Source organism: Hippocampus comes, unplaced genomic scaffold, assembly GCF_001891065.2.
Source record: "Hippocampus comes isolate QL1 unplaced genomic scaffold, H_comes_QL1_v1.1 scaffold80, whole genome shotgun sequence".
In the NCBI taxonomy this organism is placed as follows: Eukaryota; Metazoa; Chordata; class Actinopteri; order Syngnathiformes; family Syngnathidae; genus Hippocampus; species Hippocampus comes.
In genome coordinates this window covers 1,879,918-1,949,865 of record NW_017806164.1, presented here as the reverse complement: position 1 = coordinate 1,949,865, position 69,948 = coordinate 1,879,918, and the positions used below count along the sequence as shown (strand labels likewise).

Here is a 69,948-nt window from a genome sequence, read left to right as displayed (position 1 = left end):
TAGGCCCAAAGTTAATCCTTAGTCTGCTAGTGAAGAGCCAGTCATCAGTCAGTCTGTCAGGCCGGCGGGCTGCTAGCGTGCTTTGAAAATAATGTATTCCTTGTGCAGAGGCATGCTTGAGGATTACCTCCCAGGAAAGGATATCTGGAGTAATCCAGCTGTGAATGAAACAATGGGCAAGAGTCTTACTCTGTCCAATCATTCTTCAGGGACTTCAGCCTTGGTTGTGTTGATGTTGGTTTTAAGAGACGGACATCCCACTCTGATTTTATGTGTCACTACATTCCCCTCAAACTGATGGGCATCAATCTTCTCACCATCGTCATTCACAGCAAAGCTATAGTATTTTATTGCGTTGTTGTGTCATGTTTAGTTTCTTTGTTGTTGTTTTTTTTGCTGTGATAGACAGTAATTGCACCAGAACTGCTATGGGTCCCACTGCTCCTGGGGGGCAAAAAAATAAAAATAAAGCAGTGTTGTGAGGAGCGATGAGTTGAGAGAATAACTTGATGGTATATTTGCATCATGTCTGCGTACTGATCACAGTGCTTGGCAAAGAACGGACTTACCGAATGAGACTTTATTCCTTTCTTTTTCGCCCATCCTTTAAGAACGATGTTGTCTCTGTGACACGTCTCATTTGTCCTTTTCCTACATCCTATTCGGTTCACTTTCCCTGCTTCTGATAAAATATTTATCTGGTATATGGCCAACAAAGCAGCGCTTGTGTCGTGCTGCCAAGTTGCTCTGTTCAAAAAGTCAGCGGGTGTCTCAATTGTTGCTTGATTCAATTTGCCGAGTTTGTTCTCAGTTGTTCCCATTAGGACAATATTCGCATGGCGGGCGACTTCATCAAAACAACTGCTGCGATTGAATTTGGCTGGTCTCTTATGTTGTCTCAACCAAACTAGAGTTGACTCTGTATATTTCATTTTCTCTGTCCATCGAATTCTGCTTTTTCTCCCGGCACAAACTGTTACTGCCAGGTCTTGATAAGCGTGTTTTTTTTTTTTTTTTTTTTTGTATTTCTCCTGACCAACACCAGTTATGACCAAGTGAAGAAGTTGTCAGTCTGCAAAGATTTCTCAGTTTTTTGTGTCATTCAGGATACCTTAGTACAAAAACCTTCCTCCGTGTTTAATAAACTGTTAACTTCCCCTAAAGTGTCTCTGGTATATACATCTACAAACTGACTCAACACTGAACAAGGAAGTGATTCACTGCTGCCCATTCACGGTAGCGCCTCCACAAACCTGTTAGCTTGCGAGTTAGCTTGTGGCTAGCGCCTCGTTTTGCACCATGGATAGCCCTTCAAACGACCTGGTAGGATTTATTTCAGTGACCGGAGACTTGAAGCAGATATATACTTGCGGTTTAAACATGTTGGTATTTGTAGGCATATAAAAGATTATCGGCAAAGTAGCATTTACAGCATTTGGGAAAGGAGAAAATTGATTTATTTTTCTGGATTTTTAAGACTTGTTTTATGTACTTTTTTTGAACAATTCAAATTTGGCAGGTTTGTTTACAACCCTCTGTGGTCTGTCAAATTTACAAGGTATGTTTAGTTTCAATCTTTAAATATCTGCTGCTTGCTGCAGTTGAGTTGATCAAAAACCTCTGGGTGTCACTGTATTTGAGGAAATTATTTGGGTAGCACTGTGTAGTAGGTTCAGCTTTTCTTTTATTTTTATTATGAGTTTGATTGTATATCCAGTCATTTACTAACTTGCAAAAAACATAACTTGCAATAAATGTAGTATAACACCATTAGGTGATTTATTTATTTATTTTTTTTAAATCCGCGTGTCTGTTCTCAACAGGAAATGTTCTGATTGATGTTGTCCTGTTGATTTCGACTTCCCTCTGAGCATGATAACCACTTGGATGCTGGGTTTTCTCAGTGCCATAGAGGGATAAACTCAGGGTCTATAATGGCATGCAAATTGTCTTCATTGTCTCCTTTCTGGCATGCTGCCAAGTACATCTGAAGAGTTCTGTTGACAATTTTTCTTCTCAATCTTTTCCTTTCTGATTAGTTTTAATAGCGAACTTTCTCTGTCATCTGTTTTTTTTTTCCCTCAAAAGTTTAAATGTTGCGGTGGGCAAGGGTTTCAAGACTGGTCGGTCAACATGTACCACAACTGTTCTGCACGGGGTCCACTGTCCTGTGGAGTGCCTTATACCTGCTGCATCACGAAGGTGAGTAGCATTTTTCAATTCTTTTTATGAGCAACATGGCACAAATATGTTACATCACAATGTGCGAAAACTGCAGAGATGTCACCATTTGTTTTTTTTTTTTTTTGTTTTTTTGCCAGTTGTGTTAATGCTCTCTCCAGAAGTTCAATAAATGAATCTGTGATTTTTCTCGAATAGGGAACGAGCCCTCCTGTGATTGTTTACATTTTAAGATGTATTTTTCTTCCTGAGGGGTCCGTTTTTAGTAGTTGATAATATAAAATATTGAACTACGCTATAGCTGTCTAAGTTTTCCATACAGATGCTTTAAAACCGACAATTTATTAACAATGTAAAGTCATGATGATGATCACGAGGTTGTTTTCCAAGACCACCGTCTTTATATCGAATCAGGTTTTGAAGATCAGCATGAGCTTCTCGCTTGTGCGTCGTACTTGGCTGGATGGAGCTTTTTACATCCACCTGCCTCACTGAGTTCAAAAGATTTTGTCTCAAAGGAACAGTGCCGCAGTAGCACTCATTCCATTGTGCTCTTAACCCGGGCCACGTCAATATATTGCTGTGAATCCATGGACTGTTTTATAGTGACACTAATCACAGACAGTTATGGTGGTCACATCGTATTAGTGACTGGAAATCAAAACCACTCAAGGAAAGGAATTGGTTCAAGTGAAGCCAAGGCTCGAACTCGAGAAAATTACGAGAGCGTTGACACCCTTGCTTTATTCCAGGCTATCAACAGTGCCTGTAAAGAGCATCGTTTCATCTTTCATGACAATGTGTCTGCAAAATCCCAGAACCTATGGTTCACTTTGTTTATATCATTATAGTAATGGCCATAATAGTGTGGAGTTATGTTTCAAATACATCTCATGGATCATAACGGTGAGTACGCCTTTTCTATGCAGGACGCACACGCGGGTAATTAACGCCCCCGCAAAGCAACAAATGGTATGTCTGGTACCACATTCATATAAACACCAGAACTTTCCGCAGCTAAAGTGAAAAAAGGAACAGTTTGTTGTTTGCTTGTATTGACGCTCATCTTATTCCACATTCTGGGGTAAAAGTTTGCGTCTAGCAATGCCCGCTGTCTCCACACTATTACTTGTTCCAACATTTCCAAAGTTACTCTGGTACGCCGAAGGCCATTACTTGCACACCCTCCTCCCTCTTTCCTTTAGTTTTCTGCTCCCAATAAAACTCAGTTTTCACGGCTCTGAGAATTAGCACAAATGACCATCATGTGCAGAGTAATAAATGAAAGTCACACACCGCGTGGAAATTCATCCCATCTGTTACTACAAGCTGGCACTCGCACACGTTGACTCACAGGGCGGGAGCGCAGCTGCTCTCTGTGTAGGCATGCCGGAGTGAATTGAAATGCTCATTTGATAAGGTTATGTCCGGAAATTCATCATCCTACTGAGTCATTTGTGTAGATCGGGGGTGGTCAACCAGTCAGAGATGAAGAGACAATTTTTTTACTGTGTCACTGCAAAGAGCCACATCTCACACACACACACACACACACACACACACACACACACACACACACACCTCTGCTCAGGCAGATTTATTGTAAATGTCACACACCAACATAATGACAGAAATTGACTCCTCCGGTACTAAGACCACAGGCCAGTCATTTTCAACAATGAATATTGTGTGCAGTGTCTCACACACACAAACTCTCAGTTCAACCAAGTCCACAAAGAAAAATATAACAACGTTTTTCCTCGTAGTATGCATGTTGCTTAGCGCCTTAGTGCAAGGACTTCTGTCTTTCCTTCTCTCGAACAATCCTCTTCAAACAATCCGATCGCGCACATGCAAGCATACAGTATATGCATGCACGCACGCGGGTGCCCAACCATGCACACGCGCGCATATGCACGCACGGCACGATGAGCAACAGCTGGAACGGCCCCTAACATGAACGAAACCGAAGCACACAGCCACACAAATCTCCAAAACTCTCCTTGTAAAATCGACTTTTCTGAGAGAAAAAAACGGGACGGTGGCTCCAAATTCTTTTCAGTATGAAGTATACTCTGAATATTTTACTCTAAAATATTACTGTACTCCGCTTTGACTTGGACCAAATATAATCTTGATGATGATTGATTGAATATTTGTCTCAAACAAGCACAAAAAGGAAGACAAGATGAGAAATCGCCCACTGTGAGAAGATGCAAGCTTGAGAAAGGGGCTGAAGGGAGCAAAGCTTATGAAGTTCAGCCCCCGCGTACATTACAATCATTTCAACATCCATTACAGTCTAATTATGTGCCATTGGAAAGAATTTACTCTGTTTGATCTCCAGGCTGAATTGCCACCAGCAGGGAAACATTTCATGTGACGTGTGCATGCTTATTCTCACCTTTTATTTGCATTTTTTTTCCCTTGCTTGTATGGAAGAATTTCTTTGATGCAATATTATTCGGATCCGCGCTCCTCCGAATCATATCCTAAGTGTTGCAGCTAATCCGATGATTAAATGCTGTCGAAGCGAGATGCGGGGGAAAAAAAAAAAGATTCACCCTCTGCCCTTCATGTCCTCTTCTGTGCCAGATGGCCAGATTGCTCGGAGCTCATCTCGGGGATATTGATTTGAATGTTTGTGGCAGACATCGTTGATTTATTCTTTTTATTTTACAAGGTTTTGTCGCATTCATTTTTAATGATTCTGATTTTCTACCTTCTTCCCTTTTCTCCTCAACAGTCACTTGAAGTAGCAAACACATTGTGCGGCTACAAAGTATTGGAACAAGAGGTAAGGCCGATGAATGAGACTCATGAATGTCAAAACTTGTTCTATTGACAGATGCAATATTGCAAGTGCGCTTGAGCATCATTTAAAAGTGGCAGCTTAAGGCAAACATCATTAAGTCAGTGTGCATTCATGCAGTGAGTGCATTTAGCAATCCGGTGTCACAGCAGCGCTGCACCTGTATTTACTCTGTCATTGAAATACATTGGAACCTCTAGTTATGAACGTCTCTTTAAACGAAATTTTCAAGTTACGAAACGCCTCAACGGGAAAATATTGCCTCCTGTTACGAAAGAAATTTCAAGATACGAAAGGTAAAAATACAGCATCGGCGGACGGCTGCAGCTCAGAGTTTCCTGAACGCAACATACTTATTAGCTGCTCTGCCATTGGCTATTCCTGAGCATCTTCCTGGCATCCCATTGGCTAAGAGGGACCTCTGCCGTATGTGTCTATATGCATCGATGGATAGATATGTGTTTATGCAGCGTCCTGGTCATTCGCCCCTAGGGCCATGAGGTGTTCCGATAGTTTTATGTGAATGTAAATCACCCGGAAAAAGTGTTTACCAGTCGGGCGATCGGTCACTATGTTGATGGTTGCCTTTTCGAAGGATTGTTAAAAACCGACAAAAGCAAACATCCTTAAATCAGTTCTTGACAAAACGCCAGGCTAAAACCACTTCTGAGAGAGAACATGGACTAAAGAGGGCAAAAAAACGATGAGGACGCAGTTAAAAGTGAAATGACCATTTTTATTCTTGACGCTAATCATTATTTTTTACGTTATGCACAACTCTCATTTATTGTGCAATAATCTAGTTGTAACATTAATTTGTTACATATTTTTATGCATTTTTATGCTTTATAAGACATTTATGTTAGAATTTTGGGGGGACTTGGAACGGATTAGGGCATTTACATGGAAAGCGCGTCTCTACTCACAACATTTTCTAGTTAAGAAATTCCTTCGAGAACCAATTAATTTCATTAGTAGACGTGGCACTGTGCTCAATATCTTTTGCCCTCCCCAAATTCTTTCTGACAAACCCTTTTCCAGAGAATCGTTTGGTCACTTGGTGTCTCTTTTAGTTGAGGTTTTGATTCGTGATCTCAGACTATTGCCGATGAGATGTCAGAAAAGTGTCACCATCCCAACGCCCCTAATCACAATGCCCTGAGCACCTGACAGTTCCGGGAATGAGAAGAACATGGCCACCCTGTCACACCGGAGCAACTTCCCTGCACACCTGACTGGGCGGCATTTATTTATTTGTTTATGTATTTAAAACTCATTCCCAAGCTCATAGGGCCAGCAAGGGGATGCAGCTTGAAGATGTGGACAACATCAAAATGGCCGTTGCGAGAATATTTTTTTTTTGTGACACCAGACCTGCCAACTTTTCTGAACTTTGTGAAAATCTCATCACGACAGGGTGAAAAACAGCAGCATTGTTCTCATTAAAATGTATTTGCAGGCTGCCCGTTGTTTGCCAAAGCGGTGTGTGTACGCGGTGTCACAGGTGGCGCTTGAACCAAGACCATTATCTAATCAGAAAACTGAAGAAAATCATTTCCAGTAAAGGCGGCACACCGTACCAAATGGCAAATTTAATGAAGAGGATTCGTATTTGTGTGCCGATAAATTCTCTTGAATGCAAGAATGCGAGACTTAAAACAATTAAAGCTAAAACTAACAAGGTACCGATTGGTTGGCACGTTTGTCCTCCTCATCTGATGTTCTTTTCCTTCGGTTTGGTTGTTCTTCCGCTGTGGCTGCCTCGTTAGCGCTTGGACCTGATAGACACCATCCACATTAGAGGCTGCACCGACGCCTTCTTCATTTGGCTCACGGACAACTACAAGATTATGGCAGGACTGCTTCTCGGGATCCTGCTGCCTCAGGTACACCTACACACACACCACACCGTATCAATATTTTCATTTCATTTTACTCTGTGTACATTCCATGCTTACGCAGTGGCAATCGGGTGAAACTCACACAGAAGCCCACATTTCCAAATGGAACACGACCGGCAGAAAATGTAACTTTTTGGGAGGTTTGGGGAGCATATTCATTTCAAACAAGCCTCCATATTCAACAGTCTGTGTAAACCGAGTAAATGACTTGGTGGGTTTCACTGGCCAACATCTGTTGAGTGAAATGCATTTCATGCTCATTAAGTTCATTTCTGACTCTTTTGCATTTCAACAGTTTGACTGGTCAGTTGGAAAATGCACACTTTATTTAAATTTCACATTTTTTCAGTAGTTACCTTTTATAACTGTCAAAAAAAAATTCATAAATGGTAACTTGAGTCATTGCCACATGGATTTGAGTCAAACTGAGAAAATGTTTGATGAGTATAATATAAAACTCTGGATGTTACTTGCGACATTTATGAGGAGTTCGCCATGCAGGTTTGACAAATTGGCCAATAATCTCATTTTGTGATCTCACTTGTTTTCTCTCTCTCGTGACTTGACCTAACATCAGGTGTGAGATAACCCGTGACTTGACTCGCCTAATTGGCCACAATAACTTAAAAATTAAGAATGGAGACTTGATCCCATCTCTGCCATCTGTTCACTTTGCAGCCATAATTATGGCAATTTCTTTTTACATTTAAGAGCTTTTGACTGGATATGTGTTGCAGATATCTGTAATTTAGTTTTGCTTCATCACCAACAAAATGTCAGGTATCGACAGGTTCTCCGCAACGGCCATTTCAGATTTCCACAAAGACATTCTTCCTCGGACAAATGACATCACTTTTAGCATCCGTGTGTAAAATCTCACACCGCAGGTGCGTTTTTCAAAATACAAGCCGTCGACTGGACGATTTTTGCTTGTGCAAGTGAAACGTGAGATATGAGCGCTGTACGGTGGCAAGGGACTCAACTCACTTCACCTAAAGTGACAGTTTTGCAGATATGATCAAGTTGTTTATTGCCACTGTTGGCTGAAAGTTACCTAAGAAGACGATATTACAGTAGTCACAGGCATATATTCTTCATCCTCTGCAATGAATGACTAATATTCCTGCTGTACTGAGAAGCCAAGAGAGGAGCATTTTCTCCAAGACAGCATATCTCTCTTATTCTGCCCCCATAATTCTATTTTTATTATTACTTCATGTTTGTTTTAAGTATGATGTTGTAGACTGCTATTTTTCTCATTACAAAAACACACGACAGTCAATGTTTTGTTATATTTGGGGAGGCATTTCTGTTCATTTCAAAGGGAAAAGATGATTTGAGTGTTTTGTAGTTACAAGTGCGGTCAAGGAATGAGTAAAAATCATATCTCAAGAATCCACTTTATCGGTTAGCATTTGATGTTTAAAAATGGCTTCTGCTTTTCTGGGAAGACTTGACTGGATAATGTATTGCGCTGCGCTGGGAATAGAAAAGGCCCTTCGGCAAACTTTTGAAGTTTCAAGTGTTGACGTATTTAAGACGTGGCCGTCTGGTCCCTTCATTTTGTCTCCTTAGTTCTTTGGCGTAGCAATCAGCTGGTTGTACATCACCCGGGTGGAAGACGCCATCAGCGAGTATGGTCACTACACGGACGGCCTCCTGGACTCCAACGCGCAAGGCAGGCACGTCAAAAGGCAGGGCCGAATGGCCAAGTGGTTTATGTGTATGCCTGAGATTGACTGAAGAGCAGTGAGCTGGCAGCTGATGCTCAATTGAAAACCCCCACTCAGGCAAGCAATTTCATCTCAGACTCAAATCAAATCAAGTCAACAGAACTGATTTCCTCTCACCACTCAGGGACAAACACCATAAAGTGGCACACTGAACGAATCGAGACTTCTCCCTCTACCCGTAGAGCTCTTGAAGTACAGTGTTACTTCGCTTATCATTGCAACACCAAGCGGCACATGCAAAATTTCATACTATTTCAACAAATATGCAACGCCACAACGCCTCAGCCGCTCATCTCATCAGTTGAGCCGAGATCTGAAAACACCCTGAGGATCTCAGGGTCATAAAGGGAAAAACATTTTTTGTATATTACTATTTATTGCGTGAACTTGTAGGAATGCTAAATTGTTTTCCTTTGCACCCCCCCCCCCCCATTGCACATCCACACAGTGTTGTGTGTCCATGTCTTGACTTGATGCCCGCAGTTCTGGTTATCTGTAAGTGACCAAGATGAAGTATATTAGGGATAATATTTGGGAATATTAATATACGAGACTGGGTTTTAAAATTGTGCTCCTCTACCACTGAACCTGTGTGATAAGTGAAAACAAAGCAGTGTGACTTTTAAATGGGCTCTCTTTTAAATCCGTGAAAGTACTTGGATTAAATTGCAAGGTTACAATTGCATTAACTGGAAGAGTGCTTCTCAAACTTTTTACAATTACTTTTGGTCTCCAAGTACCACCATCACCATTATTATTGCAAGCTAATTAAATACAATTTTCACATTAACATTGTGCTTGTATATTAAAAAAAACAGAAACAAAAGAACTGTAATTATTCAAGTGTACTTGACTCTACATAAAAACAAATTACCGTAATGTACTTACCGTATTTTCCGCATGATAAGGCGCACTTAAATGCATAAAATTTTCTCAAAGGCCGACAGTGCACTTTGTAATCCGATGTGCCTTATATATGGCTGAATATTCTGATTACTTGGACATATTATTTAAAATGTTCTGTAAAACGCTTTGTTACAGCTGCAGCGGTTATGAAAGCACTATGCAAATAAAGCTGTATTGTATTCCCTTTAGCGTAGCTCTATCAAGTGGATGCATCACGCAACCGCAGTAACTACAGTAGCTTCTATTCTATGTGCCTTATAATGCAGCGTGCCCTATATATGAAAACACTTTTAAATTAGGCCATTCATTGAAGGTGCGGCTTATAATCCGTAGCGCCTTATATTGCCGAAAATACGGTACATATGCTTTAAAACAAACAGTTAAAGATTCAAATAAAAGTATTGCACTTAAAAGTTAAATACAACTGAACTTTACTGTACTTGGGCAGGAGTTTTTTTTTACCTACTACTAGAGAGAGCCCATGTACTGCGAGTACCACACTTGGCGAATACTGAACTATAACAAAGTGTACATATGAAGCGACAAGTGCGCAAGTTCATACATCCTGTAGATTGAATGCGCTACTCAGTACTGAATAATGTGGCTTTGACGTAGTACTAAAATTGATGTGAATGTGACTGTTTCCTGAATTTGTCATTTTTTTCCCCCCAGTATATTTTTTGTCCCCTTTTTGACCTCATTTCATCTTAAATCATCCCTTTATAACATGACACGGCACTCCATCAGCTTTTAAAAGCATTCATTTGGCATTGTTTTTATGCCTCCCACTTGTTGTTCCTGTTTTGCTTTGAGACTTTTCTAATGAATTTTAATGGTGTGTGTTGAAGATGTAATTGGATAATGATGATGTATGCAAGTTGCAAATTGTTTTTGGCTCTTTGCATGCAGAAATGAAGTGAAATGAAGTAAGGCCGGCTTGTGTGGTTTTTGACTTCACTGCTTTGGGAGTGGAGGACCACTAAGATTAGATTTCTGACACCACGCTGAAATACCATCATGAGTCGCTTGACTTAAACGTCATGCAAAATTTAACAATGTTTCCAACAAAATCTTGGACTAAGGCCTTACGTCCAAACAAGATACTCACGCTTATTGCAATGACGCAATTATAATTAGGTTGTATTACATCTTCAATTCAATGAAGCTCGAGATGATAGTACATATCCAGGCACCTGCAGTCGCACATGGCATTTGTGGAAATATTAAATATCTAGCAGATGTCAGCTGAGTTGGACTGTTGCACACAAAACGCTTAACGAGCGGATCGTAAAAGGTGCTCAGGAGTTATTTTATATTCCTATTTTTATTTCTCCATGACTGCCCCTGCTGCTCATTTGGCTTTCCACCAAATGGAGTCTTAATTAATATTTTAGGCAATGCTACTACTCTTTAAATCAGCAACAAGGAAGAAGATGTTATTTTAAATGGTCCGGAGTTAATAGTCATGCTTTAAAAAAAATAACAATGAACCGATTTCGTATGTCACCCTTTAATTCCAGTTGGTTAGGTTCCAAGCTACCGGTAATTGGTTTCTGCCCAAGGTGTCCAAATGAAACAGTAGTGGTCCAACCTTCTGCTTTGCAAAATGCAGAACCATGAGAATGAGACGGCCTCTCATGCATTCACGCACGGGTCATGTGTTAGTCAGTCACCAAAAAAGTCACCAGAACACAGTGTGATCGTGAACCAAGCATATGAGAGCAGACCACGTGTTATCCGCAACACTCATTCAGTGTCTTCAATGTATTTTCATTGCATTATTTTTCATACAAAACAGGAAACGTGTATTTGCAGAGACCGCAATGTATCCCACCAGAAGCCAAGCCGATACAAAATAGGATGAGAAGGCATGAGGTTTGTTGTTGTTCTCAGTGGGAAAGTTAGTCACTTCTCTCATGCTCATACAGTTTGTCCCGAAGCCATGATTCACTTCCTTTTTTTCCCCGTTTTGTCTCGGGTCTCATTCGGTCAGACCTGAGGCCAGCGGCATATGACAGTTGAAGCTTTGCAGTTTTTGGAAGCATAACATTCCTTTTGCCTGTGGCGTGCCAATTGACATTGGAGCAGAGTTGCAAAATTGCCACCAAGCAAGATGTGTTTCCTGTCACCGACTGCAGTTCAATCGAGTTCGGCACCTTTCATCAGTAGTGGCTGGAGCAAGTCAATCGCTGCTTGGTATGTGAAAAACAGGTCTTGCTTGGAGAAGCTTACCATGAAGAGCATAATTTGCATCACGTCTTGGAACAATGCGACAGCCATTAAGTCTCTCTCTCTCTCTCTCTCTCTCTCTCTCTCTCTCTCTCTCTCTCTCTCTCTCTCCTGTATATATACTGTATATATTAAGTATAGGCGGCCCGGTGGTCCAGTGGTTAGCGTGTCGACCTCACAGTGCAGAGGTACCGTGTTCAATTCCAGCTCCGGCCTCCCTGTGTGGAGTTTGCATGTTCTCCCTGGGCCTGCGTGGGTTTTCTCTGGGTACTCCGGTTTCCTCCCACATGACAAAAACATGCATAGCAGGTTGATTGAACACTCAAAATTGTCCCTAGGTGTGAGTGTGAGCGCAGATGGTTGTTTGTCTCTGTGTGCCCTGCGATTGGCTGGCAACCGGTTCAGGGTGTCCCCCGCCTACTGCCCGTAGACGGCTGGTATAGGCTCCAGCACCCCCCGCGACCCTTGTGAGGATAAAACGGATTGGAAAATGAATGAATATTAAGTATAAATGCATATATAAACTGCTCCAAAAAGTAAAAGGGAACACTTGGAGTTATATTGTGCTGTTTAAGTACTCCCTTTATTTATTTATTTTTTGAGCAATACATACACTTTTAACATAAAGGAATAATTGGACTAATGAGCAAAAATACAAAAAACATAAGATATCAAGATAAAATAAGGGATGTTTATGTTACAACATTTCTGTGATTGAAAAGATGTGCAAGGAGATTATCAAATATATCTTAAGCTTGGTTTTAAAGTTGCCGAGTGAGTTCCCCGAGCTATGTTCATGAAAACCGACAGAGAACCGTGCGACACAATCGGGGATTGAAGCCGATTTGCAGACCTTGTATTGAGATGATGAATGACTCTGTTGAAAAAGAAATAAAATAATAAAAAACTTATTCAGTGTGAGGATAAATGTGAGGACTGAAACGACTGGGAATCAACATGCAAATTCTATATTTGTTTATATTAAAGATCGGTAAGAGATGCAATTGCTTGAAGAGAACAGCAAAGTTACCATTAAGTCGCAGTCCTGCAAAATCTTGTTTGTAGCATAGGTGCAGTAGAAAAGATTGTCACCTTGCATGCCTTCTGTCTCTGATTTGTTTTTCCTTGGGTGTCGCGGTTTCTCCAAAATCAAATTCAAGCCAAGATGGGGCCAGGGAGGAAAAACACATCCCAGATCATTTTAATGACATATTCCTGTCATGTTATACTGACAGTTTCAACAAATCTGACAAAAAGTAGGGTTTTTTTCCCCCCAATATAATTGCCCATTTACGAAAAACAACAATACTTAATAGACCTCACCTGTATCACCACCATCACTCTCACTCGCACCCAATTTCCACTGATTCAGCGACATGCTAATGAATACACTGTCGATATAATCTTAATTGGCATCTGAGTTAGTCGCCCGACAAAGATTCAAATCACATTCGAGTAAATGTTTTTTTTTTCCACATTTCAGCTACCATTAGTTCTAGTTGAATGAGGCACGATCAAGCCACATCAGTTTAAGAGATAACAACAACAATATATATGTGTGTGTGTGTGTGTGTGTGTGTGTGTGTGTGTGTGTGTGTGTTACACTTAAAGACATGACACATTTTTGTGTGGTACTCTTCTAAATCTATCATGATAAAGCTGTTTCTGGATACCTAGGTTGGCAAAATTATGGCTAGACATCATATATCAAAATAGTTGTCAGCAAGCAAACATATCTAAATATTTCAAATCAAGTATGGTTGTCTCTAGTGGTTAAACCTGGAATTACTGTTCTTGTGAATTACTATTCAAGTATGGCGAACTCTGGTGTTTGAATTTACAATTGCAAATCTTCCTGCCAATTGTCATGTCAATTGTCATGGAACTTAATTCATTCAACACTATACAATTCGTAACTTAATTAGACATGGCGCATCTGTTGCATCATATGCGCGTCACTCGTCTTGACAACAACAAAAAAAAAATGCATGTACGGAGCCTACCTTAAGTGATTATCCTCCAGCCAAAATCTGGTGGCAAACTTAATTTTGTGATCAACTCTCCTAATTATTGGGAGCCTTTGAGATTGATGTCGGGGGTCATGCAGCATGAGGTACACGAGACAGGAGCCTACGCAGTAGGGCAATGCCCCCAATTTCCTAGTCAATTGTTTTGAATCTGTCATACAAACGACTGCGCCTTACAGACCAACATTTTCTTGGCCTTCATATATTAGTTGGCTAATCATCGTAATCCGGTTCTGGCATTTAACTGAGATGTAAAACGCTCAATAAACAATTACAGAGATTGAATTCACAAGGCATTCAGAGGGGAAAAAAATGGAAAGAAAAACCTACAATCATTTCGAAAATCACATTTCCAATCAATTCTACACCTGTCAAAGAAGTCAACAGCATTACTTGTACCGTAAGGTTTGACTTTGGACATAAAATGGTGGAAATGAGAAAGTTGTGCTTGATCCACAGGCCCTAATCACAGCCATCTTCAGTCTATACTGTATGTATTCCGCCTTGGGGACAAATTATAATTACCGTACTCAGCATGTGTACTTGGGGTTGCCAATGAGAAATCCCGAATCAATGAGCCCGAAAATGGAAACCTTGAAAAATGGAACTAGCAGAAGATCGAGCAGATAGACTTTATTTAACACACAAAAACTGAAAAATGATATTAGGTGTCACTCAAGTATGTTTTGGTTGAGCGCCACTTAATGTTAAACAATGATAGTTTGTCAAGCTGAGGTAGTCCGATTTAAGAGGCGTTCCATTTTAAAGTACGAGTTCATCCCCTGTAATGGAAAGTTAGGATGAGGTACTCAAGCAGTACGTAATAAAGACATGGATGTCTCCTAGGGTTCCATTTCGGTCACTGCTGTTTTAATTTAGGTGTCGAGTGTGCTCATTTCAAACAGCTGAAGTCTTTCTAACAAATTAAGAAGAAGAAGGGAACCGTATGCTAATGCGAAAAACAACATCCTGCACGTGCGTGTCTAAATGTGTCCTGAAAAAGAAGATCCACGACTCACAAGGGAATGGAGAACAGCAAGTTGTGAAAAAAAAAAAAGTCCTGAAACATTCAGTGGTGTGCACTGAGGGCCTTCAAAGCGTTCTCTGCTGGCCAAAAATGATCAAAAGCGTTGACCTGCACTTACATGAACATGTGTGTTTCTTTGTTTCATAGTGTGTGTCTCAGCTTCGCGGCTTCCTGTTGTTTGTGGGTTCTTCTTCTTTTTTATTTTTGTCCAATTAATTCGGTCATCTAAATGTAAATACAGTATGTACATTTCTCAAGGCCTTCAGAGTCACAATTGTTGACTGATGTCAAATAGACACAATTGAAGTGTCTGATGTCTATTTGTTTTTGTTTTTTTTTGTTGTTGTTGTTTTGAACCAATCACATTTCAGATTCAACGTACAGAGCCGGCATGCGGGCTTTGGTGAATTGCAGCAATTTTCAATCCTCTTATTGGTTCGGAGCTACTCATTACGTGAAGTTGGTCAGCAAAATAATAAATAAGATTTAGGTAAGCGGAAAGAAGGGAACGTCTCGCTATTAACATGAGTTGTGACTTTTGTGACGGTGAAATTCCCAACTCGTCTTCCATTCATTTTCTGTCCCACTTATCCTGATTAGGGTCACGGGTGAGCTGGAGTCGCTACGAAAGTAACGGGAACTGACTTTCACAAGGGCACATCGTATATTCGCACTCATAATCAATGGCTAATTTAGTTTTTGCTAAACTTAACGTGCATGCCTTTGGAACGCGGGGGAAAGACAAAAATACCTGGAAAAAAACCCTTTTAAGCAACGTGAGGCGGACGGGTTAACCACAAGGTCACCGTGCTGCCTGACCATTAAAAATGCCAGTTAAAAAGCATGGCCTGTTCAGTTAATAAATTTTTATGATGTTTCCAATTTGCTCCTGCAGCAGATTTTATTTTTATTTTTTTTCACTTTTCATGATTTCCTAAGGGAAAGTTTATTTTGAAGTCAGAAAGAAGCCCAACTAGCATTGTTTAATGGACTTTGATGATTTTTGAGTGGTCCACTGTTGGTGCTTAAAACTCAATTGTGTGTGTGTTTTTTTTTTTTCAAGATTCAAGTCGTTTATTTGTCATATGCTCTGTAAAAATCACAACACACTCCATCCACTCATTTTCTAATCCATTTATCCCCACAAGGGTTGCGGGTGCACGCGCGCTCGGTGTAGAAACTGGTGTATCTTCATTTTCAGGCCGGCTCAAATCTCATTTGCTGACAAAACAAAAAGTAGACCGGAATTTCGACCAGATAATAGTAGGTCTAGGCTGAGGCACAGCTGGTGTAACAGCATTTTGCACTTGATTTTTTTTTTTTTTTTTTTTTTTTTTAATGGGGGGTGGGGAGGTTTTGTAGGTAAGGCTCAAGAAGTTGTGAAGTAGCCCGCGGTCATCATAATGACTTGGCATTGGCCCCACATTAGAGGGGGGCTTGTGACATCTCAATTCAACAAATTCCGCATGGCTTGCTCACAAACACATTTTCAAAATGCTAACAAAACATTTACTTGATTGTATAATTTCACACTTCATGAGTGGGCAAGCACTCCAGACTCATGTCTACTTATAACAATCATAAAGTACATTTTCTATAATGGGTCCCCTTAATGGGTATTTTCCATGTTTTTGTGATGCTAAATTTCATATAAAAAAACAAAATGTGATTGTAGTGTCCACCGAAAATTGCAGTGCCACTAAATATCCCCAGGATGCTACATCGCATGCTTCTCACGATGCATAAATAATTTCTCTGAATGAAACGGATGCAAATGCACACTACTTTCAAACTGTTTTGCCAAATTCATTTTTATCCAGCGATGATAATGATATGGACAGAAGAACATGTGCGGGGTCACCGCTTCCACGGATCTTGTCCGGTTTGTAGAGTTCCATTAAAATTTTATCGCTGACTTGTTACCACGCAGCCTGCTTCATAAATCGGATCCCATTTTCAGTTTCACGCTCCCGAGTGCAGCCACTGTGAAACAGAACACTTATTACTGAAAGCGCTGTCTGGCTCATGTCGCAAAGTTCATGGCACAGAAAAATATAACACTGAACCAGCAAAACTGCAACGTGGTATATTGCAGGGAAAGACCAGAAACCAGTCGGATTTGCGGCAAGCGGCCTGACTGGCCCTTGAACAACCGCGTTCCAAATGGCTTTGGGAAATGCTCCAGCCCAGGATAGTCATTATGTTGATTAGCAGCATTAAAGAAGATGCCACCTTTGACCTTCCTTTCTTGCTGCATGTCCTTAACTTGAAATGAATGAATACACTGATATGCGTCTCCGTGTTTCATCTTCTAACCTGGAAACAATTTAACTCATTCACTGCCAGCCGTTTTCAAATCACAGTTCCCCATATCGCCAGCCGTCTCAGTGCAATTTTGACTTATTTTTCAACACCCACAGTTTCTAACACCTTTTACGCCTTTTTTTTTTTTTTTTTGCTTTTGGAATGGACATTAATATTATGTTCTGATTTAGGATCTTTATAATAAGTACCCAGCGCCAAAGAAAAAGGCGTGAAGCAAGACGATTGCCATTCAGATGAAAATAGAAGAAATAAATGGAAATGAAAGCCACGGCAAATTAAAGGCCCGAACAAAAAGAGCGCTTGGAGTGTTTCATTGAGGGTATTTGGAGAATCACTGTGACGCTTTTACAAAGTCCTTCGTCGCATATTAACAGGACAAAGTTCATCTGATACTGGTTGGCTGCTGGTTTTATCCTCAAAGGAGAGCAGTCAGATTCTAATATCATATTCAACGCTCTTTCTTATACCCACATTCACAACAATCCCTGATATCGATAAAATATGGATGAACGTGTGTATGCCCTCAGAGGGCTCGCTTTTCTTCTCCGGGCGAATTTCAGACTTGGGCTATTCAAGTGCGACAAAACTTTGTATTTCACATCTGTGATCGGGACTCCTTATATAGGCTTGGCTGAGCCTGTGTCTGCGTGCTGGGTCTTCGGACTGCATTGTGCCAGAAATAAAAGACATTATGATGAACAGAGAGAAAAAAGAAACTGACGCAGTGCAACAAAAGCAAACAGATGGCACAACCACATAAGATCTAATTCCCTAATGTTGTGTTTTGACACAGTTGCTGATGGATGCCTGCAATAAGTCAATTACATTTTAATTAGGGCAAATAAAAGACTCGTCTGCAGATGAATCGATTTTCACCAACAGACAAAACATTTCCAGCAACTTTTCAAGGGACATTTACTGTATTGAATTGAAAAAGTTAGACCCTTTCCATTGGAGGACAATTAATTGGAATTTGTCGGTCTGTATCCGGGTTGCCCAGGCGCATGCACCAGGAGGAGCAGCACGTTATCTGGTGAAGTAAAGCAAAAAAAAAAAAAAAATTACATTTTATTTCATTGTGTATTTACTGAATCTTAATGTACAATATTAAAGGGGGCTGTTTTCTTATTAAAACACGATACAAACATGCAAATTGTAACTTAATTTATAAGAGGTGGGGCTTCAATGCAACTGCTGTACAATGCAGGATTTTTTTTTTGCGGGGGGGGGAATAGAAGGGGTGCATAGAGAACAGTGGAAATTTGAATTTGTGTTTAAAATGATTAGAATTTATTTTATGATTGTTTGTAATTTGCAGTATTATGCTACAAGAGGGTTTTTTTCTTCTTCACGGTTACCTTTCCAGCATATTTCCTACAATCACAAAAAAAAATCCAATTTTTCATCGAATTTGAGACTACAATTACACTTCCTGAATAGTGTAAACATCACGTTCCAAATTACACAATTAGAACACCCTTAATCTCCCACATTCTGCTGCTAATCTTTTTTTTTTTTCCTGCAGACATTGTAATATTTTTCCTGCAGATGCAGACCTGGAGAAGCAGCTTGTTTCCATCTTATCTCCCAAAATGAACTGCTGGGCTGCAAAAAAACAAAAACAAAAACCAAAAAAAAAAAAAAAAAAACTGACGATAGATACGTGACTTTATATTGGCCCAAATTTCAAGGGTTGATTTTGCATTGATTTATTTTTGTGTAAAAAGTAGTTGTAAAAGTAGGAGTACCGATTCAACAAGTACAGACTATGCAATGTACTTGGTGTTACGGTTTAGTGCGGTAAGGAGGGCACAAGAGCAGACACGGGAGGACAATAGATACACAATGATGAATATTTATTGAATCCTTTGATGAATGCAGCAGAGGTTCCGGATAGGGCTGCAAGATTAGGTCCACACGTGCGGATTTCCGGCGGGCGAGTGGTGAGGCGAACAAAGCAGAGGTAGAGGCGAGATTGCTGGTCCCGAAGGTCTGAGAGGAATATAAAATACGTCTCAAATGAAGGCAAGAGTGCTTGAACACGAGCTGGATGCGACTGACTCTCTGGCAGTCTATCTCAATATGGTTCAAGGGAAAGAGGCAGCAGCCCTGACACGTCTCATGCAAAAGCCAGTTCTAGACGTGACCCAAGTTGACAGCTAACCGACCTAGTTATAGCTCAGCTTTTTATTGTATTAAAATGTGTTCAAACAAACAAAAAAAAAAAAATGCTTGATTATGGTTATGATGAAAAAAATACACCTCTTTGGTGGTTTCAGGTTGGCACAAGGCAACGCTTTGACCATGAATCCTTTTTGTTGCCGGCTGTTGAAAACATTTCTAAAATAAAGCCGTGGATCCATGTGCAAAATCCATCCATCCATCCATTTTCCAATCCGCTTCATCCTCACAAGGGTCGCAGGGGTGCAAAATTTCCCTTCTCCAAATTAATTGCGTTGCTGTCGCTCTTGCTCCCTGATTTACGTTGCACGTTAAAAGTCCTCCAGTTCTCAGTCAGTCAAGATCTGAACAGCAGTTTAAGCGATACCGCACAAATCTAAATAAACCAAAAAGTACAACAATAATGTGTCTGTACTCGTTACTTCCCATCAATGGATGACACTTTCACCAGTACATGGACATCATTTATTGAAATAGAGCAATTTGTGCAAAGGACTTAATTACACTCATTTTTATGGATCCATATGTGGACACTGTCCGAGGGCATTTTTCGCACTTTGTAAAAAAAAAAAAAAAAATCTGAATCAGAATCATCTTTCTTGGCCAAGTGTGTCGAACACACGAAAAAATTCCCGTCACGTAAGGGAACCACTGTGCAGTAGTACCAACCCAATGACAGCTTTGCGACAATGTGCAGAGTCATCGAGCCGACATAAAGTGGAATTATGCAGAAAGTCCTTGAACACTTTAAAGTGTCTGGTACTGTAGAATATCGATCAACGACAACTGTTCAAATATGTAGATTGACCAATGCGGTAATACCATTCCACAGGGGTGTGCAAAAATGCAAAGAGCCACGATTGATTTGAGTTCTCGTTTAGGGAGTTAATGGCGGAGAGGGAAGAAGCTAAAAAGATGGCCTTTTCCAGTGGGAGTTGTAGGCGGGAAGCTCTTTGAGTCATGGAGTTCAATTTCATGTACAGTACAAGTCAGCCCACACCTGAGATTAATTGTACGCCAGGAAAGGATCCGGGGGCCACTAATCACAGTCTCCCCGCCGTGTGTGTGTGTGTGTGTGTGTGTGTGTGTGTGTGTGTGTGTGTGTGTGTGTGTGTGTGTGTGTGTGTGTGTGTGTGTGTGTGTGTGTGTGTGTGTTTCATAAGCCCTCAGACCAGCTGAGCGCGTCAGCTCTTGAAAACAATCAACGGGCAATCACTTCTCCAATCTTTGGCCCCACCTGGAGGCATACAGCGCTGCATCGCACGCTGCTTCATTCAACAGCAGCAGGATATCTGTCTGCAGAACACACGTATGGCCAATCTGCTTTCCTGGAGTAGAAAATACGAATTTATGAGGCATCACCGCATTGAAACCATTTGCAATTTCAAGGGAGTGATTCACTGTGACAATTTATTTGTTGGAAAATGACTCTGGTTTAAAAAAAAAAAAAATCATTTGCATATTGTCATTTGGTTTTGTTTCCTCACGTGCTTTCGTCTTCCTCGTTAGGTTTTGTGTCCACCTGTTTTTGTCATCCGGGTCCCTGGTGTCAACCAATCAGCTCCCTCAACCCTTGAGGTCTTGTCCAGGTCTTCCTTGTTGGCTCGTCAGTTTGTTTGTAAAGTATTTCGTTTTGTATTTGGTTCTGTCAGTCTTTCTCGGATCGTTCTGTTACTGTCATGTTATTTTGCTTGTGCTACTGTCATGGGTTTTTGTTTGTTTTGTTGCTTCGTTTTCTTGGATATTTCAGAACTTTGTGTTTGGGATTTCATTTTTCCACTGTGCCTCGGCAAGTGTTTTTCATAATACGTTTTGGTTCCCTGCTCCGTCTGCCTCCCTGCTTTTTTATGGGTCCTCTATGTGACACATATACAGTAAAAACCTCTCCATCGTAGGTTCCGGGTTCACAATCTCGCCATTTTTCTTAATCTTTTTTGTGCAGTTTATAATTATTTTGGTCCAACTCTCATTGATTTTGGATGAGACAATGTAAATTTGAAAGAACGAAAATGACCTGTGTTTCAGCACACCCTATTTTCTTTGTTGAAAATGAGTGAATGCAAACCACGTTTCATCAGAACCTGATGGCTTTGTCATGTACATCTTTTAGCATAATTATTTATGAGATGATAATTTTATTATTTTGGATAAAGCGGGATTCGTTTTCTGTGAACACATAGCAGAATCGATATTTTGTTGCCCTGTTTGTCCAAGAATATTTGCTCTAGCCCTTAGTGATTGCACGACTGTCCTTTTTTGCTATGTGTTGTGTTTATTATTGTACTTTATTTTAACTGTTTTGTTAAGTGCTTTGTTACAGCTGCAGCTGTTGTGAAAGTGCTATATAAATCAGGATGTATTGAATTGTATTGTATTGTATTGTACGTGTTTGTATTATTACAAAAGTGTCCTGAAAGACCTTACAAAAAATTAAGCACTGTAAATGTTACAAAAATATACTTCAAACGTATTTAAATAGTATTTTTACATTATGTCGTGGATTTCACTTTTTGCGAGGGTGCTCCGGAACATAACCCCTCAGATGGAGGGGGGATTACCGTAAAGGTTCTCTTTGTAAAATAATTTCTCCAACAGTTGATTCATTGTTTTTGAAGGATACTTAAAAGGAGTTTAACTTTCAGGAGGAAATGAAAATGTCACTATCCAAGTCAAAGGCCCTAGACCCACTCAAGCAATATTACCTACAACGGTATTACAGAATTGGTTTTTATATGAAATGTCATTATGATGGAGTTGTTTTGGCATCAAAGGAAAATCATTTAAAACCCTTTGTCACCTTCGGTTTACGATGACGAATTTTTCACAAGACTGTGTGCCGAAAATAATGAGGTAGTTAATCTCAGAGCTCTGCTTCCCTGTCTTTTTGTTTCACGGTGCTTTTATACACGCACGCGTGTCCTTGTCATTTCGTTTTTTTGGCACCCAACATGATTTCACATTTTGACTTCAAATTGGCACACTGTCTTGTAATGAGAAAAATAGATTGTTTTATAACTGTGGATCATTCACTTTTATACTTCTTTTTTATAACTGTGGATCATTCACTTTTATACTTCTTTTATGATTCTGAATTCCACTTAACTTTATGCACTCTAATTTTCCATCGTCAGGTTAACGTAGTTAATATTTGTGCGTTGCATATTTAGCTTTGCTGGTCGCATAAAATGGTAGATAAAACGACAGAAAAAGTTGAGGGTTGCTCATCAAACATCTTTTTGGAACATCCTGCAGATGACAACACTAACGGGGAACATGTGGGTGCCAGTATTGGCTCAAAAAGGAGCTTCCCTGAATTGCTCGGTCATTCACAAGCAAAGATAGAACGAGATTCACCTCTTTGCCAACAACTACTTGAGAAAACGGTTGAACAGTTTAAAGGACAATGTTCCTCACCGTACAATTGCAAGGAATTGCGGGAAGTGTTCTGTGGTCGGACGGGTCCACATTTCAAATTGTTTGTGGAAATTGTAGACGAGGTGGCCAAAGAGGAAACAAACCATCTGTCAATGGGTGCAGTTCAAAAGCCAGTATCTGTGGTATGGGTAACCTACACATCTGTGAAGGTACCATTAATGCTGAAAGGTATATACAGGTTTTGGAGACACATACGCTGTCATCCAAGCAATGTCTTTTTGATGGTGGCCTCTGCTAATTTCAGCAAGATAATGGCAAAACCCATTCTGCATGTTAACAGGTGCCTTTGTAGTAAAAGAGAACAGATACAAGTCTGGTCTGCCTGCCTTGCATGTCCTCCCCCGTACCTGTGTGGGTTTTCTCCAGGTTCTCCAGTTTCCTCCCACGTTCCAAAAACATGCATGGCAGGTTAATGGAACACTTTATATTGTCCATAGGTGTTCATCTGTGTGGGCACACAGATGAACACCTATGTATTTGGCTGGCAACCGGTTCAGGATTAACCCCCGTCTACTGTTCAAAGCACCTGGGATAGACTTCAGCATGCCCACGACCCTCTTGAGGATAAAGCGGCTCGATAATGGATGGATAACGTCCCAACTTCATTGGAATTGGGTTTGTATCGGGATGTATAGACTTTTTTGTTGTTGTTGTCTAATCAGATTCCAGCTGCCACATCATTCTAATCTGCCTGGTGCTTTCAGATTCACGAGATTCTTAGTTAATTAGTTAGAGTTAATTAACAGAATTTGAGCTCCAAATTGTCTAATTAGTCAGATACAATTCTCTCTCTCTCTCTCTCTCTCTCTCTCTCTCTCTCTCTCTCTCTCTCTCTCTCTCTCTCTCTCAACCCCTCCCTCCCCTCTTTCATTTGTGTTTTTGTTGGGTTGTGAGAAATCACATTCCTCTACTGCCTTATGGTGTTCATGATTAGATAAACCTTCCAAATATGGTTCCTTGCCCTATAAAAAGTGACATAACACTTATAAAATGAAACCTTGTTCATTTGTTGCATTATGATTACGATTATTATTATTATTATTATTATTTTTTTTTATTGTTATTATTAGTATTGAAAATGAGGAATTGTGGGAAAATTGCGGATTTTTAGAATGTGGAAAATAGCTCCCTGCATGTCCTAAATTTTGCAAATATTTGGTTTGATTCGGTTGAGAAATGTGGAAACTACCATGTGAAAAAAGTTTGGAGGAAAAGAATACAAATAAACACAGTAACATTTAAAACCCCCAAAAATATTTAATTATATATTTCACGTACTATGTATTGTTATTCCTATGTTTTATTTATGTATTCTGTATAGTGTTGTATTTATGTTTGATTTACTTCTCCCATTAAGTTATGTATTATTTTTTAAAATATTTACCGGAAATATATAATTATGTCATTTCCGTTGCGCCAAACTCGTATTGTATGGCGCGCTCAAGCAAACTTCAAGATGTCACATATACGGTAGATAACACAAACTCAATCCCGTCACTAAGATTCCCTTTTGTTGAATCGCGTCCTCAGTAAAAATACAACGTTCACCAACGCCGACTGGAGCCATCGGACGTTAGCGGTATCGGCTAACTTAGCATGGAAATACAGTAGTCGTTTGTCCTGGATTGTGTTCACGCTAGGAAGCCAGACCAGATTTGACTACTTTGGCCAACATGAACAGAACCAAACTGAAGATTCCCAAGGTGAGATGACGCTACTGCTGTCAATATCAATTTCACACTTCTAATAGTTTCATTATATTCGTGTTTTTGAAAAGAAATGCAACGTGTTACGAGTCACTCGCTTGTCAAAACAGGTGCTTCTGCTCCTCTTCAGATTTCTGCGTGGTCTGCTTTAATCTGCCTGGGTGATGGAAAACAACCATCCCTATTCTAAAACAGCATTTAATGTCTTTCTTTATCAGGTGACGCCAGGAGGACAGAGAGACATCTCTACTTTCTTTACCCCTGGAAACAAGGTGCATAAAGTTGCTTTTGTACTGAAACATCAACACGAAATAATGCTGATTGTTATTCATTTGCGTTTTCCCGTAACAGTTTGAAGCTGTTGTTTTCCCCTCGATGTCTGTGTCACTTCTATGAAAGATGCTTTGTATAAAGCCCACAATTATCGATACTCTTGGCACGTTTGGTTTAACCCTGGAGAACCCAAGAACCCTTTTCGTCTTTGGAAAATGATGAATTATACATTAAATGACTGCTATATGTTCACTGAACACCAAAATATGTTTTTTTCAAATATTCAATGCTTTAATCCTAATTTAGGATTAGGGCTGAATTTGACCCTTTGGGATTTAAAGGTAGCATTTGAGTAGCAGAATTTATAGGGGCCGAATTTGACCCCGTGGGTTCTCCAGGGTTAAATGTACTCATTCGATTGAAATGATTTGTCGATCCATTCGTTCACTTTCTGTTGCAGTTATGAAAGTCCTTCAAATATTCATGAAAATTCCTCCGGAAAATTGAGGAAAAATTCCCTAAAATTAATCCGGATATTAGTTGACAACGTTGAACGAACACGCGTTTGATTTCGTTGTTTTGCTTTCACAAGCGTAGCCATATTGAGGCACTAACACAGGGGTAGGAAACTCAGGTTCCTCGAGAGCCATATCCTGCCTGTTTTAGATCCCTCCCTACTCCAACACACCTGATTCAACTGTTTATGATTGTTTCAAACCTCTACAGGGCTTGTTGATGAGCTGATGATTTGAATCAGGTGTATCGGAGTAGGGTGGGATCTAAAACACGCAGGATATGGCTCTCAAGGAACCGGAGTTCCCTACCCCTGCACTAACACTAGTAACAGTAACACCCCTCCCCCTCGCATTCTCATGGCCTCGCCATATCTAGGAGATTTCGAATTTTCGGCGAGAACGGAAGCCACAAAGGGTGCAGGTGTGCACACAAAAGGCAGATTCAACATTGAATGTTGAGTATTTGAATAACGCCTTGTGTAAACTAATTCAGTGTCATCGGCCAGGTATGGCCCCAGTACAAAGTTCAAACGGGTAGACAGGCAAGCTGACATTCGTGCAATAGACGTGAGTGTTAGGAACACGTTCAAGTGGTTATGGCTTGAGGAAAAGGACTTGAACGGAGATTTTTTTTGTCCGACTACATTAGAAAGGTCGACAAACCTGGTAAGTCAGTTAAAATCATATATACAGTATATTTGTATTTTCATACAAGTCCAATTGCATCTCTGCTGTTGACACATATTTGGCTGGATGTAAGTCCTGTATGCCTCTCGGTTCATCTTGTTAGTTCTGTCCGAAGTCACAGCTTTGATAAACACCAGTGAGCCAGTTCTATTAGCAGTTGTACATGTACCATATGTATACACGGCCTCCATTATGTTTGGCACTTGATGTGGTGTGCTTTGGATTCACTGTTTTTCCTTTCCTTCTCCATGTTCTCCATAATAGTGCAGAGACTTTTATTGGTTTGCGTCTTTAGCAATAATAAAATCCATTTGCTGCTTTCAGGCTTTACCCCCAAAGTCACCAGGAAAAAGCTCTGTGCTCCAGGTCCAAAATGGAGGTGTCCTCCCCACTGAAGCGTACTCTCCGTTAAAGAGGAGCATCCTCAGGGATATTGAGAACTTTCTTCCCTCCTCTCCAGACCTCCTCCTGGTTCCCGAGACCCCAAGTAGTCAAATGTTACTTTCGCTCTCCAGAGGCCACAAAGACCTGAGCCCTGAGCCCAGGAGAGAAACAGCGACTGTGTGGAAACCTGTCCACTTGTCCCCTGTCTGTCCAAGTCCCTGCTCCAAAGGTCTGAGTGTAATGTCAGACAGTGAAAGGGGGAGTTCTGACTTGTTCAAAAGGCTCGTCAGTCCTTCCGAAGAGCTCCGTGAAGCCAAGAGGCCAAGAACTGCTAATGCATTGGAACACAGCCCCGACAAAGAACATAAACATGGGGGCGAGACTGTTTTTACAGCCATAATTGAGCAGAAGACGACAGAAAACAAAAGTGAGGCCGTCTATGTGCACACACCTGACGGGCAAGCCGACACACCTGCAGAACAGACACATGTCGAGGAAGGACAGGTTGACTTTGTGGAGAAAGATCCAACGGCCTTGGAATCTTCAGATGTGGTTCGGCACAAACTGAAATCACCCAATGAGAAGCCAGCAAGAGGTGCATCCTGCTACTTCAACAATTGTTGTGATGCAACAACAATATTGTTGTCGGTCAAGTTTTACACGCAATAAGATAACTCTATTTTATGCTAAATAAGGTGAAACTGTGACCACTTCAGCATTTCCCATGCAAGAGGATCTGGAGGAGAGCTGGTTCACAGAGCAGATGGAGCCAAGTGGATGTCTCCTCCCCAAGGAGAAACCCTGGTAATGCTCTGCTTACGGACAGCCCTGTTCCCTTGAAATGTGCACTGTGAAATTTTGGCCAGGTTTTCCTCTCTGTAATCAAGTTTCGTAAAATTTTTTTTTTTTTTTTTTTTTTTTTTTACGCTCTATCATGATATCATCATTGTGACTGTCATCGCAAATGTTTTGACGTATCTCATCAAGCAATCACAGCCAGTCACAGATGCCCATTAGATGCAAACTTAATCACAGGATATGCTCTCCTCATTTAAAATCAATCAACATAGGATATATTCTTAAGATACTGTGTGTGCGCGTGTGTATGTGTGTAATTTATACACACACATCATATTTCATCAAATAGTGGCCTCTGCTCTAAAAGTCGCCCTGCATTGCCAATGTAAATAAATACCACACCTCAAATAGACCACTTCTTCCCCCCACTTTAAAAAAAAAAACAACAAAAAAAAAAACATTGTCATTAGGTGACACCACCTGCAATTTCTCAAGGAGTGCACTAAATAATAGGTATCCATCTCGATCAGGTGTAGTCTAATTTTTTTGTGCTTCAGGGCCATTTTTTTTTTTTAGAACAGAGGGGTGGCAAATATTTTATTGTAAGACTTGTTATGTACAATATATTAATTGAATACAATATTTAATGTGAAATTTAGAAGAAATATTTGATCCACTCCTTGGTATAAATAGACTACATCTGACCGTCAGTCATCTTTATTTTTCTCTGCAGTAAGTTACCAGATCACGTGATCCTCTGTGGCGGTCCAAACAACCGCTACTGGGTTTTAAACGTGGAGGAGAAGCTGAATCAAAAAATCCTGACCATCACGCACTTCAGATCTCTGCAGCCCACTGAGACGTGTCTGCTGAAGGACGGATGGTAGGGCATCCTCTGCTGCTCAAGAATTTTCACATTTCCTTTATCCCTCCAACATGGTGATTAATTGATTAATTTTTTAAATTATTTATTTTATTTTATTTTCAGGGAGATGACTCCCGTTGGCCGCGGTGATGTGGTCCACCTTGAGGGCCGCGCTGATGCCGGATCCTGGGTGGTGGACCAAGAACAAGGCCTGCTGGTTTTACTTCCCGACAGTCTTGTTTCAGGCACCAGCATCTCCAGCTCCATCCGCTGTATGAGGCGGGCGGTGCTCGGGGAAATGTTTAAGGTCAGAAGTTATTTCACTTTGGAAGCAAAATCTTCAAATACAGTACCGTACAATTTAGATTTTCACATTCAAGGCCACCATATCAACATCGGAAGGACACGGGTAATTTTGAAGATATAAATATAATTTAGTCACAGCATGATTCATATCTAATATTATTTCCCACTTGCATTTGTTTATTCTTGATTTTAGCATCATATTAATGAATGGCTTATTTTCGGAATTTGTTGTGAAGTGGCCTGAATGGAAATACAATTGAGGACATCTTTTTGATATTTTTTCAGATGAACATACATCATTATCAAATCCAAACGAACACTGATTAAGAAGAAGATGTGAATCGTAGTCTTTTCAAGGTTTTGTTGGCTATATGAAAGATATATGACAGGCCAAATTACGTTTGTGGTCCACAAGTATCACTTTTCGATTCAGCATCTCATTCTTTGCCCTCCACCGTCTTTTATCCTCTGCTATTTTATTTGGGGAAGTAGAGTTTCGACGGCGCCTCCAAACAGATGCTGAACGGCACCATCATCCACAAAGTTTTTCAGAGAGCGGCCACAGCTAAAGATTTCTCTCTGGGTGCTTTGTCGAACATGGCCGAGGATGCTCTTCACAGTCCCCAGCATCTTGGTGACATGTAAGTTGTTGTTTTTTGTTTTTTTTTTCCCCCCAGCCAGCAGAAGTACAAAATGAGATGAAAGAGGAAAGTCTCACTCTGTTGATTTATTTTGTGTGTGTGTGTGTGTGTGTGTGTGTGTGTGTGTGTGTGTGTGTGTGTGTGTGTGTGTGTGTGTGTGTAGGTACAGTTTGGGTGTCACTCAGGAGGAGATGAAACAGGAGCTGTATGATTACCTGCCCTCATTGGAGCTCTGGGCAAAGGAATACCTTACCTCACCAACATCAAAAGCCATCAGTCTCAAAATGTAACACTGCAACACTGCTGATTTACAAACATTTTCTCTCAGTGCGCATTTATTTGTAAATGTCTTATTCCCATTTTAAGTTTGTCTCTTTTTTTTTTTTTTTTTTTGGTTGGGACTGCAGCCCAAGCAATGGCGGGATTGCAGGCAAGACGCAGGACTCCGCCACCGCTACCATTTCAGAGCTGGCCGACATCGAAGAGAATGTGTGGTCGCCGCGATTTGGTCTCAAAGGGAAGATCGACTTGACGACACGAGTTCGAATCCAAAGGACCCGAAACGTCAGTCACAAATCCTCTGAAGTGATGACCATCCCCTTGGAGCTGAAAACTGGAAGGGAGTCCAACTCAATAGAACATCGTAGTCAGGTTGGTAGAAAGTATTTGGCAATGAAAAATACTGTGTGCTGTAATAGTTGCAGGAAAGAACGATGTGTATCTGGAAATTGTCCATGTAGGGGCGCTGTTGCTGATGAAGAGAAAGGGTGACCAGTATTATGGATTCGATTAGAAAGACCAGTAGTTTGCAGAGTTGACGGCAAGCAGATTCCCGTCTTCTTGCAACAGCAATGCCAGCAGTGGCTATCGTTTAAGGGTGACAACAGCTGCCGTGTTGCTCGGAAGACCTTGTATACTACGTTCCATTGTGCCTTCCCTCTACAATCAAAAACAAAAAAAATGAAGACTGTTTTGCTGTTTCCGAGGAATTCTTACTTAGGAACTTTTTCCATGATAAACACAGAGATTGTGAATTATTGAAATCTGACCTCACAAAATCCCCAGAGAGAGACTTGCAAGAGCTCATACCTCCAAAGGGGAGAAAGAAAACCTTTTCAATTTTTACTTTTCTAAGTGTGAAGAGCAGGTTTGGCAGTACTTCCGTACCGATAGCATACAGGATTGTATTTAGGGGTTTCAAAAAAGATCATGTCGAGTCTTGTCTGTGTCAAGGTGATTCTGTACACTCTGATGACATTGGAGAGGTACAATCCTGCAGCCGGTTTCCTGCTTTACCTGAAGACTGGAAACCTGCATCCTGTTGTGGCCAGCCACATGGACCACAGAGGTACGTGACCCTCCACCAAGCTGGGATGGATCCGGGATTTTTTTTTTTTCACTCCTGGGGCTAAAGGGGGCCTTGATTGATGCATACATGGCGGGAGCTGAGAAAATAATTTATGCATACATTATAGCGTGGCAAATAAAATGCTGGAGGGGCTTAACTGAGGCAACACCGATTTCTGACGGGACTTTCGTTCCCCCTCGCCGCAGTGTAGTGACATCCATGCTTTATAGTGATATTGGCCCATACAGTGTTCTTACCTGGACACCTCATTAGGATAGTTTTAATATACCAACTGGTAAGTAAGAATGCTAATGGTAATGGATATTCTCAGAGGGCTGTTCATTTAACAGTATTTTTTATTTGTCGTGTTTGTAGTTAGCAGTGTCGCAGAATTAAACTGCATCATACTTAGAGCTGATTCGGATCATTTGCATGTTTAGTTACACGAGACGGGCAATTAGAAATGCACCTCAAATCGTTATTTTTGTTCGCTTGCCGGTGTATTGGATCTCAGTACATCTCATTTTTCAGAATTAAGATCCGAGCACCAGGTGGTTTTTGCAGGGAGATTATACGTATGACTTGTGAGTAAATGGAAAGAAGGTGACGGCGAGAGATAATCATCTCTATGGTCATGTTTGCATGCATAAACAGTACATGAAAATTGTCCTTAGCGCGTCACAGCCTGGCGCACAGCAACCGCACGCAGAGTGTGGCAGGTTCACGGTAGGTTTTTGCTCAATTACAGCATAGCTGTGGCGCCAAGGGATGTCGGGGGCGGATGGTCTGCTTCCACATCCTCTCTTTCTTTGTCCACACTTAAGTAAAGTGACATTTTATGCTCACGTTCCTCTGCCTGTAAATGACTTGAACCGAGATCCCCACAGGGCAGGCAGCAAGCAGTCTGAACACTTGACCATGACTAACAAATGGGACGAATGCATTCAAGTTAAAAAAAAAAAAAAAAGTCTGAAAATCAATTATTTTTTTCTTCACCATTCTTTCCATGTTTTTGTTCTTTATAGAATTGCTGAAACTGAGGAACACCATGGTTTATTACGTCCACAACCGTGTGCGGAAGGGTGTGGGGGGAAGTCGCCTGGCCAGACTTCCTGACATGGTGACGGACAAAAACACCTGCCATTATTGCCCTCAAAGAAGAAACTGTGCTCTGTATGAAAGGTACGGCTGTACATACTTTCAAATCCTGATATGTTCCTCTCCATTTATCTTGGATGACCTCGTTGTTTTCCTTCGCCAGGGTGTTGGAAGGCCCGTCCACAGATATCAGTGATGACTTGATACAACTGGAGACGGGTCACCTGGCCGCTACACACTTGGACTATTTCGCCCACTGGTTGCTGCTCTGCAGTCTCGAGGCCGCCAGCATGGAGGCCAGGAATGGCCGAAAGCGTGTATGGCTACAGACACCCGAGGAAAGGTAACAAAGGCTCCTGTTCAGTCCAGTTTCCAACAACGGTGTTTTAATTAGCAAGTTTAAATGAATTAACACATTACCAAGCATCAATAGATAGCAAGCAGGAGTCTCCCAAGGTCTTATTAGTAGTTGTACTGATGGATGGATTAGATGGATGAGTCATCCTGTGTGGGGAAATTAAATGAATAGACAATACTAAATACGGCCATCATTTTAATGCATAAATGTCATTTCTCTGCACATTATCAGCAACAGTCATTTCAAAATTCAACCGCTTCTCTGTCTAAAAAAAGTTCTTCCAAAGAAAGAAATCCTGCACCATCTGCTGAATGGCCATTATTTGTTGATGACTGGCGTTTTGGGTGACCTCCTGATAACTTGCCTCCTAGCGAGAAGAAAGGAAGTTGCATCGGGAACCTGCAGCTGCTCGCCTCTACGAGCGTCCACCCAGAGGGCGTTTTCCTTCATCGTTTCCAGCGAGCGAACGAGACGCACGATTTAAGCGGTTGCGGCCTGGCCAGCGGGGAGCGCGTTGTGCTTAGCGACCAGGGAGGTCGCTTCATCGCCCTGGCAACAGGCTATATCTGTGATATAAGCAGGACATCCATTAGCTGTACATTAGACAGGTGAGGTCCGATCTAAAAATGCATCCACATGCTTACTTGACCTGTATATCTTTCACGACATGTCGTTCTTGCATGGTCCCCAGCCAAATCAGAGTCTATTGTCTGTCGCAGGGACGTGTCAAAGCTCAGTGGGGAAGTGTTTCGATTGGATGTCGATGAAGGAGTGAATGGCCTCAGCACTCATCTCACCAACCTCTCCAAGCTGATGGAAAACAGTCAAGACGGGTAGATTTTCGTCTTTTGCCATCCATACATTCTGTCCTTCCGACTTGTTTCCTGAAACTCTGTCGCATTGTGTTCAATTTGCGCAGTGATCGTCTGAGGAAGTTGGTTGTCGATCATCGTTCGCCGGAGTTTATTTCCAATCTCAGTGACGTTCTACCCAGAGAGGCCAAAGAGACAGTGGCAAACATCCTCAAAGGTTGTTCCCCCCCCCCCCCTCCTCATAGCTTTACTCCTTTCATAACATTATAGACTTAAGATTTTAGTGCTGCCTTTCAGTATTTATGGTTTAGTACTGATTGAACATTGGTCAGTAGACGTTAGCATGAGTTGAGGTCAAAATAAAATGTTTGTTTTGCAAGGAGAGATAAAATACATTCAATAAATCACCGCTGACATTCTTAGTGTTCTCTACCGATCACCGGCGATCCCCAAGAAACATCAAGTCCAAGTCCCTTAATTTTAAATATCTGCCAATATCGAGTCCTGATCCAATACCTTTGCAATGCAACAAAGAAGAAAAGGAAGACCACATCCAAATTCTTAATTTTTTAAAAAAAATATATTTTTTTTAAGTCATTCCATCTTAAGGCCCAGTGTCATCTTCAGCATCCACAGTTCGATCCCCCGATGAGCATTTTGCCTGCCAATTTTGAGTGTCAATCTATCCACATTCTGAAAAATTCACCTGGATGAAAACCTTTTTTTTTTTTTTTGCAGCAACTTAAAAGCTTGACATGTTGCGCGTTTCACCTCTGGCTTCCTGTCTTCCAAGTCTTTTTTTAATTTAGTTTTATTCCGTCACATTTCTAGTGTGTAATAATGTGATAATGCCCCCACTAGTGGACAGCAAGTGTACTGTCTGTGATTTTAACCATGCATGAATGTTGCAGGTCTCAACAAGCCCCAGAAGCAGGCCATGAAGAAGGTGTTGTTGTCGAAAGATTACACACTGATTGTTGGCATGCCCGGCACGGGCAAAACCACCACCATCTGCACACTGGTATCCTTACAAACCCACTTTAGAATAGTGACGAATACCTCGCCAGTGTCAAAATCGCTTGACTTCTCTTGTTTGCAGGTTCGCATCTTACACGCGTGTGGCTTCAGCGTCTTGCTGACCAGCTACACACACTCTGCTGTCGACAACATCCTGTTGAAGCTGAAGCGCTTCAAAGTTGGCTTCCTGCGTCTCGGCCAAGGGCAGAAGGTGGGCGACACTGTAGCTGTACAAAAAGTCATTAACTGAAATGTTAGTCAGAAAGATAAGAATTTTCCTCTCCACAGGTCCATTCAAGTATCCTTCCATACACGGAGGAAAGCATCAGGAGAAATGGAGTTCACACACTGTCACAACTGGAACAGCTTTATAACAAAGAGGTTGAACGCTTTGATTTTTTCTTTTTCGTTCCAGTATCGGTGAGCTTTTTGGTTCACACCGGGGAATCTGTTCTAAGCTCTTTTGAAGATGTAATTTTTGTTTTGTCTTTTTAGCTGGTCGTAGGAACAACTTGCATGGGCATCAAGCATCCCATTTTCACAAGAAGGCGCTTCGATTTCTGCATCGTGGATGAAGCGTCGCAGATCAGCCAGCCCATCTGCCTGGGCCCGCTGTTCTACGCCAACAGGTTTGTCCTGGTTGGCGACCACCAACAGCTGCCCCCGATAGTGCATCATCAGGAAGCGAGGTACCGTTTTTCGAACAACCGCCACTTTTATTGTGCACTTTGTCTCACAACCTTCACGATTTATTGTTCAGCGATACCGGTTGTTAATATATTTTCATTTTTCAACAGGTCACTCGGGATGGATGAGAGTCTTTTCAAGCGACTCGAGTGCCACGGTGAAGCTGTGGTCCACCTCAACGTCCAGTACCGCATGAACAGGTACATCTTACCTCTTGCCTGGAGGACTCAGTCCAAGTCGGCATCGCTTTGATGTGTTGTCTTCACAGAAAATGAAATATGACATTGACCAAAGTTGTTCTTCAAACTACCAGTCCGCCTGACTGCGTTTCTTTCCAGGCAGATCATGTCCCTGAGCAATTGTCTGATGTACGACGGCCGCTTGGAGTGCGGCTCGGAGAGGACTGCGTCTGCTCTCCTCTCCCTCCCCTCTCTGGCGTCCGTCCAGTCAGAGCTCATTTTCCTCCCTGACGCGCATCCCCAGCAGGATCTGGCGTGGATACAGGCCGCTTTGTTACCTAGCAAACCCGTTTGCTTCCTGGATTGCTCAGTGGTATGTAGGAAATAGGCCTCGCTTCCAGTTGAAATGTCACCCGGTGTGCCCGCACATACCAGAAACTACCAAGTGATCATCAAGTATGTTCAAAGATGGCCTCTCTCCTGGAAGGTGCCAGCTTTGGAGTCAATGGGACAAGGAGGCATAAGCAATCACACCGAGGCGGCCATCATCCACCTCCTTCTGTCACTGTTGATAAAGGTATGCCTGCATGTCACGTGACACTAAGGCTCACTGAATGCGTCGCTCAACCAAACTTGGGTTGCTTTTCTCCCTCTTAGGCCGGCTGTAAGGCCAGTGATATCGGCGTCATCGCCCCATACAGACAACAACTGAAGAGTGTTTCGGCTCTGCTGCATTCGTCTGCGTTTAGCGGCGTGGAGGTGAACACGGTGGACAAATACCAAGGACGGGACAAGAGTGTCATCGTGCTCTCTTTCGTCAGGAGTACAACAGAAGAAGAAAATGTACGCGTTCATCGTTAACGCCCCTCGTGCACGGAGGCGACCTGCTAGCTGACCTGTTTCTTGCTTCCCAGCTAGGAGAGCTGCTGAAGGACTGGCGCCGCCTGAACGTTGCCATCACCAGAGCCAAACACAAACTGCTCATGGTGGGTTCCGCGTCCACGCTCAGACGATACAGCCCCGTGGAGAAACTACTCAGTCATCTGGAGCAGGAGAACATGATATCCTTTGTCTTCTCTCTGAGAACATCTCGTTTGCTTTTCGGTTGGTTGTTTGCACGCCTGAGTTAGCTTGCGCCCAGACACTCGTCATTATTTTATTCTTGAGCATGTTCATAATGGTCTTTGTAACAGTACTGAAGATCTCATCATGGGCCCTCTGGAATTTGACTTATGGGTAAGCTACTGCCGTCACAAAAGCATGAACATTTATGAGGCACATATATTGTATTTTGTATGGGCCAAAACAATACCGATAAGTATAGGATTTTTGTTAAATGTTATTTATGTATTTTTTTATTACTGCAATATTGGTGCTCACTTTTTTGTTACTTTGGTGACTGCAGTTCCCTCATTTAAGTCCTTGAGATCAAAATGTTCCCATCCATCCATTCTTTCATTATCCAGGCCATTTATCCTCATGACGGTCCCATATTAATTAAAATTTGTGAATGAGAAAGAGCCATAAATACACATTTACAATTTATTGGTAATGATTTGATGATGTCCATGATCAAATAATTCATCAGATTGTTAGTAGGGAATTCACACTGTAGATGATTATCACTCCCAGTGACAAGTCTGCTTGTCAATTATGTTTCACGATCAGGGATGGGTGGGGGAGCGTCTGATACTAGGCCACTGTTAATTTCAAACTTGGAAACAACTTTGCTGATGCACAGCATGCATAAAATGCAGGACTAGTCCTTCTCTAAAAAGTTGAACGGAAACATTCGCAACTTGTCTATTCTGTTCTCTACCCGCTGTCCTTAGCCTCCTTAACTAACCTCACATAATCCAGCTCCCTCCGTCAGCGCACAAAGCCTTACCCCTGATGCTCCTGTGATCACATCGACGTCAGCAGCGACTGAACAAAACCTCGTCGGTCACAGTCTAGCAACTCACATGTCTTTACAAGACCAGAAATCCATATTCATTTGCTCGAATGATCAAACACTGCTTTATATTTATGCTCCAGGTGATGAACCATTGTGGGTTTTTTAGTCAAATAATTTATATGAGTAATTTAAGGATTTTTTTTCAAATCTTTAACTAAGCTGACATAAATTACCTCTGTTTACCTGCCGTTATTTCATACTTGAATACATTTGAATGCGACATACTACTTTGTAAACCTGTGAAAATGTCAAAATTGTTGTGATGTACAGTATGCTGAATCCTTTAAGTTATTTAAAATGGTGCAAATGAACAGCCTCCTTCTTATTGTGATCAAATAAAATATTTGAGTCGCAGAAGTCACGAGATCGGCTATTTGAGGATACTGCTGCAGATGCTACACAAGAGGAAGGACAACGAGAACTGACATGCTTTCACTTAAACTTGATAGTTGAACCAGTCAAACATCACATGTGATGATGAACTAATCTGCTTTACAATGTAATTCTCCAAATGCATGAATTAATGAATAAACTTGTCATTTTTACCTTGGCGCTATTGGATCGTCTATGATTTTATGTGTGCTATTTTCCCTTTTTTGTGTGTGTGAGTATCCTATTGGAATAATAAAATTTGCAATGTACATATGACCAGCTCTCAGACTGTGAAGTTGTGTATAAACATTGTTTTGTACAGCACAATATAATAATAGTGCCTTAGGAGTTAAAGCGCTCTTCTCTGCAGGTGTCTACAGTGTGATTGTTCCCTGCAGCACGGTGACGCTCTTCCCTGTTATATTGAGCCTTCCATCTTCTCTCACCTCGAGCTGCAGCTCTCCACCTCGCTCGGAACACTGGAATGCTACACACACACATCGGGATGGAGAAAGAAGTAAAATCAACACGCTGAGATGATTGTGACTGTGCTATGCAAGAGTTTGATGACTGAAGATGTGAAAGGACTTTAGTGAAATTAATGACCAAGCATTTTCTTCTTTCCCAGTTCTTTAGACCAGTAGCTAGCCAGGACTGTGTGTGCAGAACCTGCAAGTGCAAACAAAATAGGTGTCGTTTTAAAGGACACCAAACGTATAAAGCCATAATTTTCGTAGATGAGTACATTTTGGCGGCTGTCATGATGACTCCATGTTGTAGAATAGTAGTGAGAATCCTAACCTGTGACAGGATCCTCCGGAATTCCGTTCCAGGGGGCAAAATATCTAGAATAGAAGTCATATCCTGGCTGGCAATCTGGAGATCCTTAAATCAAGCATACATGCGATTACAATGGAGAGGACGACAACGCTTGATGCTGTTAAAGAGTGTGCGTTCCTCAAAAGACACCAATTACTATTTTAAAAAAAAAGAAACAAAACGCTGGTAGAAAGCTTCTTTTGACTTGAATAAGTTTGTTTTATGCAAAAAATGGGTAGTTATCAAAAGTTTTACATTCGCTCACAGATTATTTCATGGTACACCTGTACAATCTAATACTGCGCTAAATCTGTGACAAGGTGGGCATTATCTTTATAAAGAGAACATTTCTGATCAATTGGATCTCCTTTGGTTGTGTCATAGTACCTAACGTGGCTGGGAGTCTATTTATAAATGACACTTGACAAAGACTGCACTATTCCACACACCAGTCATCATATCAAAATGAAATTACAGTGACCCATGATCTGATTTATAGGCCGTAAGTGGTCAGGTCAGGTTTAGGGATATTAAAAATACCTTTCATGGTGATTATCAGGCCTTTGACTTGTCCGCTCTGGTCGCTGCTTCGTAGGGCTTCAGGGTTGACTTTGAGACTGCTAAGGACTGACCTGGAAGTGTCGACTGTACTTGGTTGGAGGCACTTTGAGATGCACCGCACCATATAAACATTGATATTCAGTAATATCAGTAGGAAGAGATGTTTGGCTACTTCATCAAGACATTCAACTGTTTTATATGGATGTTCCTTAATATTGACTCCAATTTTAGTTTGGTTTGCAATGACTGTGTGTGTGTGTGTGTGTGTGTGTGTGTGTGTGTGTGTGTGTGTGTGTGTGTGTGTGTGTGTGTGTGTGTGTGTGTGTGTGAAAGAGAGAGAGAATTGGAACCTGTCACAGGTGTCCGCCAGTCGCAGCAGTAGTTTCTTAGTGTTGGAACTCAGATAAACATCCTGGACTGGGTGATCTCCTACTGAGGCCTGGAGGACACATCACATGTGAACAATTGAGGGGTTGGGGGGGAAAAAAAAACAACCCTACACTTTGAGCCGGGTTTCTTTTACTCACCTTGATAAGGTCTCTAAAATGCTCAGGAGCCTTGGTTAAAAAATAAAAATATATTCGTGTTTGTATTAGCATTTGATCTTTTCATTGTATTTGAAAAATTGTGCACACATTGAGACAAATGATTTCCCGCAACCTTTCCTGACATATTTTACAGAATATGTTAGACTTGTACTATTTTTTTCATTCAACATCCATTCTTTGAAATTACAATTATCTTTTCTAATAGTGTACCTTCTTGGTGGGTGGGTTGAGGGGAAAATCCATCACTAAATCCTCACCCTCCTGTACAACAGACAGATCTCCACTCCTGGTTTCAAATGCCACAGCAGAATTCACATTTTCTGAAAGGTCCAAAAAAAACCAACAACAATAAAAGCACATTCTTTCGAAAAGAACGTAATATTGGTGTTATTGGATGGTTTTTTTTTTATTAACGCCAAAGACCAGCTCTTTATAAATAATTAAGGTGTGTGTTCTGCTCGAGTGTGTCACTATTGGTGTGCGCTTGATGCAAAGGGATATTGCGCTTAAGTTGGTGAAGTATCTTACGCTTGTGTTTGAAGAGCACGGCAGCAGAGGCCAGAGTGGCATGACCGCAAAGGTTGACCTCTGTGGTAGGTGTGAACCAACGGAGACGGAACCTTGAATCTGTCCAAAAAAAAAAAAAAAAATGAAATCGTTGAATTCAGTAAAAATAATACTTGCAAGAATAAGAATGACACTTTTTTTGGGGGGGGGGCAGTCTGTTTTAATGAATGATGATTTTTTATCAGCAGACCTAATCCTAATCCATAAAGTTTACAAATGTTGTAGAACAAATTAAATTGTGTGGTCTTTGTGGATATTTCATGCACAGATGACAAAGTTTTTATACTGAATGCATAATGCCAAAATTCACACTTTTCATTATTTTTTGTTGTTTTTAGAGTGCAATCAAACAATTATTGCATTTGACCCTTTGTGAAATCCTCAGAAGGCTTGACCGTGGTGATGAAGACAGTTTCCGATAAGTTCATCTCCGCTGCTATCTTCTGATACAATTCATCGCGCAGCTCCTGAAGAAACAATTGTGGCACATAACCAAAATATATGATGAATGCAGCCCATTTGATGAATATTCTACGCATGAAACTGTCTTGTTATAAAATATCATTCTCCAGGAAACACATTTTCTAGTAACCATTGAATAAGCTACTGTAAGCGTTTTTTGTCATCCAAAATGAAAATAACATTTTGTTTTAACTTAGTATTGCTACTCACATGTTTTAAAAGACAAACAGCTGCTGGGTTCCCCTTAAATGGTAAATTAGTAAAGGCATCCACGATAAAAATAGGAATCTCCATTGTGAATGTGCAAAATACAGAGCAGTTTTGGGACTTTGACCCAGGCAGTTTGGTCTCACTCGTCAGGCTTGCCACCCGCACAAAGTGCATCCTCGCTTTTTAATGATTTTCTTATGGTCCTGTATGACCGTGTTTTTAAAAATTTGTTGAGCTAATTTAGGCACATATTTTACATTAGAAAAATATTTGGGCATACCAACAAACAAAAATTTTCGTTTAAAAAAAGTGGTATGTACACTGAGATACTGTAATGATAATTCTGTCTCCTGGAGAAGTGACCTCTGGCGGTCATCTCTTTTGTTGGATTTTTTTTTTTTCATTTCAATTATACAGTATAATACGATCACACATAAAAATACAGAAACATTTTACAAATGCAAGCAAATAAGATAAAAATAAACAAAAATAAAATCGAAACTACGTTGAACCTCAATGGAAAGTGTAAAACACAAATTGGGGCCACTAGGCTAAAAGTATCCATCTTTAGTTTTTGATCTCGTGTTGATTCAATTTTAATTTTATTAAGATGTATTCTTCCATGCTTTTTTAAGTTTGAAATTGTTCAATGTTAGATGGTTGCTAAATGTATAGAGGTACACGTTTTCACAATATATAAGAAAAAGGGCAAAAATACAGTGTAATCTTGATTTCGGGAATGTATTTAGTCGTACTGTCCACGAGTAGTCGTCCCGAAGTAACGCGAGGACACACAGCGGGGTGGTGAAGTAGTCGTGTAGTCAAATCCCAGTCTCGCGAGAACATAGCGTCAGAGTGACAACAGGAAGTGTCACCTGAGGCTTGCTGGTACAAGGCGGAAGACATCGACTGCACAATACGCCATCGTGAGACAATTTCGCCCTTTTCAAACTTATAAACGGGTGCTTGGTTTGCATGTATGGTCAGCGACAAATTGTACCACATATCGACGACTCTTTAGCGGGACTAAATTGGGCGAGCTCGTGTTGGACATTTGACCGCTGTCAAGCGAGGCGAACTGCTATCGTTCTCCAGCTAACGCGTTAGCACGTCAGATAAGGGCTAGCCGAGCGAGCTGACTCCAAATATCATCATCTGGTTATCATAGAGCAATCAACCGTTAAAGTGACGTTTCGCTTGGGGCGATTAGAGAGGCTTTCTCTTCAACGTCAGCCATACAAAGAAATGAAATGTGCTGTAAAGTTTAGGCAGTTGCTTGGCTTGTTGTTAGGGTTACCATAGGAACTTTTTGGTTTTGTTGACAACCAGCAACCTTGTTACCAAGAGGAATTAAAACTAGCAGCAGTTCTTAGCTTCTGTGCAAATTGATGCTACACAACCAGTTCGTGTGTAAAAGTGCTTTTCAAGTAACTTGAATGTGCCCTGTGTGGTCAAGACGACTTAATCAGTGTTTATTGTGAATGATATTTTTCTTGGTTTGGGAATAGATTCAAGCAACTTGTTTCTCTTGTGTATCCTGTTTTGCCAGTGAGGATGTCTTCCAACGAAGAAGGTTACGTGGTCAGGATCAGAGGCCTTCCTTGGGCCTGCACCCAGGGGGAAGTGGCCAGTTTCTTCTCAGGTGATACAGAGCGTACATACCTGTTCACAACCAGAAACTTGAATATACATCAAATTGCAATTCAATTCACATTGGATTTATTGAGCCCCGATTCATAACAGAAGTTATCTGAAGCTACTTTGCGTATGAAACGGATCTGGAGTTGCACTCCTCACACATCAAGTGTATGTTCACAAATTAGCATATTGCTTGTGTGTGTTAATGGGGGGGGGGCACTTCCGATTTGTAATATTGGCGGGGGTGGTGATCACAATTAGATTATTTTTCTAAATCATTTAGCCCTTTTTTGCAGCGACATAGCTTATGTGTTTTTGTCAAGCACAGAACACATCTGGGTCTGTCTTTTTTTCCAAAGATAATCACAATAAATGTCTTGTATGCAGACTGTGACATCATAGGCAAAGTCAACGGAGTATGTTTCACCTACTCGAAAGAAGGTCGCCCCAGCGGCGAAGCGTTTATTGAGCTGAAAACATCGGAGGATTTCAAGAATGCGCTTTCCAAAGATCGTAAATACATGGGACACCGATACATTGAAGGTAAGTAATCTAGTTGGACGTTACTTCAAGGGTGTTTGAATTCAGTTGTTTCACTTTTTTTTGTCTTTATTTAAATAAACCGTTGACTTTCTATTGAACTATGTGTTGATGATGCGTATATATATCAGTGTTCAAGTCAAACCGTAGCGAGATGGACTGGGTGCTGAAGCGTAGCGGCCCTGCTGACTACGACAGCTCCAGCGGCTGCATGCTGAGACTCCGAGGCCTCCCCTTCGGATGCAGCAAGGAGGAAATTGTTCAGTTCTTTTCAGGTACGTCAACATCAGGCACTCACATTAGCTTACTAATCTTCACACGTGATTTTTTTAAATGTTATTTTTGGCATCCAAGGAAGTTAAAACCCAACCATTCAAATTCTTGCGAAAAATCACTACAAATGTTTTACCCCATCATTTTGTAGTAAGCCAAATAGATTTTCAACCGTGATTGTATTTTCTGTACACTTGTCTGTAATATCTCTCAAGATGACAAAGAATGTTTCAGGTAGTAGACGTTCAAGCTTTTTATAGGCAGGATTGCATGTCTCCATATGTCTGTTTGTTCTTGTAGTATGTTGACCTTGTTATAATATGTTACTATGTTGACAAATGATTAGATGATATTATGTATGATCTCTTTAAGGAGGTAAAGCAATGGAATAGGCCGTTCTTGTTTGGGTTAGGGGAAATGAATGATGCATGACACTGACCTGGGGTCTGCTCGCGCTGCCCTTTCATAAGTCATGCATTGTAACGTTCAGTATGGGGTCTTTAGTACTTGCAATTGTTCTGTGCGGCATCTACGTTATATGCAGACTCATGTTAAAATGTAAAAGTGTAGCACCAGGAGATCAAGTGATTATGTCTATAGATATATTTTTTTGCGACCTATTTTAATGGCTCCCGTCATTCAAAGTGTTAAAACCGACGACTTGTTTTCTCACTTGTAACATCCACTCAGGCTGAACTTAGCTCCTCCCTGATGTACTAAAGTGTACTTCTAACGTCATCAACAACAACCGCTTCCCGAACAAAACCAAACAGAAGCGATGCCTCGATAGCTTAGGACAGGTTCCAGCCAAAACACACAAAAATGTCAAATTGGGAATAAGAAGTAGGTTAGGAAAAGGGTTCACTCTGAGTTTTGTTTCTTTCGCTGTAGTGCGGGTCTAGCACACATCTGCTCTTTTGTGGAGCTCCTGAAATCGGGCAGGTCTACCTAATGTCGTGGCTTGAGAGTATCGGTCGGTCCCACAATGTAATAAGTGACCTCCCGTTTGGCGTTTGCTGACTCCAGGCCAGTTCTTGTCATTCTGCCCTCCTCTGGGCCTATTCCATCACACACAATCATGTCAGATGCTTAGCTTGAATGTAGCCCTGTTAAAGCTGTCCAGCTTGTGGCCCTCATGACTTGTCCTCCAACTGAAAGCTCCAGTGGGTGTTTGTCTACCTACCTACCTGCCTACCTACCGACTTATGTATTTGTGTGCTTGGGTTGAAGGGTTGAGAATCGTGCCGAATGGGATTACTCTGCCAGTGGACTACCAGGGGAGGAGCACAGGGGAAGCCTTCGTGCAGTTTGCCTCAAAGGAGATAGCAGAAAAGGCTCGGGGGAAACACAAGGAAAGGATAGGGCACAGGTGGGACGGACGGCAAGGGGGACGGGCTGGACTGGGTTGGGCTTCTTCATACTCTAGTCCATACTCTACTTGGGGGGGATATCTTCTGTCACATTCTGTTGCCAATAAGGGGGGGGGGTCTGCTAGAATAATGACACTTTTAATTGGGGCTTTCATACAATGCAATGTGTAGAAGTAATGTGTGCTCGGCTCTTATTTACTGTAAAATGTCCTACATGTAGTAGTCCTAGTGTAATGGGGGCATTGGGCTTGTTAGAGGCAGTTTGCCGAGTCTGAGGTAGAGCAAGACATTTTGTCCAGGTTGTTGCCAGCTAGACAACTGTTAGGCATATCTGTCTTTTCTGTGTGTATCTTTCTGTGTATGTGTGTGCTGGCCCACCTCAGCCATTTCCACCCCCACCTCAATTGCCGTGCCCGGACTCTCTCCTCGCAGGTACATTGAGATCTTTAAGAGCAGTCGCGTCGAGATCCGAGACTACCTGGACGAACCCCGGCGGGTGATCGGGGGCCAGAGACCGGGGCCCTACGACAGACCCGTGATGGAGGGCCCCAGGGGAGGATACTTTGGCTCTGGTCCCAGTCGCAGCAGCTCTCTCATGGACTCCATGAGGGGCGGAGGGGGCTACGGGGGAGGTAAGTAGGTTTGAGATGCTCACTGAGCTGAAGTCACGCATGATTTGCTGAAGATATCGCTTGGAACGATGGGTTCGACTCGGAAGTGTTCCTTTAACACAACACGGTCTTGCATTATTAATGTTCAAAGACGTGCACATTTTGAACATCCACGCTGCACTTCAATATGGCAATAACTAAAAGCAGTATTACTATGACTTCATGATTTAATCAAAATGCATTTCACAGAAATACGAATGGAATCTAAGTATGTAGAAACAGTTCTTCATGTGACTGAGGCAAAAGACATTTATTTTTATTTTCTAATTGTTCTTACTGTTTGTGTCCAGGTTATGGACATAGTTTTGACAGCTACAACGGATTAAACAACTACGGCTTTGGGAACTGCATGTTTGATGAGCGTGTAAGAGAAGAGCGAGGAGCAAGAGGTAATGTCTTCTGACTTCTTTGAAGAAGTGTTGTTCCCAAACTCTCAATCATGGTTGACGTGACTGCGATTGCTTTTTGTGCGGAGTAGGTGGAAAAAAAAAAAGTCCTGAGTTTTTTTTTGGTTGTTTTTTTTTTTTTGTGTGTCAAACGAAGGAATAGAAAGTACAGCTTTGTTTTCAATTTGCAAGTAAAAAGTTGACGAAATAAATGAATAAAATACAGAAAATCCAAACCAAAAAACATCTGAAAAATGTGCCTCATACAATCACGAAAAATTGTTCCTGCCCAACAGTTAAAATATGATTTATATTTGATTGAGTTGTACATATTTGAAGTACAGAAGTACTTTTAGACTACTTTAGTCTGAAATAAACATCACATATTAGTGTTTTTAACTCGATCAAATTATTTCAGGGAGTGAACAGTACATATCGAGGAAGCTGCAGATGAATCCACATTTATTTCAGTAGCAAGGCAGGCATGTTGGGAAAAAAAAATTTGAAGTTGTAAAATTTTGCTGTATGCTTTGAAATTGGGGTGGGATGGTTGGACCATCTGGCGGATAAACTATAATAAAGTACTAAAATTTAAAAACCAGTAGCACAAACTTATGAAGGGCTCAATTACTTATAATGTGCGGCATTGGATTGTAAATGAGACACTTTTTGTTGCTAGGCAACAGTTACAGTCGTCAATCTGAAGGAGGCTCAAGTTACCACGGTGGCCATTTTGTCCACATGAGGGGTCTGCCTTTTCGCACCAGCGAGATGGACGTCGCAAAGGTACGAAGACGGCATCCAAAAGCTTCACTGGCATTGTGTCGTGTCTTGACACATTTTGATTCTTTTCCAGTTCTTCTCACCTTTGAACCCTCTGAGTGTCCACATCGACGTCGCTCTCAACGGCAAGCTGACAGGAGAGGCTGACGTGGAGTTCCGCTCCCACGAGGACGCCGTGGCCGCCATGGGCAAGGACAAGCACCACATGCGTACGGCCTGTCCTCCCAATTTTTTTGCCATAGAAATTAAATTGCCCATATTTGTGAGAAAAAAAATGTATTAATGATTTGACAAGTCATTTTTAAGAACAAAAAGAAGTCGTCCACTTCAGTGATCTACAATTGTCCGTGTTGTCCACAGAGCACCGCTACATTGAGCTCTTTCTCAACTCCACAGCCATCGGATCCGAAACAAGTGCGTGCTGGTCAAATCTTTCTGTTCACTTGTCGTTGAAAATAAAATAACAATTTTCTTTGTTTCTTAGGTCGTGGTGGTTACTATGGTAACTCAGGAGGCGGCTCACGGAGCAGCGGGCTGCGAGGCTCATACTGATGTCATTACCTGAGCTCCTCTCTCTCTCATGTTCCTCAAGGGCCACATTTTGTCACCAAGTTGATCTTTGGGTGTTCCACCTCTTTTTCCTTTCTTGCTTATTTAAAAAAATGCATACAGTACAGTGAATTACATTGAGTTATTCAATTTTGATGACGAGACTGAACGGGTCAAAGCTGAACATGTTGATGGGAAACTTGTCATGGAGGAAAGAACAGTTACTGACACCTGTTGGAAATATTTGGCAAAATTCATACAAGTACAGTACAGTTGTGCTAGTACAGTTAAAAAGCTTAATTTTGGCAACTTCTAAACTGTCAATTTTTTTGGGCCTAGTACCACATGGATTGGATGTGGTATTCCCAACTAAGTTTCTCTTTAAAAGTTAAACAAATGTGACCCTGTGTTGATTGAATCTTTTCTCAGTTCATGACAAAGATTTTAGTTCAATATCTTCAGAATGGAAGTTGATTAAAGCTCAAGTCTACCATTTACAGCTGTTGTACATTTTGCCCAATAAATTTTTTAAAATTAAATACCCTAGCATTTGTTTGGTGTATGTTGCATATGCAGAAAATACATGGCAAAAGAATCTTGCAGCATGAGGTTTACAGTTTCATTTAATCAAAACTGCTACAGTCAAGGCAGCATAATTTTGACAATCATTAACAATGTAGTGATAAAGTTCACTTTAACAATATAAACAATTAAAAAAAAAAAAAAAAAAAAAAAAAACATAACCTCTTTAGGACTGACACCCCTATACATAGCGCAAAACTAAAATGAGGCCCAGGTGCTAATCATAATTAGATTACAAAAAGTGTTATCTTTGAACACGCAATAAATTAGAAAACAAAATGACTTCCGGGTTGTCAGGATTGCCAAGTACAAAACTGAAGGTGCAGATGAGCATGTCGACTTTACATTTGATTACAGACTGTTCTGAGAGGTAAATGCTCTTCTTGTCAACATAAAATTCTATGTTCATCCATTTTCTGAATTGCTAATCCTCACGATAAAAGAAAAAAAAACCTGAAGCAGCATCGATGGCAATTGTGCCTGGAACCTCCAGCAACTTAAATCAAGCCTCTTCCCATTTAACTTTCAAATTGCTGTTTTCTACAATGAACCTTAAACTTTTAATACTGTACCTGGGTCATTTTGGCACTAACAGTATTTGCACAAGCTCAAGTGGCACCAACACAGAACATGAGCAACAGCCTTGGGGAGATGGCGACAGTAAACTTTCTGTACTTTATTTTTTTTCGTGAGCATCTTCAATTAGTGGTGGCACTTATCTGATCAGATTTTGGTACAAACAACATGCAGTCAGTAATTTTGTCTTAAGTGCTTTCTTTTAGTGTGAAGCCCCATCTTTTACAGCTGGGCAAGTCCCATCTTCTTTCAGTGCCTTAAGTGTCTTTCGAGAACGCATGCGATGGGGCACTGATCGAGTTTCTAATATTTTAACAAAAGAGCAGCGACATCCAGTTGAGGAGATGTAAACATCTGAATATGACCCTGTCGAGCAGACAAACCAAGTGGACTGCCATAGGCGAACACAATGTATCACATCATGAAGTTGGAATATGCACGTGGAATGAAAGCTCAATGTGTACCTACCCCATCTAGCGGGAAAAGTTGGCATTGCATGGTGCAAGTTATTTTAAACTTACTTTCACAATTGTAAAAAAAAAAAAAAAAAAAAAAACAATGGACTTAAAAAAAAAAAAAAAACTTTTTTTTCTTTGTACAGTTGCTCAATCATCCAGGTCATCGTAAAATGCAAATGTTTGATTTGATGCAATTTAATTTAGTTTTTTAACTAATTAAATTACAATAGAATAACAAAATGATATGAAGTACATCCAGCATCCTGTATTTCCTTATACAGGGAGCCTCCGAAAAAAGTTTTCAGCTTTACAGATACCACGTCTGTACTGCTCCAGTTGTGCTTTGTGGTCATATCATTTTCCGTATGTAACGAGGCACGCCGTCCAATTCAAGCAGAGGCCACTATTTGAGGAAACGCAGTGCGCCACTTCAGCATCTCAACTTCCAAACCAATCCAATACAATCCCAGTGAGATATGCGACAAATGTGCATGCAAAAGCTTTAAAGAGATGGACCTTGCAGAGGGCTGACGAGCGGTCATCATGCCAGAGGAGGTAGAGTGAAACGCTTTCAAGTGGGATTAGACGAGCATCTCTGAAGGAGGAGAGCGTGGCAGGTGTCGCACACTCGCACTGGTTTGGGAGATGCGGGCAGTGGAAGTTCGTTGTCCGAGCAACCGTTGCAGAAGATCTCTCCGCAGTTCCTACAGTGATGCTGAACACACAACAACGACAACAACGATGATGTAGGCACCCATAGTGTGTAAAGCTTCATCAGTGATCACTGTAGGCTCACCTTGCGTCTTGAGATGGAGAACTCTTTCTCACACAGCTTGCAGTGGCTCGCGTCCTTGTCTTTCAACCACACCTGCCCGCCCTGCAACGGACGGCCACACGAAAGCTTACAACTAACTCCACGTCAACGAAGCCTACACGTCGCCGTTTATTTTACCTGAAGAGCTTTGTTGGCTTCTTTGATGTCCTCAATCTTCATTTTGGATCTGTATGACAAAGTGTTGAGGAGATTGTATCAGAGACAGACAGACGGAATATTCCAGAGGATAATCGATTCTAAAAATATTCGTTGGTGACAGCCCTATTTGTTTGTGTTGAATAGTTTAACTCCTGAATAGTTGTTTGTGTGACATGGCTTCATGACTGGGTGCGTGCTAGATGTATGGAGTTGATGCTTTATGGTCATCTCTGTTTTAAGTGCTTTGTTACCATCTCTCGGCACCGTTAAGCAATTTTAATTCCCTTCCCGGTTCGGGGCACCAATTATTGGTGGATTTCTGATCTTCATGGCTGGGCTCGGTGCCCCTTGAACAGCGGGAATTAACCGCAAATGCATATTTGGAAAGAAACTTGTATTACATTACAAGTCAAGAGACTCTTGATTAAAACAATATCAAAATGATGCTTATGGAGAAATGTTTGGGTGCTGCTGTTTTGGCTGGTCGGCCCGTGCGTGTGTAGTTTGAGAAAATGTCATGTCATTATTTGAGCAGAGGTGGGCGGGCCACACGAACATTTACATCAACAGTGCTGTATGAGCTGCATTCATGTTCATGCTTTTGTTCCCCCTCCAATTGGAACATGGATACCAGGTTGAGTCGAGGTCAAGTTAAACAGCAGACGCACTCGCTTAGTTTGGAGCCAAGCTCCTCGAGAGCTTGTTCTTGGTCTTCACATATACTCTTCAGCTGGAAGTTCTCATCCTGCAGGCGATGGAACTCCTGTGGATAAAAAAAGACAACGCGTGGTTTACAGTGCATTCAATGTCGCTCGCTTCATTAGGTAAAACAGTGGGATGGATGCTATCCATCCTTCCATTCGTTTTCTATGGGGCTTGTCCTCATGAACGCGGCGGGCGAGCTGGAGCTGATCTCAGCTCACTTTGGGTGACAGGCAGAGTACATGCACTCATCGGGTGTGTTTCTCTCATTCTTTTGTTTACCATCTTGAGGCCGTTGATCTGCAGCGCCTGTGTCCTGAGCTGAGCCACCGTTTCTCTCTCTCGGTGTAGATCGTTTTGCAGCGTTTGCCTCCACTCCCGTTCGATCTTCAGGTCCGTCTCCAGCTGCAAACTGCGAAGCGGACACCACGCGCACATCGCATTAAGAATCGGCGCAAACGGCGACTGCCGAACGGAATGCACGCGCATCGAGCCATTTTCAGGAGGCATGAAGGACAAAAGTGTGTCTGCCGGGCTTACAGTTGTTTCTCTCTGTGGTCGATCTGCTTCTGCAGGCTGTCGGCCTTGTTGGCAAAGTCCATCTTGAAGCGCCTGGTGCCTTCCTCGGCCGTGGTGCGGTGGCTCTCGGCTTCCTGTAATCTGCGCCATTACAACCAGCGACAAACTCAGGACCATGGAGAGGAAAACAAAAAAACTGGCGTAGGAGCGGGAAGGAGGACGATGGCGAAGTAGAAAAGAACCGGGATGATGCGCAAGCCGTTCAACGGGGGATGAAAGGGGAAAAACTTAAAATGTAGCAACCGAAGGCAGAAAGTAAAGTGGCGGAGATGGCCTGCGATCAACAAATGAGCTTCCTACACAGACACGCCAAAGCACGTTCAAAACATCACGTTTTATTGATCAAGGTGGTCAAAGGCAGTGACAACATGGGCTTTTACAAATCCCTCGACAGTTAGGTTTCTAGAAACATGGATTTCGTAAGTCCCAGTCTGTCACTACAGTCAATAAATAGTACGCCTAGCCCTGACACGATGTAACATTCGGCGTTCAATGTTTTAATTTGCAGCGCTGTAAGCAGTGGCTATTTTGCATTTGAGGTTAACAGGGGAAGTGACCCACCTGATCCAGCAGATGGCGCTGTAGCGAAAAAAAAAAACAACTTCAACAATGTATTTTTAGCTCAACTTTTTGTCGTTGCGAGGGTGGGATAAAATTAATCAAATAAATCAAATGAAGAGTCCAGGATGCATTGCGATGTAGATTCTGAATCAATTCTCAAATGTACTGAATCAGTTAAACAATTAAGTCCGAGGAACTTGAAAGTGAAACGCTTCGCGGACAGTCGATTTGACACACGTCCCGAAGAATAAATTCAAACATTTTGGGAACACGACAAGCATCAGCATTACGTCTCCACCTGGGAGATTTATGTTTATCATTCGGGTCTATTAATTCACAGTAGAGTAATCCCTATCGTGCCTCACACTTCAGACTGTTTGTACAATATTTCTGTGTTTTCTATTGCTCTCTCTCTCACTCTCAAAAATATGCGTAAATGTGTTTGTATGGTTTTAAAAGCGCGTTTAAAAACCTACAATCAAAGTGCTGTTAAAAAAAAAAAAAACATGGCTAGAGTGTATTTGAGTCGTGTATTTGTATTCCACAGATGTTCACTTATTGCAGGGAGTCTGGAATGTAAGAAGGAAGGGGGATTCCGGTACCGCATGGATTCAGCTACATCGCTTCCATTTTGTTCTGGTAAAAGATAACGCAAGTAAAATGCACCTGTAGTTTCATTTCATCGTGAAAATGTGGATCTTAGAATTATATTAAAAGTATGAAATCATCAAACTGTAAGTAAAAGAGAGCGTGGAAGAAAATATGCATTGATTCAAGACATCGATAATCGGACATCCGACGGAATCAAATCTTGACTGCATTGCGACCATCAGCTTTTTGCATACAGCGCAACTTAGAAATTGCTTAACTGTAACATTCTCCATTTCTTTTTTTTTTTTTTTAAACACGTTTTTATTTTTTAAATATCAATGCAGTTGCACTTCCTCTATATTGAAGCGGTCTCTTGTTCAAGTGACTACCATATTAGCATTTTTGTTGATGGGTTAAATGTATATACGAGCAGGAATAATAACAACAACTCAGATTGTACAATTAAAAAAAAAAAAAAAATCTATGTTCATATATGTCGTCTACCGAAGTGGATGGTGCCCCAAGCATTATGAATGAGAAAATATCACTTGGGTGTTGTGTAAGTTATTGCTCCGAAATAGTGATATTCCGTATACACCAGAGCCTCAACTTTCATCTTAAAGTCACCAGCAAGCTTGCGTCTATTTATAGCGGTATGTGGAGTTTACCCCCTGCTCTGACAGCTTCTCTTTTAATATCTTTCAAGAGATGTTACAATGAGGAAAAGGTGACGTGACAATGAAAGAAAATAAGATATCACAACTGCAATCATCACAAACGATTCCCCCCCGCCGCCCGCCTCCCTCACTCAGCCAACGACGACAATATTTCCCCACACTGCACCGTCCACAAAAACACGTGGGGAAAAAAGGAAAAAAATATAAGTAAAGCTGGGTATCGTTGATCCAAGTCAGTCCCTGTGTAAGTATGCGTTTGTGCTCAGAAGGAGATGTCCTTCACTAGCTTGTACTGGTGCTCGGTGTCTGTGCTGGCACACTTGACAAACGACATGGCCAGAGTTCTGGTCTGACTTAGCAGATCTTTATCGCTGCGCAGGGGAAGAGGAACCAAATCGCAAAGCAATGTGGGTAAAATGGATCAATGGATGATTTCATGGCATAAAAAGAGATAAACAGGCGAGAGAGGAAGGAAACAAGGGGGGGAAAAAAGATCAGAAAGAAAAGGAAGGAAGAAAGGATGTCAATACATCGGTATTCTAATTGGCCGCCGACACGCTCGAGGCAAGAGTTATACATTGTGGTTGTTTTTCACTCTATGAGTGGCGTGAAGAGAAGCGGGAAAATGAAGACAATCACAGCACAGTTTGATGCCAGCACAATATACCGCTGCTGACTCGTTTGGCTGTCAATGAAAACTTCCTTTTGAGCTCAGCAAATAATAAGTAACGATGTCAGCGCAGAGTAAAACCATTCACAGAGGATGGAGCACACTGAAACGGATGGCTGGGTGACTCGGGGGGGTGGGGCGAGGAGTTACGGGAGGTTTCTCACTGATGCCGTGAGGAGGATTCCTCATGAATCAGCGTCGACACAGTGCAACAATACCCAAACTTGTCATGCGTGGCAGCTTAAATACGTCAGTGGATTTCTCCCAAGATATCACGAAGAAGTTAATCTTGACGGAAATATGCTCCAATATGTATTTTAGACTTTCATTGATAATTTGGGAAGAACAGGATAGAAGGAGCTTTTATTTATTTATGACTATTTTTTTTGGTTTAAATAAAATGTAAGGCATACATGTCAAATCATTGGGCACATCTGGTCCATTGAAATCCTGTATCAAAAGATACTGTCAATAATACTTGGTTATGACTGACACTGTCATCTTCATAACCAACCAAATATGTTCATTATTGTGGCTGCATTTTGGTGCAGTGGTGTAAAACCGCGCTGCATCAGAGTGAGAGCCCGCATTTATTGTTTGGTTGACCAAATCGAGCTACAGGGGAGCAGCAATCTTCATGCAAATGCATGGGACGCCAAATAAATTGAGAATCCATATCGTCTATTGCATACGACACCACAAAATTCTCCCACAAAAGTGAGCAACGACTGCAAGTGAGTTCCTGTGCGCACACAACAATGCAAATTCCATTCATGTCGCGTAAATTTATTGTTGTTTTTTTTCTGACTCACAAGAAATCAACCACGGGTTAGTGGAATCATCCTGAAAATTCTGAAAATAATGCTGTGTTTTTTTTTTCTTTCACACAAAGGCACCAGGGAACATGAAGAACTAACAGAACCCAACGCGGAAATGAACGAACAGAATTCTTTGAAACTCACTCGAGTGTTTTCGCACAGAAACAAAGTTCATACATTTAATCATTAACTGTAGCTAATGTTATCTGGTGAGCGAAGAGATGACAAAACTTGAGAGGCCACCCGGTTCAAACACTTTCATGACAAGACTTCATTGTGTATCATGTTGCCGTGACAACGCGTTCCGGTTGGTGGCTAATGACCGATTGTCTTGGGAGAAACCCTGACAGGCGTGACTCGAGTGAAGACCAAAATCATTTTCCTCTGTTTCTCCTCTGCAAGGTCACAGTCAGAAGGAGGGTTTGCATTATTACAGATTTCTTTTTATAAGTCAACACTAACGTGATAAAAGTTGAGTTGTCAACTAGTCGCTGATGGTGTCATTGATATTTTTGGTACAGAATAATAAAATGATCTGCTCCAGCGAGGGGCTCCCTACTCTTCCGCAAACATTGCGAAAAAAAAAAAAAAAACGTGATTCGCGAATATTTGACATCAAGCTCTAAGCATCATTTTGGAGTAATAAAGTCAACAAGTCTGTACAACCCCCCGAGTCAGGGCGGCCTGATAATATGACAAAAATATAAAAGAGAGCAACCAGGAGTTGGGTGAATTGAGGAGATACAAGAGGAAACATGATTTTCTTGTGCTGATTAATTTGTTTGCCCAAGACATTGTGGGTTGCTCACCTCTGCTCCAGCTGCTTCATGGTGGCAGTGATCTGATTGGTCTTCTCCTCAAGACGACTGATCATGTTGTTCTTCTTCTTCATTTCGTCATCAGATGACTAGAAGACGAGAATGCTTGGTTCAGAAGCTGTTGGCCAGTTTGGTCTAACAGAAGATTTCTATTTCATAGCAGTCACATGAGACAAGAAAAGTGTGTGTTTGTATGCACCTGCATCTTCTGATACATCTCGACATTGATGGCTTTGACTTCGTCCAGTTGATTTCTCAGACCGATCAACGTGTCCTGTTTGTAGACAATAACAGTTGCACAAATTCTTTGACATTTATTAGGTGTACGGATAAAGTACCAGTCAAAAGTTGGGAGACACCTTCAAATGCTCTCAAACACATTTAAGAGGTTCAGAAATTCAAGCGATTCGCTCTTGCGAACGCACAGCTGAGAACAGAAAGTCATTCCAAATCAGAATGCTACTTGGAAAAATCTAAACTGTAAATCATATTCTGTTTTTGATTCACATTTTGTTGTTTACCAAATAATTCCATCAATATTGTATAAATATCATAATGGTGATGACTTAAGTATTAACTTGCAATTCAGATTTTTTTTTTTTTTTTAAATAATGAAGAAGTACTGAATTGTTTGTATTTCCAAACTTTTGACTGGTACTGTACACTTTTCGTGAGATGTTATCTGCACCTGTTTTTCATGAATATCTTTCTCGAGAAGTTTCATGGCCAGTTCCATTTCCTGTTTCATTGACACTTGGACCACCAGCTCATTCTCCACATCCTGTTCGTAAGTCACAACCACGTACACAAGGGCTGGCGTTGGCACAACTCACAAGACGGCGGACGTTTAAACGTGAGATGCAGCCTCTCACCTGTCTGAGCTGACACTCCTCCTTCAGCTGCCTTTGCGCCTCGTTGTACATCTCATCCAAACCTTGACGAGACTGTTTGTATGTGTCTCTCTCCACTGACACGTCACCTTGAGACACCTCCATAAAACAAGGAACAAAAAGCTCGTAAGTTTGTGCTGTGTTGTTTTGGTCAATAATAGAACGGAATTCCACCACTGGTGTAGCGTTTCGGGCTTGGGCCTAATGCATCTCAAAGTACTTCTCAGAACTAAAGAGTCATACAAAAAAAGGTGAAACTCCTATGCAGAGTGTCATGACACACAGAATAAAATATTTAGTTTTTTTTCTATTTTTATAATTATACTATCCAGCGTATGAAACACCAAAATTTGAATTTTACATTGCAATCTCAATTATTTTTAATATACAGTTGAAAATACGAGAAAAGTATTTTATCTTCATTAAATCTAAACATGAATTCGACTTTTTGAACTGGCCTCCTGAAACAAATGAACTTTTCGACAATACAGCACAGGTGGGAGTAGGTTCATATGCGCAAGTCACAAGTCAGTCTCAAGTCGGAACCTTCAATGCTCAAGCAAGGCCCAAGTCACTGCGGGGGGAAAAAACACAAATCAAGCAAATCAAGTCAAGTCACTACTTGGTCAAGCAAGTCGTCAATCAAGTCACAAAATCTTGCTCGGTCACTGTGCCCACTGATCATGCACTGATTTTTTTTTTGTACCTCACTGTGTATGAGTACCTCTAAATGTTGTTGTGCCTTCAGAAGAATGAGGCTGTTTTCGCTCCTTAGTTGCTGGTTCTCTTCCTGTAGTTTAATGATGTTGTTTTTGGCGATCGCTAACTGTACACATAACAAAAAAGTTGAAAGAGACGGATGATGAATTTGAGTGCAACCTTTCATTTTCACCAAAGATGCTAAATCTCACCTCCTCTATGAGTTTCGAGTTGGACTTTTCCAGAGAGTCCACTCTGCCCTGTAGCCCATGAACTGTAGAACTGGACACAGCAATATTGAACACAAATCATAATCTCCTTGAATATCTTGGAAATTCCCAACTCTGAGGTCAAAAGTGAAGTCTTACTTCAGTTGCCGATTAAGTTCCTCGACGTAGTTTTTCTGATCCAAGATAGATGCTATCTGGCTGTTCCTGTTGTCGTGGAAACAAACATTCCTATTAAAGGGGCAAGGCATGAAACGTTCGAATAAACAACAGGAGAACGTACCTCTCTTCGCTCCTGTAATCATCGATGTCATTCTTTAAGTACATGGAGAAGTCAATCACCCCGACCTAAAAAATAGATAATACATCATGATCTACTTTTTTCTTTAACTAAGGCACATAAAACAAACCGAGATGCAATGAGTGACCCGCCGTAGCAGCGGTAAATAGCAAGCCTATTTATAACTTGATACAAATTAGCGACAGAAGTCATGTCCAATTATAATTACCCCCGCAATGATCTCATTAACATGCTCAGTGCCGCTGGGTTCTGTAGACGAGGTGAGTGGAGTGCAGCGGATGTGGTTGCGCTTACCTGAGAGTCCAGGTCTTCACCTTTGACACACAGGTTGGCATCAATGACGTTCAAGCCAACCAGCAGGCCCACGATCACGGCGCCTTCCTCTTCCAGCATCAGTGCTGAATTCTCGTAGAAATCACTGCAGAGAAAGGACAACGACTTCTCACAAGTAGTCCAACTGCCTCCAACTTCTGTACGGCCACACGCGCTTCGGATGAACAATTTTAATACTCATGATTAGAAGTTTGTCTTTTTGTGTTTGTGTGGGTGTTAACAATTACCATAGTAAGTCTTTTCGAGTGATGAGGAGTCGCAGATAGTCGGCCAGCCGCTTCTGCATTAGGGCCAGTCGCAACCACGCCCTGGCCCGACCCAGAGGAGTCCTTAATGCAAAGAAAAGGTTACTTAAACATGTCATCAGATTACTTCGTCTTTCTTTCACTTCGTATGTAAAACTCTAGAATAGACATTGTTTATAAATACAGAAAAAAAAAGAAAAAAGTACCACATTTGTGGAAAATATTCATGTGGGGTTAATCCTTACTTGCTCACTGAGCTGATGTCTTGTGAGAAATGCATCTTGAACATTGTATCACAGTGGATTTTTGTGTGACATGAGATATTTTTGGTTGGGAATTTTTGGTCGAAGTCCCTAATCATGGGCCGTGTTTACTCCTTACTTGAGTCCTGGCAGATCTCGTACAGAGGCTGAGATCTCTCCTGCTTCCGGACACAGTTTTTCAACCAGCTCCAGAGGTCCCCAAAGAGACTTGTTAAATCCCAAAAAGGATTTTTTCACTGGAAAAAAATAGGAGAGCCAATAAGACACTTACATACACACAGGATCTATTGAAAGGGAGTTGCAACATGTGCAGTGCATGAAGCTGTAGTCGTCTCACCTCGCAGACCATGTTTGAGACAGTGCTCCATGACAACAAAGAACTGTTGCAGAGGCGGGTAGTCCGAGTCCAGCGTTCTTCCGAAGCTCAGGGCTGACTCGATCAGGCCTTTAATACTCAGCTTGGCCATGTTGAGCAGGTTGGCTCGTTCCATGGCCATGGGATCCCGCAAAGCTGAAAGAAAGAAAGAAACATTTAAACTTTTATGAATTTTTTCGAGATACTGTTCCCAGCAGAGCAAAAGCATAGTTCTCTTTGTGCTTGCGCGTGTTTTCTGCTGCTTCCTCTCAGATTGGAGAAATATGGTAGCCAGAGTGATTGAAGACTCTAAATTGCATATGCATGCGACTGTGACTGTATTAATGGCAGTGTGACGTGCGATTGGCTGATGATCAGTCTAGGGTGTTATGTACCCTCTGTCACCCTCTGTCTTCCCCAAAATCAGCGAATGAGGAGAAGCGCTATAGAAATCGTACGGATGGGGGATACATTACCTTGAACGTTCCATTCTCCTGGCACGGATGCTCTGTTCTCCGACACTTTAGGCAGCACATGAATGCTCCCTGAAATGGTTTCAGAGGCTTTCCTGGCTAACGCGAAGATGGGAGCCTGCCATCGTCCGTCTCCCCCTCCACCCCCGCCTCCCCTCACAGCGGGTATACATTTCTCGCCGATGTTGGATTTCTCCTCTTGCAACCTCAATATTCCGAACACCTGAGATTTATCCTTGCTGCTGTCGGCCTCAGAAAGCGCCAGGTCGTGCTCGACGGCCGATGCCATGTTTGGCTGCGTCTCCGGAGCTAAGCAGCCACTGGTCTGGCCACACGCTCGGCGGGTGAGCTTGGCGCCGAGTTACCCGGAGATCGTTCACAACCGTAGTTTACAAAATGCAGCAATTGCATCAGCTAAACAATGACCGATACTGACAGGTGAAGCACGAGTCCAAGAGAAACGACGGGAGGTGACGTGAGGCTCGCCGATCGTAGATAGGCGTCGTTCGATAGTCTATATGGTGAACGTCCGTAGAACCGGCGGAGGCAAAATACAGAGGAGCCACTCCTCGGAGACGCTGTCTTTTCCGTACATGATTTCGCCGTGGAGCTGTTTACAGCCAGGAAAAGTGAGCCGCGGTCTGCTTGTGACAGTGCCGCCCGCCTTGCAGCCTCTCTCCGGAGGGGCGGTGTCAACAACTCACTCACGAGACACACAAAAGGAAACACTACGTCATACATACCGTGCCGCTTTGCCGCCACCTGTAGGCTACGCGCGACAACTGCAAAAGCCCGTTCTCGCGAGAATGTGCGAGGATGAAAAAAATAATAGCGCTGTAATTATTACGCAAATCACATAATTTTAGGCATACTGTATCTCACAAACATTGCATATTCATGTTCGGTAAATAATGTGCTAATGTTTTTAAGAATGTTGCTAACATTAGGACCACTATTGTCGTATTTGCTAGTCTCTGTTTAGGACAAATACTTGCTAGAGGGGTCACAAAAGTTGCAGAAAATAATGAAAGGGTCGCCAAGTTGGCAACACTGCAGACACAAGTCATAGCTCTTGCTCACTATTTCACTTCTAGCATCCACACCAGCCACTGGTCTGGCCACACGCTCGGCGGGTGAGCTTGGCGCCGAGTTACCCGGAGATCGTTCACAACCGTAGTTTACAAAATGCAGCAATTGCATCAGCTAAACAATGACCGATACTGACAGGTGAAGCACGAGTCCAAGAGAAACGACGGGAGGTGACGTGAGGCTCGCCGATCGTAGATAGGCGTCGTTCGATAGTCTATATGGTGAACGTCCGTAGAACCGGCGGAGGCAAAATACAGAGGAGCCACTCCTCGGAGACGCTGTCTTTTCCGTACATGATTTCGCCGTGGAGCTGTTTACAGCCAGGAAAAGTGAGCCGCGGTCTGCTTGTGACAGTGCCGCCCGCCTTGCAGCCTCTCTCCGGAGGGGCGGTGTCAACAACTCACTCACGAGACACACAAAAGGAAACACTACGTCATACATACCGTGCCGCTTTGCCGCCACCTGTAGGCTACGCGCGACAACTGCAAAAGCCCGTTCTCGCGAGAATGTGCGAGGATGAAAAAAATAATAGCGCTGTAATTATTACGCAAATCACATAATTTTAGGCATACTGTATCTCACAAACATTGCATATTCATGTTCGGTAAATAATGTGCTAATGTTTTTAAGAATGTTGCTAACATTAGGACCACTATTGTCGTATTTGCTAGTCTCTGTTTAGGACAAATACTTGCTAGAGGGGTCACAAAAGTTGCAGAAAATAATGAAAGGGTCGCCAAGTTGGCAACACTGCAGACACAAGTCATAGCTCTTGCTCACTATTTCACTTCTAGCATCCACACGTGTGCATAAAATAAATAAATAAATAAATAAACTTCTAAAACCAAAGCACTGTGTACTTTGCATTTTACTTTGACTTAATGGTCACCGTGAGGGACATTCAGAAACTCAGAGTGGGTCGGATGTGGCACCCGGGCCGTACTTTGTTAGGTCTGATTTAGAGCAATGGTACTTAAGACTCCAAATTGTTCTTAGGTGTGAGTGTGAATTCTTGTATATGTGGCCTGTGTTTAGCTGGCTACCAATCTCGGTTGTACCGCGCTTCTTGCAGTGGCCGCTTACCTTGACCATAGGCTAAGCGCTCCATACTCTCACTGTGAGTGATGCCCCAGCGATGGAGGCTCTGGGGGGAATACATAGCCGGGCGGGAGCCTCCTTGACCTGATGCTTCGATGCCAACGTGACTGTGGGTCACACCGATACCAGGGTTTCGAAATGGCTCGCGTTGGTGTGCTTCAGAAGCGGATCTGCAGAATTTACGAGCAGAATATAAGCCCAACATACTACCTTGTCCCCATTGCAAATAAAGAGAAAGATATAGTACGTCACACAAGACCTTTTGCACACATAAACAATCAGTTTGGTACTCCTTATCAAATCAAAATTTACCTTTAAGCTCTGGCTTTGGAAATATAGGCATCCATGAGAAGAAATATGGAAGCCAGCACCCTATGGAGCGTCCGTTATAACACAAACTATGACCGAAGGCAATAATAAACGATGTATTGCCCTTTTCCTCTTCATGTACACTTGCAACAATGCGCTAAGAGCTCTCTCCCTTGGCCCTCTCTCGCCCTAATAGCTTCGGGCTGACCATGGATCATATGACTGGTTTACTTCCAGATCCTTTTTCACTGTTAAGTTCCTGCAGAGAAAAACGTTGCTCATGACTCAGTGTTGACGCCCTGTGGTCTGATGGCCACTGCTGCCTCATACTGTCTAAAATCTTCTGCTTGTTTGTTTACTTGTCTTGTCATGCGCTTGTAGGTCACGTAAGAGTCAAAAGTGTGAGCTGAGCAGTTTAATGTGCTTTTGCCGTCCTTAAGCATCATTGAAGCTGTTTAATGACACATTTGGAGTTTTCTCTAAATCTAAATGCACAACAAAATGATTTACACACATTGTATATTCATATTCACTACGTTTTTTTTTGTTTTTTTTTAACAAAAACATCGCAAGTACTAATGCTAAAGTCAATGTAAAATCGCATTGACATGCTAACGGCAAATTAGCATCAACTTCAGAAGTGCTATTTCTTCAAATAACAAATATTCATACACAAACGTTGTGGAATCTCACACACATAGTACACAAAGGCACAAATTCCTCCCATTCTGTGAAAAAAAAGAATCATATTAATCGACTTTAATTCCAGCTTTCTTTTTGTCTCATTTTATAAATGAGACCACGCTGCACTCAAGAGGCAAATGCACACACTGTAGGAACAGTCGGTATTGGGTTTTATGTAGTTTTTTTAAATTCCTATTATATAAGTATATTCTTATTTTACTTTCTTACTAATTCTTCTTACTAATCTTCTCATTGTCTTTCAAGTTATATTCAAAGTTGAGATGTATATAAAAAAATAAATATAAATCGAGAATAGAGACACTTATTCACTGGTTTGAATTGATGCAAAGACGCAAGGCATCAGAGGTGTGGATGTCGCAGAATGAAAACGCAAAAGGCTTGAATTTCACATTATATTTACAAGGTCATTTTGCATTAGACAAAAAGAATAGCTGGCTCAAAAACCAAGTGTTCAACATGCAGTGATGTATCAGCACGTGACTATGATGATAGTTTTGAATACCGGTAGTTGACTTTTTAGTAGTTGAATACATTTTTTGCAAGTTTCGAAGTCAATGAATAATTGACTGATAATGGTACAAAAATTCCATTATCATCCAGCCCTGTTAAACACCATAGTCTCTGCGGTAGTAGGCTAAATAGGAAGAGTACCGGTAATGATAACCATCGAACAAGGAACTAATACTTATTACGACATGGGATAGCTGGTCAGTTTGTACTGTTACTTCAAACGCTGTCTGTACACTTAATCAAGTTTTTATGGTGTTAACAATTGAGGCTTGGAATGAATTAATTCACCTTGCTTCTGAAATTAAAACAAACTGAAAGTGAGTCGGCAATCAAACTGTGTTTGACTTTGGAGGTCCCACTGTATTTGTTTTGGTCAATACAGAAGTTGACAAAATCATTCTCAGTCTCTTCCCAACCTCCGTCCTCCACCTAAAAGCCCATCCCCCCCCCCCCCCCCGCATCCCACATGTACAACAATGTGCTAGTACTACAGTATATGTACTATACAGCCTTCAACAACAGGGCTCAACCAGCCAATCAATGATGCTCACACTGCTCGGTGAAAGCTCTTTTCTCCAATCGGGATGAGATGCTGTTTCATGGCAATAAATGCCTGCCTCACTGCAGCACTGTTGGAATGTGACTTAATGTATGTTGTGGATAAACATTGTAAAGTACTGAAGGATAATACATGGATTTTTATGAACACAACCTCAACAGCTATGTTGACGAGACACACGCCAAAAAATACGTTATGTATCAAGCCATCATCCCATAAACAATATCATGTGACATTTATCTTACCTCACGAGCTCAGCAAACAAATATGCGTTCCACTCCCATGATGTTGAAAAAAATCTATCTATCTATCTATCTATCTATCTATCTATCTATCTATCTATCTATCTATCTATCTATCTATCTATCTATCTGATGCAGAGCAGTAATCCGGTACACGCTGTGGCAGAGACATCACAGACAGAAACCACAACCATCACACCACACAGCACCCAATGAGAGACGGGGGTGGGGACAGTCGGGGATGGATGCGACAGGATGTGACAGGAGGGAGGGGGAGAGAACGCAAGATCCATCCACTCAAGACGGCAAGGAGGTTTACTGTTCATGTGCTATAAATACATGAAGATGTGAATGAGTGCATAATGCATGTTGGTGAATGGGTACATGAGTAGTGTTGAGTCCGTTCCCTGATGATTGGACAGAAAGATCTTATAGGGATGAATGACTTGCAGACTGCCAAAATAAACAATACCAGATACCAACAGAGCTGTTTATATAATCTAGGCATCACTATATGAGAAATAAGAGCACAGTTTTACATGCATCCATCCATCCATCGTTTGAGATAAATGCATAATTTATTTAGCAAAGGCTCTCTGCATCTGTAAACACGCTTGATGGGTATTCAAATACAGGTTATCTTCAGTGTTTTAATGTTCTCTTTTTCTGAATTCACACTGAAAACTGCACCGTGCTTTCATTCTTTTGAAACGCAGATCTGGTGTTCGATTAATCAAGGATCGTTTAAGGAAATGGCAGCTAATTTAGGTTGGTGTTTTGAACAGCACAGTGGTGGGAAGCAGGATGGCCTAATGGACAAATACTGCAAACAGTCAACATTATTCCTTTCAAACATTTTACATAATGTCCTCGTAGTTTAAAACCGTTCAAGTACAATCAAAATAAAAGGTAGGTCACATCTCTTTGGAAATATAGCAATAACTCGCTAATTATAAATTTGATTACTTAACTAGGTGATACAAGACTCGGGTCTATGATGCATGAATTGCAACTGATCAACCCTGAAACAATGTGGTGTGCCTGGAAAAAGGAACGCTAGGTGGCAGACTTACTCTCTTCGTCAACTCGGTACATTGGCAGTGCCTGTTCAGTATTTAGAACAAACGTAATCAGCACACACACTAGGGGGCGCTCGCTGCTGTGGATTATGCCATAAAATGAAAAATGGATACCACTGCTTTTCCAATGTGCCAACGTTTGAATCACTTAGTTGGGGATGGCATAATCAAAAGCCTGTATTGAAACAAAGTGTGATTTGAATAGGTTTTCTAAATGCTAACCACAAAAAGACTCCAGACGAGTAAGTAGAGTGCTTGAAACCATGAAAATGATGTGAAGGCGGAGGGGGTGATACATCAAACATTGTCTGTGTTGGAAGGAGTCGCGTAACCCCCCCAATGTGGAACAAGACACCTTGGAGGACGGTAAAGGACAACTTTTATCATCTTTTATCACAAGGGAGTTCCGTGACTTGCACCGGCAGATACAGCTACAATAACTGAGGTGGGAGTGATCCAAGAGAATGTTTTTTGGCATCCACAGTCTTAAGGCACCTTCATTAAGAGGCAACATAAATGATACAGACAATTAATTCTCAGTGTGGTACGTGGGCTTCCTCTCGTGGTACATAAAAGACTCACTCAATGGCCCATCCACCAAAGGATAGGCCCTCCAGCCAAGTCTGTGGTGAGCTGGCTGTTCATTGAATCAACTTAGCCTTCGCCCTTTATTTCAATATGTTTACCAGTGAGCCGGTACTGTAAAGGAGATTGACAGTTTACGTTCGCCGAGACAGGTTCACAAAACAACAAAGAATGGATGACGGTTCAAGCACCCTCTCTCCGTCTCTGAGCTACGGTCGAGGATCAAGAAGCGCTCGAGCCGTGGGAACATTTACAGCATATTCTTCATCCTGGCAGTTAGTTCTACATACTTGTCATTGTTATTATTTGTTGTCTTTTATGTTTTCATAAAACCCATTTGGATGTACAATAAAGTCTTCAATTCGATTTTATCAACTCTTTCTCTACTACTCACTTTGTTACAGTTGTTCATTTTGTCGTCTATAAGGTAATTTGAGATGAGCATCTCGAGAAAGCCGTGCAAATCTATGTACACACGGACCTGTTTGCACTGTAAAGCTGCAAATGGCTCATTAAATCAGATATCGATGCTTTAATGGCTTTGCCGACACCTAGACAACTGGAGCAATTGAAAAGGTAACACCTCATTTATAGTAGCTTGCCTTTAAACATGCATTAATTACACCAAACTTTTATGGACAATACATTTTACCACTTTTTTCTTTTTGGTTACACAAGGATATGTACTTCTACTAAAGTGCTTAAATAAAGAGTGTGAATACTTTTGACACTTCTGCAAGCCTTTGAAAAGTTGTCAAAACAATACTCATTCACACAGACCCGCAAAATCTCAGCCCTTAAAAGTCATTTTGGTGCCTTGATATAAAAAGGTGTTTGCCCTCATGAGGGTGACTCAACATCCACCGCCATACCAACACACACACACACACACACACACACACACACACACACACACACACACACACACACACACACACACACACACACGTCTCTACAGCCTGAGTGACATCTTTATCTGTAAAGGGAAATGAGGAGGAAGAGCAGGACAAGACAAGCTTCCTAAAAACAGACACCCATTAAGGTAGAGATGAATGCTCAGTGAATGTATAAATCTCAGTGAAGACCAACCGCAAGTCAGACTATTAATGGGCGCTAAAAGCTAGAATGTGTTAACAGACATCTTGAGTTTAATTGGCTGTCGCTTTCTGTAAAAGTTCTTGTTTTGATCCGATACAAGAAGAAAAGACATTTCCCAGCACAACTCGTCCTCTATTTGTGTACGTGCGTGTGTGCGTTGTTGCAGGGAAGCGCTTTCTCACACCAGTGAAAAGTGCCACCTCAGTGGGGGCTTTGACACCTGGTCTGGTGTAAAAAGGGAGTCGGGGTGGGGGTGTAGGAGGACATGAGAAGTCCAGGCTTCACACCTCAATGACAGTAGGAGATGATCCTCTAACTAACCTCCTAATACACACGCAAACACACCGTCTCGAGAGAAATAATGGTTACTTGGATTAACATACCGTATGATGTTCCTCTCTCAACATAATAATGAGGTCGGCCCAAAGGTTTGAAAGAAAAACTCAAGTTTCTTTTCACAATCAATATTTTGAATGCCATATTGTAGTGCAAAATACTCCGACAAACATCACCGTGTCAGATGACTTCCGGGGGATACACAATAGAAGGGGCTGCGTTCCCTACAATATTGGTCATAATGATTACATGAACTCTCTATCAGGCACTCGCCATATTGGAAGACTAGAAAATGACTTCTTTCAACCTTAGGCAAAAAAAAAAAAAGGAATCATTATATTATTACGTCAGTTTCATATTATTGTATTTATTTTCTTATTTTTCACCATTATTATTGTGATCTTTCTTTACTGTCCGACTTGGAGAAGTCACAATTCGTTAGCGCCTGAGACTGAGGCATGTGGGCTTTGGGTTGCCAAATATAGATCAAGGCTAAAATCAAACATTAAACTATTTTTTTTTCGATTCTATCAAACATTTTCAGCACTTTAACGTGACAACAACCGAATAAATTTGACCTAAGACCCCTTTTGTGTCCCAACCCTAACTTTGAGATACCACGTCTTTGGGATTTAATACAGTATTTGGTAAGTAACAGAAGAATAACATATTTACCACAGATTTTGGGGGTACTGGGACAATCAGCATCGTAAGGCAGCAAACATAAAATATTTTGCATTTTACAATACAAGTGCTTTTAGGCAAGACTTGCCAAAAATTAATCTTTTATATCTTCTTTAAGCACAGGACATGACTGGAGTCAATGAGAGGTAAAGATTGAAAAAGTCGGCATTGTGAGCTCCTTCTTCCCATTCACACACATGCATCCTGTTCCTTTTTTTGACAGTTACATGCTAAATAGACACTGGGACTCATTTCTACTATTTAAGGCTTCTGTGTCAAGTCCAGCTTCCTCCGGTGAGCATCTGAATTGATCGACTTCCCGAGGTTTATACAATTCCAAAACGGTATTGTCTTTCTCTCTCCTTGTGGTCAGTGGTTCCAAACATAACACCTTTGGCTGCAACCAATCTGGCATTTCAATCATGGTATTTCAAGCATGACTTGTTGCAAACACAAGTTAGGGTTACTTTATGCAAGCACTAAAGAGACTGTGGCTTTGTGTGTGTATTTGGCGGTCCTATGCTAAAGGGAAGTGTCTGAGCAAATCAAAGAGCAGGATGAGGTGACATGTACCTGCTGAAGCACTATCACCTCTTTTACTACAATGTCACCCCCTGCCTTGCGCTAGTGTGTGTGTGTGTGTGTGTGTGTGTGTGTGTGTGTGTATGTGTGTGTGTGTGAAGGTCAAATAACTTACCAGGCTGTGCAAAAGAATTTCCCCGGACCGTCACAGAAATCAGTTGGCGGGAGGCTGTCTAAGGTCATAAAAAGAACCAACAAGTTAATGTTTCCATCTGCTTTCTGATACACGCTCACTGGTGCCAATTTAAATTAGTGCAATCAAGTAGTAAATTGTGATTTTAAGATTAAGATTGCAGATATGATGCAATTATAACAGCATGAATAAAACTGAGCATTATTATCTTGGCAAAATGTAGTTGGGGAAAAAAAGGGGACCAACCTGAGGTGCTCCTCACGAATGACATGTCTCTTTAATTTTTCTGTCCTCAGTGAGGAGAGCGTTTCCAGGTAGACATTTAGAGCCGCGACACTGATTTACACGCAATTTTTCCAATGATGCCCTTCCAAGTGATTGAAGGAAACCGGTCTTTGCGTGTTTATTCACAAATTGTAAACTCTGTGTTTCGGTTCCTACTTGAGGGGTGTATGTGTAAGCTGCAAATGGCTTACTAGTTGGGGGGTGGACAAGTGAGCAGACTTTTAGGTAGCTCGAGGTATTTGTTTATTTTCACAATGCAGTACATTCACTGCAGTATTTTGGGTGTAGCTTGCAGTGGTAAAGAACTGCTACTGCTTCATACCTCAGCCAAAGCACCCATTTTGCATTCGAAAAATCTCACGGCACACCACCAAACAAAAATGGCATAAAAAGTATGACAGCTGAAACAATGGTGATCTCATCTCAATCTACTCACAAATATACGTACTCATTTGGAAGTCTGGGCTTAATCAACTGAACACAAAGCTAGGCTATGGATATTACAGTAAGCCACAACTTATTTTGTTATATGAATGGCAAGAAGTGGCTCCACAGGTTAATTGTACCTTCTGCCATTTAGTGGAAGAGCATTTCAGTTGATTTTTTCTGTCACTATCACAGGCATAGACAGTTGAGCAATGATATACTCGCTATTGATAAATAATACATTTCAGATTAATTGAGTGAAATGGAATAATTACCCTCAACAACCCTGAGCGCAGAAAATCTACAGACAAAGTGTCAGTACATATTGGGAGTCATGGCCAGTAAGACCGCACACTTCATCGTGAAATGCCTCGGTAGGCGTTGCTGTTTTGGTTAGCAACTAAATTCAAATGGGCTCAGTGGTGAACTCTTTGATATCGGAGAAATCGATTCAAACATTTCCTGAAGAGGAAAAGAGAAGTGACTGCAAGCTCGAAAGACACAATTTCAAGAAATACAGTGAATGAGGCCAATCGTGAACAGGAGGGATTGCAGTCAGCAGACAACATAAAGATGTTCACGTGGACAAGACCCAAATAGCTTCTTCAAAAAGTCACCTCACAAGTATCTCCATGCGTCCAGCTTTGGGATTTCCCTATTATCCCGACCTTTGACCATGACCCTCTTTAGCCACCTCCCCAATCTGTCTGTTGGTTAACCGTGAATCTTCATGCATATGACCCACGAAGCACTTCAGAGACAGAAGCAGTAGCAAGACATCTGTGCAGCCTTAAAGCGTTACCGGGCCAGAGACACAAGTGAGAAAGAGACGGAGACATGAACTGCGGCCTGAGGGAGAGGAAGAAAGAGACCAACCGAGTCAAAGTGTCATGATTCATGCATTAACACAGGAATGCCGTCGAGAGGTGGCACGCAGGCAGCACTAGCGTCTGCGTGTGCGCAACTGATGACCTGGTTAAAAGGAAGAATCCAGAACAAAACAAGATCCATGCGTGTCGTCGTTGCGATCATCCTCTGGGATACGCAAATGTTTCAAGTTGCAAAAAAGTTGACAAATCTTGACATCATTAATATGAATGGTTATATATGTGAGATGATTTCAAATAAAGGATGTTTTAAAATTGATACCACTGAAATAAGAAATACAATGGGTTGCGTCATCGGGTTTCATTTAAATACCGTAGATTATGTGAACGCACTGTAATTTTTGGGACATTTAATGGTTTACTTGGGCGGGAGAAGTCTTATGTCCTTGAATTCATGAATTGAAAATTCTTACAATAATCTAAATGTGGTGTTTTTGTTGCAAAAATAATGTGTTGGCAGGACTTTTCACTTTTAACCCTTTCATGCACAAATAATGATAACCCGATAAATTGTCCACTGTAGTAACTGCTGTCTCCGAAAGGGTTAAGGCAGCGCATGCGCTTGAGCACATGAGTTTGTATTTGAATAGCCTGTTGTCTTGGTGACTTGCATGTACACAACATTGTATTTGTAATGTATTTCATTTTCAAAGTCATGTTTACAATACATGGTATGATTTGTTTTGAACGAGAGCGGCTGTCAAACAAATTTCGGAGGCCAGAGTCAACACACTGGCGTTCTCTTACTCGAGTAACTCACTCGCACACGTTTATTATGCATTACATCAGTGGGAGCTTCAACTCAAAAGACATTTGTGAGGATGCCACCGGACGCTTGTTTGCTTACTTTAAGGGAAGAGCACAAATTTGCGGCAAATGGTAAATGTTTGCGTATGTGCACACTGTGACTATGTTTACATAAGATCCCCCAAAACAAAGATGGCTGCTTAAGTGAAATCAAAGGTGTGGAGAGAATGAGGATAAAAGTTCGGACATGCGGGGTCACGGCTTTATAGTTCAAACTGCAAACAAAACAGAAAAAGGAATTGAAAGACACCTCTTAATCTGGATTCCTCTCTTACTTCTTAAGACATTTTGGAAAATGACGCTTCTAGCTTTGTGGGAATAACTTGTGAAAGATTATTTTCAGTTTCCAATGTAAAAAGCAAGGTCCTCAATGGCATGCATGCTTTGATGAGTTTGGTTAGGAAGAAACCCATCCAAATTTTGAAATGAACTTGGCCAGAGATTGTGGGCTGCGAGGTCAAGTTCAACATGTGCGGCCTCAAAGATGTAGAAATATTCTCAAATCTTTGACAGCAGCAAAGGTGGGAAAAGCTCCACATGTCAATTGTTACTTCCTGTGTGCGTAATAGCCAGGTGTCTCAGTATTTTTGTTTGTATGGTGTTTTA

At 41.5% G+C, this 69,948-nt stretch overlaps 5 protein-coding genes and 1 long non-coding RNA gene across 12 annotated transcripts in view; 4 read left to right on the top strand and 2 right to left on the bottom strand.

Annotated features, from left to right (window-relative positions):
* The window catches only part of tspan15 (tetraspanin 15), a 16,897-nt gene extending 7,490 nt beyond the window's left edge, over nt 1–9,407 (top strand). Inside the window, exons 5-8 of the mRNA XM_019895916.1 lie at nt 2,089–2,202; nt 4,928–4,978; nt 6,763–6,879; nt 8,470–9,407. Coding sequence (XP_019751475.1) covers nt 2,089–2,202; nt 4,928–4,978; nt 6,763–6,879; nt 8,470–8,637 — 450 coding nt within the window. The 3' untranslated portion in view covers nt 8,638–9,407. The remainder of the gene's footprint in view (nt 1–2,088; nt 2,203–4,927; nt 4,979–6,762; nt 6,880–8,469) is intronic.
* Nucleotides 9,408–24,157: 14,750 nt separating this feature from the next.
* On the top strand, nt 24,158–37,036 carry dna2 (DNA replication helicase/nuclease 2). The gene is made up of 25 exons (XM_019895864.1): nt 24,158–24,460; nt 24,682–24,735; nt 26,263–26,917; nt 27,018–27,126; nt 27,854–28,003; nt 28,109–28,292; nt 28,784–28,932; nt 29,096–29,218; nt 29,340–29,583; nt 30,166–30,280; nt 31,306–31,462; nt 31,542–31,721; nt 32,108–32,344; nt 32,456–32,569; nt 32,656–32,765; nt 33,460–33,569; nt 33,648–33,776; nt 33,854–33,946; nt 34,061–34,254; nt 34,363–34,452; nt 34,591–34,804; nt 34,919–35,008; nt 35,089–35,274; nt 35,346–35,492; nt 36,283–37,036. Exons 1-25 carry the CDS (start codon nt 24,431–24,433, stop codon nt 36,334–36,336), a joined length of 3,918 nt encoding a protein of 1,305 aa, XP_019751423.1. The 5' UTR covers nt 24,158–24,430; the 3' UTR covers nt 36,337–37,036.
* A 22-nt stretch (nt 37,037–37,058) lies between these two features.
* Nucleotides 37,059–40,092, bottom strand: LOC109531539 (phenazine biosynthesis-like domain-containing protein 1). 3 transcript variants are annotated; one of them, XM_019895873.1, is made up of 10 exons: nt 39,928–40,085; nt 39,623–39,722; nt 39,217–39,315; nt 38,899–39,008; nt 38,668–38,697; nt 38,491–38,579; nt 38,120–38,211; nt 37,562–37,645; nt 37,367–37,429; nt 37,059–37,247 (listed from the first exon to the last, which is right to left on the bottom strand). In XM_019895873.1, exons 1-10 carry the CDS (start codon nt 40,009–40,011, stop codon nt 37,135–37,137), a joined length of 864 nt encoding a protein of 287 aa, XP_019751432.1. In that variant the 5' UTR covers nt 40,012–40,085; the 3' UTR covers nt 37,059–37,134. The 3 variants fall into 3 exon arrangements, with proteins under 3 accessions (XP_019751432.1, XP_019751431.1, XP_019751433.1); XM_019895874.1 differs by having other exon boundaries at nt 37,129–37,247; nt 37,562–37,605; nt 39,928–40,088; XM_019895872.1 differs by having other exon boundaries at nt 37,059–37,429; nt 37,562–37,605; nt 39,928–40,092.
* A 668-nt stretch (nt 40,093–40,760) lies between these two features.
* Nucleotides 40,761–46,257, top strand: hnrnph3 (heterogeneous nuclear ribonucleoprotein H3 (2H9)). 2 transcript variants are annotated; one of them, XM_019895870.1, is made up of 11 exons: nt 40,761–40,853; nt 41,477–41,569; nt 41,953–42,108; nt 42,237–42,380; nt 43,609–43,747; nt 44,181–44,380; nt 44,710–44,808; nt 45,485–45,591; nt 45,662–45,797; nt 45,949–46,002; nt 46,073–46,257. In XM_019895870.1, the coding sequence occupies exons 2-11, from the start codon at nt 41,482–41,484 to the stop codon at nt 46,138–46,140; spliced, it is 1,191 nt and encodes a 396-aa protein (XP_019751429.1). In that variant the 5' UTR covers nt 40,761–40,853; nt 41,477–41,481; the 3' UTR covers nt 46,141–46,257. The 2 variants fall into 2 exon arrangements, with proteins under 2 accessions (XP_019751429.1, XP_019751430.1); XM_019895871.1 differs by lacking the exon at nt 40,761–40,853 and adding an exon at nt 40,860–41,333.
* Nucleotides 46,258–47,189: 932 nt separating this feature from the next.
* On the top strand, nt 47,190–57,684 carry LOC109531540 (uncharacterized). The gene is made up of 3 exons (XR_002171196.1): nt 47,190–47,287; nt 55,664–55,669; nt 57,674–57,684. It is a non-coding gene; the product is annotated as an uncharacterized LOC109531540 (long non-coding RNA).
* On the bottom strand, nt 47,376–62,523 carry rufy2 (RUN and FYVE domain containing 2). Of its 4 annotated transcripts, none has more exons than XM_019895867.1 (20): nt 62,444–62,523; nt 60,101–60,285; nt 57,438–57,611; nt 57,219–57,336; nt 56,820–56,921; nt 56,554–56,677; nt 56,242–56,306; nt 56,100–56,165; nt 55,944–56,013; nt 55,757–55,858; nt 55,015–55,131; nt 54,831–54,923; nt 54,342–54,416; nt 54,134–54,231; nt 49,969–50,088; nt 49,711–49,840; nt 49,395–49,489; nt 48,706–48,754; nt 48,550–48,630; nt 47,376–48,468 (listed from the first exon to the last, which is right to left on the bottom strand). In XM_019895867.1, the coding sequence occupies exons 2-20, from the start codon at nt 60,174–60,176 to the stop codon at nt 48,325–48,327; spliced, it is 1,899 nt and encodes a 632-aa protein (XP_019751426.1). In that variant the 5' UTR covers nt 60,177–60,285; nt 62,444–62,523; the 3' UTR covers nt 47,376–48,324. The 4 variants fall into 4 exon arrangements, with proteins under 4 accessions (XP_019751426.1, XP_019751427.1, XP_019751425.1 ...); XM_019895868.1 differs by lacking the exon at nt 62,444–62,523 and adding an exon at nt 60,428–60,619; XM_019895866.1 differs by lacking the exons at nt 60,101–60,285; nt 62,444–62,523 and adding an exon at nt 57,932–59,019.
* Nucleotides 62,524–69,948: the final 7,425 nt, after the last annotated feature.

Excerpts from the sequence above, each read along its gene's own strand:
- dna2 (XM_019895864.1), top strand. The coding sequence starts at position 24,431 with ATGAACAGAACCAAACTGAAGATTCCCAAG. Across the intron at positions 27,127-27,853 it reads CTCCCCAAGGAGAAACCCTG|TAAGTTACCAGATCACGTGA; the intron begins GTAATGCTCTGC and ends TTTTCTCTGCAG. Across the intron at positions 31,722-32,107 it reads CTACAGACACCCGAGGAAAG|CGAGAAGAAAGGAAGTTGCA; the intron begins GTAACAAAGGCT and ends CTTGCCTCCTAG.
- LOC109531539 (XM_019895872.1), bottom strand. The coding sequence starts at position 40,011 with ATGGAGATTCCTATTTTTATCGTGGATGCCTTTACTAATTTACCATTT. Across the intron at positions 39,723-39,927 it reads CTGTTTGTCTTTTAAAACAT|GAGCTGCGCGATGAATTGTA; the intron begins GTGAGTAGCAAT and ends TTGTTTCTTCAG. Across the intron at positions 37,606-38,119 it reads CCTGATAATCACCATGAAAG|ATATTTTGCCCCCTGGAACG; the intron begins GTATTTTTAATA and ends CTTCTATTCTAG.
- hnrnph3 (XM_019895870.1), top strand. The coding sequence starts at position 41,482 with ATGTCTTCCAACGAAGAAGGTTACGTGGTCAGGATCAGAGGCCTTCCT. Across the intron at positions 44,809-45,484 it reads AGAAGAGCGAGGAGCAAGAG|GCAACAGTTACAGTCGTCAA; the intron begins GTAATGTCTTCT and ends TTTTGTTGCTAG. Across the intron at positions 45,798-45,948 it reads CAAGGACAAGCACCACATGC|AGCACCGCTACATTGAGCTC; the intron begins GTACGGCCTGTC and ends TGTTGTCCACAG.
- rufy2 (XM_019895866.1), bottom strand. The coding sequence starts at position 58,217 with ATGGCATCGGCCGTCGAGCACGACCTGGCGCTTTCTGAGGCCGACAGC. Across the intron at positions 54,924-55,014 it reads AGGAGTGTCAGCTCAGACAG|GATGTGGAGAATGAGCTGGT; the intron begins GTGAGAGGCTGC and ends ACTTACGAACAG. Across the intron at positions 50,089-54,133 it reads ATGAAGCAGCTGGAGCAGAG|ATTACAGGAAGCCGAGAGCC; the intron begins GTGAGCAACCCA and ends GTAATGGCGCAG.